General features: G+C 39.1%; 1 protein-coding gene across 1 annotated transcript; it reads right to left on the bottom strand.

Annotated features, from left to right (window-relative positions):
- Window positions 1-21,379: 21,379 nt before the first annotated feature.
- FDX1 (ferredoxin 1) lies at window positions 21,380-51,143 on the bottom strand. The gene is made up of 4 exons (XM_066371637.1): window positions 50,818-51,143; window positions 45,490-45,614; window positions 28,252-28,381; window positions 21,380-22,150 (listed from the first exon to the last, which is right to left on the bottom strand). The coding sequence occupies exons 1-4, from the start codon at window positions 51,024-51,026 to the stop codon at window positions 22,036-22,038; spliced, it is 579 nt and encodes a 192-aa protein (XP_066227734.1). The 5' UTR covers window positions 51,027-51,143; the 3' UTR covers window positions 21,380-22,035.
- Between the last annotated feature and the right edge of the window lie 20,946 nt (window positions 51,144-72,089).

Here is a 72,089-nt window from a genome sequence, read left to right as displayed (position 1 = left end):
CAAACACCAAGAAGCTGTTTGAGTGAGTAACCTTGGTGCAGACACTAAGGAATGCATGTGAATGGGCTTTAGAAAATTAGCCTAGAGGTTCTAGACTGCCTCTTCCTTTGTGCTTGTTAATTAGCAAAATAAAATAATGTACTGACCCAAATTAACCCTTCCTCCATGTCAGCAAAATGGCCATTAGTCATTCCTTCCCCTTATCACCTGGCCTCCCTCCCTTGTAATCTTGTTATTTCTGTTCTGCTTCTGATAATAAAAGCTAAGGGAGAAGGAAATTCAGGAGGTCTTCTTTGCCTCTGTTGGCAGGCCTCCCCCTCTTCTTCTTGACATCAGTTTGTATCTTGAGTAGGTTTTTTCCATGTGACACTGGTAGTTCCCAGCAGGTTAGAGAACTACAGTGGTTTTTGTCTGATGCAATGGTTACATAAAACTGCCTCCCTGTAAAGCCAGTTGCCGCAGCCACTATCACAGCCACCTGACCCATGCAGGTTCACATTGGATTCGGACAGTCGGTAAAGAAACAATGGAGCCAAAAACTGGTGGGTCATCATCTTTAATCCTAGCTTGCACTCAGCGGGCAGGTAAAACACACACTGGGCTCCAAAACCCACTCATTCAGTGCCACAAAGCTACTGACTTATCTGAGTTTCCTAGAATCAAAGGTTTCTAGCTCACCAGACTTTTTCACCTCTGTTCCCCATCTCCTTCCTTCTCCCTGCACAAACTGGCTTCTCACTCAGCACTCTACCATCTTGGCTGCTTCTCCTGGTCTCCCCCACATGGCCTTTCTCTGCTCTCTCCTCTCTAATGCTAATCTCAGGAACAGAGAGAGCAAACTCCTGGTCTACCCCACTTTATAGTATAGAAATCCAAACCTTTAATCCAATATATAAAACAGGGAAGTTTCTAATACAAAGTCACCCATCTGAGGCATGATGGGATTGCACCACCCCACATCAAAAAGGGTGGGAAAGGCTTAGTCCCAAAACCAAGCCCCAGGCTACAAGGATCCTGCCTGCCTGCCCACAGCCCTCCCCCAACACACATTAATATCACCTGGGCTACGGGCTTCCACGTGGGCAGCACCATTTTTAACAAAGTGAGAATAATATATTTTATCTGCCCAACACTCCCTTGGTGTAGAAGGTATTTGAAGAACTTTCTTGCTCTTTCAATAGGAGATAGAATTTTTATATTGCTTTCTTTATCCCCCTCTTTGAATCCTAGGAATAGCATGCCCCTGAGCAATGGAGGGAGGGGAGAGACTTTGGAAGAATCTGTGAAATGTATGTCTTGTGAATTCCCACTTGTATGTAGTTGTAAGCTTGTGTCCTGATGTTATGCCTCCCCCACTTGTGTGTGGTCAAGAGTATATAAGCAGCCTCTGAGAGGTAATCAGGGCTGCATGATTTGGGTAGGAGGATTGCCCCATGTAGGCTGCCAGCTTTTCATAATAAAATTCCTCAAAATTCATATCGGACTTGGTGTCTCTACATGAACCCACAGAAATGAGATACAGTACTTTATAACATTAGAAATGGTACTACAATAGGAATATTGGCAGATAAATACAACTCTCTGGCTCCACGCTAACCTTAGAATTGCCTTATAGCAATCACAAAGATACATTAGGAGATTCCATCAAGGTTAGAATCCTGTTGAAGAAGAACTGATGCTACTAGAAAGTTGCAGCTTGATTATATTTCCTTTTATACAAGGATTGCTATTTGTTTCAGAGCAGGGGTGAATCAGTCTATTTGGAGCTAATTGCTTAAGTAGCAAAATGAGCTACGAGAAAAAAAGAAGAAAATAGCATATGGTTCAAATAAGTTTGCAAATATGATGTATATGTTCGCTCACTTATAGTTTGCATTGGGTGTGGGGGACAGGCTGTAAGTAGGCAGGGTCATTATAGCCTAAGGTTTAGTTTTAAGACTAAGCCTTTCCCACCCTGGGGTGGTGCACTCTCATGAGGAATCCCATTATGCTTCAGATCAGGGGTCCCCAAACTACAGCCCACAGGCTGCATGCGGCCCCCTGGGGCCATTTATCCAGCCCTGCCACACTTCCGGAAGGGGCACCTCTTTCATTGGTGGTCAGTGAGAGGAGTACTGTATGTGGTGGCACCGCAAAAAGTGGCATTGCTCACGTACAGTACTACTTCCAGTGACGTGGGACGCACGATTCATGTCTCCGGAAGCGCGTCATATCACTTGTTACGGCTAGCAGTGACAAATATGGAACCGGACATTGACCATCTCATTAGCCAAAATCAGGCCCATAGTTCCCATTGAAATACTGGTCAGTTTGTTGATTTAAATTTACTTGTTCTTATTTTAAATATTGTATTTGTTCCCATTTTGTTTTTTTACTTTAAAATAAGATGTGTGCAGTGTGCATAGGGGTTTGTTCATAGTTTTTTTATAGTCTGGCCCTCCAACGGTCTGAGGGACAGTGAACTGGCCCCCTGTGTAAAAAGTTTGGGGACCCCTGCTTCAGATAAATGACTTTGTATCAGAGACTTCTTTGTTTGTATATTGGATTAAAGGTTTTGATTTCTACACTATAAAGTGGGGCAGACCGGGAGCTTGCTTGTTCTCAGTTCCTGAGATTAGCATACAGGAGAGCAGAGAAAGGTCATGTGGAGGAGAGGAGAAGCAGCCAAGATGGTGAAGTGCTGAAGGAGAAGCCAGTTTGTGCAGAGAGAAGGAGATGAAGAACAGAGGTGAATAAGGCTGGTGAGGTAGAAATCTTTGATTTTAGGAAATTCAGATAAGTTAGTGGCTTTGGGAGCTCTGAATGGAAAGGGAAGTGTTTTCCCATTGGGTGTATTTCTTGCCCGCCGGGTGCAAACTAGGATAAAGATGATGGCCCACCAGTTCTTGGCTTTGTTGTTTCATTACTGTCTGTCCGAATCAAATGTAAATCTGCATGGGCCAGGCAGCTGTGATGGTGGTCACGGCTGCTGGTTTTACACCTTCTCTCTGCACAAACTCTGTACAAACAGGCTTCTCCTTCAGCACTCTGCCATCTTGGCTGCTTCTCCTCTCCTCCACGTGGCCTTTCTCTACTCTCCTTTCTTTGCTCTCCTCCAGCATGGGCTCCTCTGCCCCATTTTACAGTGTAGAAATCAAAACCTTTAATCCGATATATTATACAAACAAGGAAGTCTCTGATACAAAGTCACTTAGGGTGGGAAAGGCTTATTCTTAAAACTAAGCCTTAGGCTATATCGACCCTGCCTGCTTATAGCCTGTCCCCCACACCCAATGCAAACTATAAGCGAGCAAACATATATATCATATTTACAAACTTATTTGATCAACAATTTTACAATGAAAAGGACAAAAATAAATTGAAGAAAACGATATCATAAATAAAAGATACATTTTATTTATTGCAACAATAATACCGTATAATATGATAAATGCATAATAAAACATTTGTAATATTTAATTTATAATTATGCTTACATGCCTATTAATATTTAATAATAATTGTAAGAAAAAAGTACTCATTTAGATAATGTTATCTAAATGAGTACTTTTCTATTGAATGAATACTTTTTGTTTATATATCATCTTGTAACAATATATTGGAAATATCTGAACAAGAAATATCCTTCATATTGAATTTTACAGCAAGTGCTGCAGCTAGAGTATCAACATTCAGTCTCAATTTCTCACTTGTCAAAAATCTTTAGCAATTGAAAAAACTCTTTTAATTGCTGTATTAGTTTCAGGCCAGCACAATGTAAATTGAACAAGATTAAATAAATTTTCACATGGAATATGTTCCTTTTTGAAATGGATGAATATTTCCACCCAGTTTTTATCAATTTCAACATGTTCATTTTCCCATTGTATTAATTTTTCATAATTTAAATATACATTCAGTCTTCTAATTTCTTCAAAGAGACCATGGTTGTCTATTTTGATGTCTGGCATTTCTATAGATAAAAACTCAAGACAAGATTTAATATCTGTCCAATATACTTGCAATGAAGTAAAAAAAAAAAACATTGAAAACTGTTATTTCCTGTTATGTTTGTTTCAGACCATTCTTCGATATATTAAAAACATGTGTGGTAAAAATTCTAAACTTCTTTGATAAACTTTTCTGTTATGCCCAGATTTGATTCCTCTAAGTCTGACAATTTTCTTTTTGTAATTAAAGAAAGAAATTTTTCTTCAAAACCAGATTTATATTGAAGGATAACGTCATTCAAAATAAGACTAACTTCCATAGCTGAAATGTGTTCACCTTCAATCTTTTGAATCATTTTGTGAAAAATAGGTGCTTGATTATGTACAAAAAACATTAATATCTCAGATATTTTATTATTGAAAATGATTCCAGGATTTTAAGACATTTGTCTAAACAAAAAATATGAACAGAGAGGCTCAAATAATTGTAGAACACGCTTTATAGCAGGTGTTAGAGCAAGCCATCTAACTTTTGAACATCCTAAAAGTTTTTTGTATTCAACATTTGCTTCTTCACAAAATCATTTTAAAGTAGCAACATGAACGGTAAAATGACTAAAATGCAAATAAATTGTAGTTATTATTACTTCTACATCAATTGGCATGGCATACGATGCTGTGTTGATTGCATTTGACAAAATATGTGCATTACAACCTATTCCTAATATTTTCTTTTGGAGTAACTCTTTTAATTTTACATATACATTATTCATCCCTTTGCGTCTTCGCCCACCAAAATTTGTATTTGTATTATCAGCCGTTAGTGCAACAACTATGGATTGCAAATTGTTTTCATTTATTACTCTGTAGAGATGGTTTGACAAAATTTCAGAAGTTTTGCTCTCAATGGATTCTAAATTTAAAATTTTACTTGAATGCCATTGGTAACATTAAAATACCTTACTATTATTGGATACAATTTAATTTCATTATGATTTGATGCATCAGATAAAATCATTACAAATGCTACAGTTTCCTCTGTAAGTATTTTGTCACAATAATTTTTAAATACTGATTTCAAAATAGCCTCGCATTTTGTCCTGGCACATGAAAATTTTGCACTGTGAAACTTTTTCAATAACTTAGTTGTACAATCCATACTATGAAAACTTTGATTGTGAATTATGGTATGAAATACAAATGTTCCCTCCATTGCAGCCAACTATTTTTCATCTTCAGAATAATTTGAAGTTTTAAGAAACCTTGTTACTTTACAACTGGAAGCTGATGCATCTAATGATTGTTTATGTTTGTTGGTGGTCAAGTGTTTCGTTATCGTTGCTCTGCCCCCAACTGCAATATAAAATTCTCCACTGCATATATTGCTGAAAACAATGGTATCTTTCTTTGATATGAGGAATGGAAATTCCTTTTTCAATTTATCATTGAAATGGCATTTTCTTTTTTTATTTTTCATCCTTTAAATGAAATTAAAAATTAAAAATTAAATATAGAGCTACATGAATGATGCAAACACATTAGGAACTGAAAACATTACATCATGGTAGGCAAATTTTCCAGAAGCTAAATTAACAAAACTAAATATCAAACAAAACCATTAATTTGGAGTGATATTTGGGTGTATTTATTATTTTTTAATTAAAAAAACATCTGTTTTATGCAACTGTTTAATCAAAATGTGTTATGAATAGATATAGTTTGAGGTTAGATTTCCACTTTAAAACTCGAATTTTGGGAAAATACTTGTAAATAAAATTATACATATTTGAAAATTATTGAATAGATAATGAATTGCTAAAACATGAATTGTGCTTACCTGTCTATGATTGAATATTCACTGAGAAAGAAAAAATTGTGAGTCTACAATGTCGTATGTGCCGTGTTGTGTTTCAGTAGGAAGTACACATAGCCATTTGCACGCTCAGTGTATCACAAGGTCTCTCGTGCAGAGCGCATGTGTCTCATAATCGCATCTCTCCGCACTGTACTGATCCTTGATGAATCAGCATGTAAATACAAATACGTCACATCATACGCAATGGATCAACTCTGCATTGACTGATTATGGACATTTACAGATTAGTCTTCCAATATCAAAAAGGAGGACATGTAGGAGGACACTTTTTGAGGGAGGACGGAACTTACAAAAGAAGGACTGTCCTCCCTAAAGGAAAACGATTGGTCCCCTTACTTAAAGGGAACCAGCTCTAACAGGTCTCTCTGGCCTCAGAACCATCCCCAAAAGAGCTTCCTGGTTTCTTCTAGGCACCTGTAGCAATGCAGTGTGTGGACAGAGTTTTAATTCTGGGGGCAGGAGGTTTCTATAGGAGACTCTGGCTTGGCTGTGGCCTGGAACTGTCGCCGCAGGCACTCCTATCCAGTTTACCTGTACAAGGCCAAGGCAAAAGAGATCATTTTTTCCTGTTACATTCCCAGTCTGCTGACGGCCTTCTCAGTTGGCAAGCAGGGTCCTTAGCCTCGTTCTCTTTCTAACTCCAGTGCCACCTGCAGCCTGAAGGGTATCACTCATCAGTGGGCTGAAAAGGATGCTTCCAAAGTTGAAAGGCAAGAATGGCAACAAGAGGCGAAGTGTTGGACTGTGTTTCCTGTCCTGAACCCAGATTGTTTACACAGATTAGAATAAATCCAGATGTGGTGAAGCCACCAAAGTGCTTTAAAATATACTGACAGGTGAAGCGAAATTCTCTGGGGCTTGCTTTAAGATAACCCAGTGGGCGGGTGGGATTGCGGGAGTGTTATAGATAAAACAGTGATCACTAGCAGTTGATACTTGTTGAAATTGGGTGATGGGTATATGAGGGTAAGCTTCTAATAGAATGGGTGTGTGACTCATACAAGCTAATGGAAGCAAAGTCCTCAGCATTTTCCCGACTTTATACTTAAAGCTCAGAGAAGTAATTTGCATGAGGTCACAATTCTAGGAAGCCATAGAGCTAGGTCGCTAAACTACACCTTATTCCAAAAGCCGGCGCTCTCGGCCACTCCCGTATTCAATGGACACTGTACCCGATGCCTAGCATGCACTACAACAGATCCCGAAGCGCCACCCCGTTTCATGTACTTAGTGTGAAATATCATATTTAATTATTACAACCACCCTGTGATGAAGGACTATTAGTATAGACATTTTATAAGTGAGGAGATGGAAGGCATAGAATATTTGAGCATTCTGCCCAAAGAGAAGGTCAGGGTGGTAGAACCAGACACGGGGCCCCGGCACGCTGGCTCTGAAACCCACTCTCCTACCCGCGATGCCGTACATACATCAGTACTGGGTTCGGTTGTGTGCAGAGCCCTGCGGGGAGGGTGGAGAATGGAGACGGCCCTGGTGCCTCCTGAGCTGTCTTTGGGAACTACCAACGAAAATGAAGTTGTTTAGAAACAATCAGCGCTTATTTCCTTCTCAATACTTTCCTCACCCCCGACACCACAGCGGCTTTCCCAGCATTCTCCTCCCTGTGTCTCCCTTTCCTTTACCCTCTTCCAGCGTCCACAGTTCTCCCCCGCCCCCCCCGTGGCTCCTCTGTTACTTTCAAAATTGACACTGAATGAGACGCTAGAGGTTGCAGAGAGGAAGGACGCGCGCAGCTCACGAGAGTTCAGTCTAGGGTTTGCAGACAGTGGTTAATCAAGTCAGAGAACACCTATGTTGTGCCAGGTCCTGCTGCAGGACTTTGGCATGGAGCATACACAAATGTAAAACATGCAAGTTCCCTTGCATTCAAGCTGAGGAGTCTGAGGTATAAGCGAAGTAAAGCAACCAGGAACGGTAATAAATTTGAATAGGTGCCACCCCTTTGTTAGTTAGAAGCAAGAGCAGGGCTCTCCACAAACACAGGAAAGCAATACCTGAATTAAATCCTATAGCACAGAAAGCCTGGTGAGGAGGGTATACAGACGCAGGGTCGTGTGCAGAGCCACATGCAAAGGCCTGGGGTCTGCAACGGGGTGGTATGAATGGGTGTTATGTCTCAGCCAAAAGTGTGAGCAAGAAAAAGTAGAGTTCGAAAGAGTCAAGGTCACAGGAAGCCTTTTCTTCAGCTCTAAGGCTCCTGGACCTTACCCTGTTGGTTTGTGTGTTTGCTAAACTTGCCTAATAAGAATCACCCAGGGTGCCTATTAAATGCCGCTTTCCAAGTTCATACCAGGCCTGCTGAGTCAGTCTTCAGGGTGAGGCTTTGAATGACTTGTTTTAACAATTTGTCAGGTGGTTGTTATGATCAGCCAGGTTTGGAAAGAGCCTGGAGTTGATGCCGGGCTATGGGACTTACTTCCAGGCCAATTCTTATTGGAACATGAGTATCCTATACCTCCCCTTGCAGAACTGAGTCCTTGACCCTCCACAATGTGTCTGAATAGTCATAGGGGTTGGTATGCTGGTGCAACCTTTGGACTTCTGGACTCATGAACAAATAAGACAGTGTGTGACCTTTACTGCCAGAGGCATCACTGCAAATTAGTGTATTTCCACAGGCAGAGATCAAACAGCAGACTCGAAAGAAATGCGATACATTCTGCTTATCTTCTCACTGTTTCCCCCCCCCCCCCTTTTTTTTGTATTTTTCTGAAGCTGGAAATGGGGAGAGACAGTCAGACAGACTCCCGCACGTGCCTGACCGGGATCCACCTGGCACTCCCACCAGGGGGGATGCTCTGCCCACCAGGGGGCGATGCTCTGCCCCTCCGGGGCGTCGCTCTGCCACGACCAGAGCCACTCTAGCGCCTAGGGCAGAGGCCAAGGAGCCATCCCCAGCGCCTGGGCCATCTTTGCTCCAATGGAGCCTTGGCTGCAGAAGGGGAAGAGAGAGACAGAGAGGAAGGGGGGGGTGGAGAAGCAAATGGGCGCTTCTCCTATGTGCCCTGGCCGGGAATCGAACCTGAGTCCCCCGCACGCCAGGCCGACACTCTACCGCTGAGCCAACCGGCCAGGGCCTCCCCCTTTTTTATTAGGTTATGAGAGCTTGTGTTTGCAACCTGCACTGGGTAGGTACAGACGGACTGAACACTACACTGATAGAAAAGGTGGAGGGAAGAGACAGGCGGAATCCTGGAAGAGGGCTTAGGGTGGTAAATAGACATTTTTGTGGGTTTGGAAGTGTGGCTATTTGGCAAACTGTGGTAGAACACACCTTGATGAAGAGATATCTCTTCCTTCTAGCACTCTCAGGAGCGCCAGCTCAGAGAGCGATTTGACAACACAGATTCTATACATGCTTCATATAAGTGGGCGAGGGATTAGGTTTCATAATACCAATTTAGTGTCGCTAAAGCTTCCCATATTAAAAAAAAAAATGCTCTCAATGTTCATTATCTCAGCTTCAAAGTGTTCAGAAAGGATTAGTGAGAAATTCTATTGTAATTCATGGTTGACACAAAGGAAAAGGTGGGGGAGGAGAAAGGAGAGAAAAGAGAGAGACAATGCCAAAAAAATGAAAACTCATTTTAGCTCTTTTATTAAAGCCAGATGTATTTTAGGCCCTGTTTCTAGGCAACTGCATAATGGTAATATTCTTGAATCCCTTTTTTAAAGACCCACAACTGTCAGAGTCAGTAAAGGTCAGAAGGTAATTATAAAGTAATAAAGATGATCGACGAGAGGCAGCATCACTCCAGCATTGCTCGGGAAGCAGTGACATTTTGTCTTTTGCATTCATTTTCAGAAACTCTAAGATCGTCCTTGGGGCACTTAGCCATGGCCCTTTGGCAAGACCACTGACACAGACTTGGTCATGGCATTGGCGCTTAACCTGAGGGTTCTCGTCACACCTCTCAAGTCACCGATAGGGAATTGACGATGCTCCCCCAGAGCGCATAACCCTTCGCTGGGTGTGCAGGGGGCAGGACCGAGGTCTCTGGGGCAATGTAGAGCCAATATAGAACTTTTAACTGGAAATTTCCTTACAGAGCAGTCCAGCAGGTTTAATGTATACATAAGGAAACTGAACCGAAAGGTAGCAGAGGGCAAGGAAGAGAGACAGAAACCCAAACCTATGAAGTGCATGGACGTGCCTAGTTTAGGCTCTCTGAAGGCGGAGGTGTTCTATCTAGTGTTGACTTCGTTATTGTGTGACCCTGTGACAAAGAAAATTAACATTTAAGTTCTTCAAGTATTTTGCTCTGCCCCTTTTTAACCATTTGATTTTCACAATGATTATGTAGGGTTTACAGGTATCATGCCTATTTTACAGAGGAAGAAGCCAGGCGTACAGAGTTTATCTCCCTGGCTCCCCACTTCCCGTATTATTTGACCCTGGAGAGGATCGTGTAGTCCCCATCTGCAAAATAATAACATCGCACACCTTGTAGGGTACTTTACAAGATGAAATGAGGTCGTTTATGTGAACCCCTCACACAGAAAGCTGTGCGTACGATAAGTCAGAGCATCACCACGCCTTTCTCAAAACCTTCCAGAATCTTCCATCCCACGAGAGTCAAGCCGAAGCCTTCCTTGCTGTGGCCTACAGGATCTGCACCTCTGGAAGTTCCTTCCCCACCCATTGACCTTTCTGACCCCCTCCGGGACCCCCGGCCCCCGCCTGCTCCCTTGGCCCTATCTTCCCTGAAGGTCTGGCCACAGCAGAGACCACCGTGTTTACGATCGCAGCTCTGCCCTCTTCCCCGCCGCCACCACCGCTGCTGCAATGCTCCCCAGAGCCCTCCTCACCACTTCACATGCCCTATGTCCTGTATTCCCATTGCCCTCGCCGGAGAGTAGGCTGTAAGGGCAGGGGTTTCCTTGCACTGTTTAGTCCTTGCTGAATCCCAGCACCTAGTTGGTAGTCAATAAATGAATAAATAAGTATTATCTTCCATCTCCTTTGCTTCCTCTTCCATGGTCACACATATCATATTAGATCAGAAGTCTGTGCCCTTACAAAACAAAACAAACAAACAAAAAACAAGAAAATAAAAACTTAGCTGTAACTATGAAACACAATTAAAGGGCTCTAAGACAAAAAAAAAAAAAAGCCCAAACCAGGGACAAATAATTACTGGGGCTTCTTTGTCCATACTATAACTTTTTCCTGAGTTTGGGATATTTAGGACTCTATACAGTTACTTTTTTTTTTTTTTTAGTGTTCACATGGCCTGTCCCCTTAGCATGAAGTACCTAGTCCCTGATTTCCAACATTTTAGTACAAGCATCTATTGACTTATCAGTGTGTGCCAGGCACCATGCTCTGGCCAGTGTGACACACAGGATGTGCTTACAATTTAGTGGCAGAGACAAACACCAATAGCCAATCTCCATACACACTATTATGGTAAACGCTAAGGTGAAACTGTATCTTGCAGGGCCTAGAGAAGGAACATTTAGCAGCAGCTGGGAGTTCAGAGAAGACTTCCCAGGGCATCAAGAGCTAACCAAGCCCAGAGGGAGCAAGAGGGTGCTCCAGGGACCAGTCTACGCAAAAGCAGTTACGAAACCGCCCAATGGGTGCTGGGAACTGCAGGCATTCTATGTTACTAGAACATCACTTATAGGTTCACGGTCCCTGACATGATATGAAATAGATTGGTCTTGGGGAATGTGAAATGATCTACTTTGTTTTTAAATTGACCACGCTAATGGAGGATATTTTTAATCCAGGCTTGCTAAAAGTTTCTTAAATCCATTAAAGCAAGACTTCATGAAATCTTGGTTGACACACCTAGTCCTTTTTACATGGTGACCAGAGAGAATACAGACCTGTCAGAAATCCGTGTGGCCTAGAGGCCACCTTAGAATCAGACAGATAGCCTAGATGGGCCCTCTGATCTACTCCAATCCATGGTCACCCTGTATCCGGCCAATCTCTTAAGACCAGAGAATCCGTTAGCAGGTAAATTAATTTTGAAGTTCCTTATAAATCAAATTCACTAAAAGAGACCCAGGTTGACATTTCAGAGGCTTCTGAGCATAATGAAAGTCCTAACAATTAGGATTTGACTGGCTCACTTCTCAGGGATTCACTAGACCAGGTGGCAGCCCACTGTATCTCCCCTTGGCTCTTTTATTCACCCCACATATTACCAACAAACTAAACAGACTTAAAACCCTCGCAAACATGTAACAATCATATTTCACAGAAAAATTTGGATCCTAACTTCTCTTGAAAAAAAAGTATCTAAAAATACTGGCCTGCCTTCCTATTGGGCAACTGGCTGGAATAACATGTTGGCAGATGCCACCCCTCTGTGCTCCTCGTCCTCCCAGATGGGGCATGCTCTCATCTGCCAGTCCCACCATGGGACCTCCCAGATGACTCCTGAGTCCTCAGAGTCAGATATCCTGGCTGTCTCCTCCTTATCATAGCCCCTCATCTCCAGTGTGGGTTTATCAAGTGATCAAATTGAAAAATTAAGTCCTAATAAGTCCTATCAGTAAGTTCTCTACTGCTAATTACTTGGTGCTAGTATTTCATTGGAGAGGGAAGATACCTTGGAAAAGGAAGACATAATAGGCACTACATTACACAGAGAGGAGGAGAGAGACAAGGGTGAGATCAGGTGAGGAGTGGGGGTAGGTGGACCACCTAGAGGATCAAATCAGAGGTCTTGAAGGCGCAGGGTCAATACAAAAAGGAAAGACACGAGAGCGTCAGCCCGGCGTGTGGAAGTCCAGGTTCGATTCCTGGCCAGGGCACACAGAAGCACCTATCTACTTCTCTACCTCCCCTCCCCCTTTCTCTCTGTCTCTTCCCCTCCCATAGCCAAGGCTTCATTGGAGCAAAGTTGGCCTGGGTGCTGAGGATGGCTCCATGGCTTTGCCTAGGGCGCTAGAATGGCTCTGATTGCCAAGGAGCATCCCCCCTAATAGGCATGCTGGGTGGATCCCAGTTGGGCACATGTGGAATCTGTCTATCTGCCTACCTGCGCCTCACCCCCCAATGCTTCTCACTTCGAAAAAATACAAAAAAAAAAAAAAAAAAAAAAAAAGGAAAATCACAAAAGGGGAGTAGTGGGATAGAGGAGGAGCTAGAATAGAATTAGTATCTTGGCAGGACTTATGAGTGCCAAGGGATAAGGAGGGATTCCTCTTCTTTTCAAATCTCACAGATATTTAAAAGAAAAATACTAATAGCCATGCACTTCTAAGTGTTGCTACTAATTAAAACTTAACGTGCTTGGGAGTTCTCAATGAGGTGTTAAGTACAAAGTATGTTAACTTGGGCAGGGATGAGCTTTTCCAGTTCAAAATTAATGCCCTTAAAAAAAAAGTAAGACTAATAGAATGTTTCACCCAGATGGTTTGGCTCTTTGATATCTACAAACATTTTGAAAACACTTAAAATATTTTCAACTTTTCTGTGCAGTTGCATTAGGTGATGACTGTTGTTGGCTTACTTATTTCCTGTTTAGTTTTTCCTTTGCTCTCTCTCCAAATAACTTTTGGTTTGGAAGGCTGCAGTCAGTCCATAAAACTAGACTGATGGCATAAAAAAGTTGTGTAATACTGGAGACACAAGTGCCAATCGGTGGTTTCATAACCTAATGCCCTGTGATAAGTTCTGTTATCCTGCCCCTTGGCTTGAGTTCTAAGCTTGATGATGGATCTTCTGAAATGTGCACATTAACCATATCAAGATGAGTCTCTGACCCCCAAAGGATGGGATTTCACTAGGGCTATGGAAGATCTCCAAGACTGCACACTTACTGCACAAAGGCAACTAGGAGGTTGGCTGAGAACGGGTGCAACAGTGAGATGAACGCTTTAATACCTGATGGAGGAAGAAAAAACCCAGGAAAGTCAGCTTTCTGGAGACATTCTCTTTTTGTCCTCTACAATAAAAGAAGATGTAATCACTTGGCAGTGCACCCTAGGACGCACAAGTAGAAAAAGGCTGGTAGAGGTGGGTGTCAGGCCAAAGTATGTCCACTCCCCCGCGGCATACATGAACACTTTCAGTTTCGTAAATTCCGACCACGTTCTTAAAAGAAGCAATCATCTGGTCTTCCTGAAAAGTTCAACTGCCTGGCAAACATAATAAAAATTTTAAAAAAACTTGAAAGTTTGTCTTCTTGTCATCCTGATAAGAGTTATAACCCGACTTAACCTTAGAAGCTGTTGTTGGTATATAACCTTTCTGCTTTTGTTTGGTTTAGCAGACTCATTTAACATAATTACACTTATTTAAATAATCCAAAACTCTAACCTGAGATTTTCTCCTCCTGGGCCCCCAAAAGCTTTCAGGGCATGGTAGGCAAAGAAAGGCAGTCTCTTCATAGGAGTTTCACTTAACAAATTCAACGAATATTGATTAACCATCTATTAAGTGCCAGATAATCCTCGAGGCATTTAGGATATAATGAATAAGACATTGGACTTCTTAAAAAATGGCACAGGAGCTGTCAGTTCAAACCTGACCTTAGGTCGACCATATCACTGGAAATCACTGTATACATGAGGTCTTCCTGCCAATCTCACTAGGTCATACAGCGCACAGCTCAAAACCGGACGGCCAGAGCACGCACCACCCCATAACACATTACATGGAATCCTTCTGGAATTATTAAAACTTTCTCCAAAGCATTTTAGCTTCTACTTCAAGAATGGTTTATCTATCATGCAAGATGTATCCAATGATTGTACTTTAAAAAACTTAAATTGGGTTGTCAGGAAATGTGTAAAACATTTTTTTGAGCTTGATCAAAAAAATATAAACTCCTGTGTATGCCTTAATATGGTGAGTGGGGAGTAAGCTGATCATTGGTAATTATCCCTTTCAACGCAGGTCTCTATACAGCAATTCGTTTGGGAGGAACTGTGCAGTTTACAAGAACTGATGTTGCTTTGGAAAGTCAGCTATTTATACATATTTCTATTTCAGCAACAGGTACTTGCCTTTGTTTTCATTTCACTAGAAGTAGCACCCCTTCCTTTCCTTTCAATGGAAAGGCCATGAGTTACTTCCCGCCCACATACACAGCTGTATTCTGATAGTAGCTTCCTTTTGTAGTTATTATAACCGAGAAAATTTTAATTAATAACTACTCCTTGAGGATGTGATATATGTAATTATCAATAGAATATTCCCCTAATATAAAAGATGGTAACAAAGCACTTCCATTTTTAGTGCCTTCATCAGATGGGTGGTTAGACTTAAAATTAATCCCTTTATACATTTGCTTTTCAAAATAACTCTTCCAAATGTAAAAGTTAAGGAATCAAGTCTCAGCTTGCTATTCACATGTCAAGAAGCAACAACCTACAATAACATAGTGCTCCACAGTTAACAAAAGTGTTTACATACATCATCTTTTAATGTAAATAATTACAAATTTTTTTCCAGTGGATATTTCTTTATGGGTGACAGTAGTCTGGCTGAGATGTGAGTATAATTACCTACACTTAACAGATAAGTAACCCGAGGCTGAGCAGGACTGATACCACAAGCTGGAACATAAATGAGGACACATAGCCAGGCCACGACTGGTCACTGTATAAGTTTCCATAAATTCAAAAGGAGCCTCATACAAACTATAGTGATAACATGTTAAAGATTTAATCGTTAACAAGGAGACGAGCAAAAAGACAAAGTTGATTCAAAGAAGAATTTGAGAATGTGATACATACAGTGGGAAAAAAAGAATGCTATATAGGACTATAAATACATACAAACCTGGAGAATGCCTTGCAAGGCAAGAAAATTGGAACTTTTGGAGTTGCCTTCTCTACCAAACAGAAGTGCTTTTGCAATCTCCTCTGAGCTATTAGCATTTCACTTTAGAGGAACTGGGTCCTACTCAATGTTAAGCATTGAGTCAGTTACCTCCCCTGGAGCAGGGGCCACCAAACCTTTCCCGAGTATGGACAAATAACAAATACAGGGTGTGGCAAAAGTAGGTTTACAGTTGTGAGTACAAAAACCACAGTTTATTCTATCATTTATTGAATTCTTTTCCATAGTAACTGTGAACCTTCTTTTGCTTTTGCCCCGCTCTGTATTTCAGCTGTTGTAGGGCTTTTGGTATGTCGTGACTACTCAACTCTGCTGTTGTAACATGAAAGCAGCCGTAGGCAGTAAGTAATAAACAGAGTTGTGTTCCCACACAACTTTATTTACATAACACAGGTGGCAGGCTCCATTTGCCCCACAGTACAGAAGTTGCCAACAGCCCAGACCTAGAATAGCAGTGGCCCAGTTGCATAATCCTCTAAGTACAACTTTGAAGAGAACTGCAGCAATCATTTTGCTTTATTTCCAAGTTTAGATCATATTTTAAACAGTACACAGGACTTCAAACAATAAATCCCATGCTTCCTTCCTCCCCATTCTCATAAGAGAGCTTGCTCTGTTATCCTCTGAGGCTCATTCAGTCTTTGGACTTCAGTTAAAAAACAAAATGAAACTCTATTAAATAGAGAACATTAAAACAAAACTAAGAAACATCTCAATATTCCTGCCTTTGGCTTGTTGGCTTGGAAAAATATAGTGTGAACTACCTATCCCTTTCTCACTGCCTTGAGGAATCATCAGGACCCATAGGAAGCCCTATGCTGAGGAGCAATCGCAGAGGGCTTTCAGAAATACATGCCAGATATTCCCAAGATGAAGAAGCACCCATCTGGAGGGGTGGTCATGACAGTGTCCCATGATTCAAGGGGAGGGAGTCCATGCACCAGCCATAGGACCTCAGCATTCAGATTTCAAGAATCAACAACCTACAGAGGGACCTGCATTCAACCCATTCAAAAGCTGTTTCATCCAAGACATTATGTTAAATTATGACAGGTGGAACAATCATTTTTAATATAGTGGAAATTACCTGATCTCTCAAGAAAACATTCCTGTGAAGGAATGTATCCTGACTGCTGTCAAGCTGGGGTTAGGATGGGAGATCAGTATGTAGTCCTATACTGAGCTCACTCAGTCTCACCCACAACAGGCAACTGACGCAGAGTAAAATGCAAGAAATATATTTCTAATGCTTCTAGGTTTTTGTGGAGTTTTTTGTATTTTTCTGAAGTTGGAAATGGGGAGGCAGTCAGACAGACTCCTGCATGTGCCCGAACGGGATCCACCTGGCATGCCCACCAGGGGGCGATGCTCTGCCCATCTGGGGTGTTGCTCCGCTGCAACCAGAGCCATTCTAGCACCTGAGGCAGAAGCCATGGAGCCATCCTCAGCGCCCAGGCCAACTTTGCTCCAATGGAGCCTTGGCTGCGGGAAGGGAAGGAAGAGACAGAGAGGAAGGAGAGGGGGTGGGGTGGAGAAGCAGATGGGCGCTTCTCCTATGTGCCCTGGCCGGGAATTGAACCCAGGACTCCTGCACACCAGGCTGATGCTCTACCACTGAGCCAACTGGCCAGGGCTTGCTTCTAGGTTTTAATTCACATATACGGAGGTCCTCGGGTTAGGACAGTCTCAACACATGACATTTCAAGTTTACGATGCTCACTCGCATAAAAGCTTTTAAAAATCGAGACATTTCGGCTAAACACCATCAGCACCATATTTACAGACTACGTGGGCAAACTAGTTTGGTTGCGTTCAGTAGAAGAATATGCAGTATTCTTTTTCTGTGGCTTAGTTGCGTTATGTTCTAGATTATGATTTGACAACTGTTTTAGGATAGGTAAGTGACTTAGGCTAAGGTATGTTCTACTTATATCAAAATTAGGGTCACGTCACTGTCGTAGGACCGGAACTGTGTTGTAACCCCCTGTATACTGTATACCTATTGTGGGCTAAATACTATGATAGACTGCTGTTACAAAGTTGTAACATAACCAGTCCTCACTCTTAAATAGCTTCATTTACCAGGGAGAAAGTGTAGTGCCAATTGTGCTTTATGGGATCTTATATAACACGTGGGGAATGCTACAACAGCTGTCTGAGGCACAGTACCGGCACAGACGGGGGAGTGATGAAGATGGGTGAGGGAGATCAGGCTGAATGCTAATGGTTTCAGAAATGACTAGTAGAAAAAGGGGGCCAGAAAGGCACAATGACTTTGTTTAATTCTATTAACACCATTATCAAATCAAATCTAAAAATTAAACGACAATAAATCCAGATAATAAGATAAACAAATGAAAATCAGAGAGAGAGAAAACACTGATTCGATGATTTATTGCTAACAGTTTTTACAGAAATACTGTCTCACACTGTAACAGTCTCTAGTGTCAACGTCTCTCCTAAATTGCTGCTGGTGGGTTTAGATTATCTTTTAATTCCGTTGCTGTTCTGTTATAGCCATGTTTATTTGTCTGCTAGTGATCACACTTTCCTCCTTCCAGTTGGTTTTCTAATTTTTCAGTTTCTAGAAACTTAAAAACAGAAAAAAATCTTGATGAAAGTAACTTGGTATCATGTAATGTGTTGACACCTTCAAGGAATCTTTTTACTGTTTAACCAAGATCTTATTTCTATTTTTAAATATTTCTCTAATGGGAAACAGTTTATATATGATGTTTGAATGTCTCTGAATAGTTTACACTTAGAATAAGGGTTCACATATTTTAAATGCACATATAACACATTATTTCTATTTTTTATTATTTTATAGAGTGATAAGTTATCCTATAGGAAAGCCATTAAATTCTGATCTAAAATGTGGTTTTATGTCATACTCTGATTTCTATTCAGATTAAATATTTTGCCTTTTACAAAATGTGGCTTACCACAATATTTTAGGTAGTTTAAGGGAAGGAAAAGCAATTAGAAGAGTTGTTTTAAAAAAAGGAAGAAAAAGAAAACATGGAAAAACATATAATGAATCTAAGTTTCCCTTAGAAAACAATCTGTCAAATGAAATGTAATAGTTCTAGTAAATGCTAATGACCATTACAGAAACCACATAAACTACTTACAAAAAAAATAGGAAAACTGTCCTTTAAGACAAAAATTAGATATTTTCACAATATAAGTTAGGCAAAGGTTTTGGAAATTCTTAGTACGGTTAACTTAAAAAACTAATCCAGCAGTTCTGAATCTCATGTAATTACAGATTGGTTTTATCTATGAAAATTACATACAATACTAAGTATTAGCATGCAGCCAATAATTTATAGAGTATTATATCAAAGGAAGATGCCTTTCTTGATGGCAAAATGATGGAGAAATGTAAAAATTACACAGCACTGAAAGAGAGAGCCCACCACTTTGCTCGGTGGCGCAGTGGAAAGAGCATCGTCCCAGAGCACCTAGATCTGGAGGGCCAGCTCAAGCCTGGTCAGGACCCTTATGTGAAGCAGTCAATGAATGCACAACTAAGTGGAACAATGCGTTAATGCTTCTCTCTTTCCCTTCCCCCCACCCTTCTTCTCTCTCAAATCAATGAAGAAGAAAAAATAGAGAGCCCACTATTAGTCCCTCTGATTTAAATCAGATGTTAATAAAACCATTGGGAGTTATAGGATAAAATTAACAAACCATTATAATAAGAACACAAGAATCTTTTAAAACACAATACAACAGTAAAATCTAGCCCTTCTTAAAAAGGTAGAACACTCTTAGTTAAAGGCCAATTTTCAAGCCAATAATATGTTAACCTAAATATAATGGTTACTGTAGTGGCTTTAAAGCATGTATGCGAATTCTTTCTTTGACACACCTCTCTTCAAATTATGGGCCAGGATTAGTCCCTCACTTCTAATAAAGACAAGTCAGAAGTGATACTGTGTAACCTCCACGACTAGGTCATTAAAAGGATACAGCTTCTGGCTGGCATGCAAGCTTCGTCATGGTGCTGGCTCTTAGAACCCAGGCAGTGAGGAAGCCGGGCCACACAGAGGTCACATGTGTGTGCTCCAGCAACAGCCTCAGCTAGACACCCTGCTGACACCAGCATCAACTAGCCTGCCAGTCACATGGGGCTCCAAACATTGCGGAGCAGTGATGACCCATAGCAGTGATGAACCATAGTCTGCACTCTGTGAATTCCTGACCCACAGAAACTGAGACAATAAATGATTATTGTTGTTTCAAGCCACTAAGTTGGGGGTAATTTGTTTTGCAGCAATAACTAAGTTTCCTGAATGCACACACCATTAAACATGGAAGAATTTTTTCTCAAACTAAAAAAAATTATAGAAACCAATTTAGGGCACACCCTCCATTAAGAACTCTGTGGATTTTATTTAAGTAATATAATTAAAGTTTATTATGATAAACTTTTCTAATTTGAAATCTGAGAAAATTAGAATCTAAATTTCAGAGTGCGTAGGCTGAATGTCATCATTAATGTTCTGGAGAATTTAGGTAATCCACGGAGGAATACACAGAAAATACTGAAGCTAATTAAGAGAACAAATTATTTTAGAGTACTTTAAAGTACAGTGCTCTCCACATTGACGACACTATAGGAACAAAATGTCAAATGAACACTAGAAGCTCTAAATTTTTCCAAATCACTTTTTACATATTAATTACTTTTAAAGTATTCTATTTGGCAAATTAGTCAACTTACTTCAAGCAAATTATTTGCACATACATAATTTTTATCTTTTCCTAATAAAAAAGGAGCTCCCTGAGGCCATCCTTATCTTGTTCAGCTCTGTAGCCCCAGCTGATGTGACACAGTGCTGCTGTAGGTCAAATACTGCACCAAACATGTACTTGTGCAAATGACCAAACTACATGTACCTGACGCTCACTCAAGATTCTCATCATTCACGTTTTTCTCTTATTTGTTCTGCCCTTCCCCATAATGAGTCCAAGCTAGCTGATGTTTTATGCTTCCCCAAGCATTCGGCATACTCCTTATTCTCATTTACCGGTTTACTCAGAGGAAAGATAAAGACACAATGTTTGCTGTGCATAACTGGTCATCTGTGGTGATCAACCATTCCTGCTCAACTCCAGGACTCTGCATGCTGCTGAGTTCACGGCACACCATGTGGCTCTGTCCCTGGAGAAGGGGACCACACGGCCATCTGGCTATGCATGCAGAAGCCTGCTCATTTCCTTCAACAACTCAGGGCAGAGAAAACCTAGTCATAAGATTTCTATTCCATTACAGGCAGAGATTTATAGATCAGCATTACTTTTTAAAGACAGGGCCGGGCTGCTTGGCTCAGCAGTAGAGCATCATCAGCCTGGTGTGTGGATGTCCTGGGTTCAATTCCCAGTCAGGGCACACAGGAGAAGTGCCCATCTGCTTCTCTACCCCACCCCCTCTCGCTTCTCTCTCTCTCTTCTCCTCCCCTCTTGAAGCCATAGCTCAATTGGAGCAAGCTGGCCCTGGGTGCTGAGGATGGCTTCATGGCCTCTGCCTCAGGCACTAAAAATGGCTCCAGTTGCAATGGAGCAAGGGCCTCAGCTGGGCAGAGCATCGCCCCTAGTGGGCTTGCCGGGTGGATCCCAGTCTGGGCACATTCAGGAGTCTGTCTCTGCCTCCCCTCCTCACACTAAATAAAAATATAAATATATTACAAAGACAGACCACTCTGTTTAGGAAAGAAAAGAATAAAGATATCTAACTTTTTGTTTATTCCTTCCGTTTAATAAGAACTGAGACCAGACTTCTTTGACAGTATTATATTGCCTGTGCTCACAATTACACTTTTCATTGAATCCAGATTTTGAAATATTTATTAATAAGTTTATAACTTCTTTGAAATTAATCAGTTCATGAAGCAACAGTTTTTTTCCATACATATTCATACTTAATTACTATTATAAATAAGATGGGGATACTCTCCAGTTTCAATCTGAACATCTAATCTGCAGATTCTAGTACAGAGTTGCTAATTCACTGTATGGCCCTAGACGAGCCATTTCAGATCTCTGCCTTCATTCACATCTAACCGGGATAGTAATACCTTTAAACCTACTTTACAGGCAAGTAGGCACAGGATTTATGTAAAAACATTTTGCTAAAGTTGCTGAACATAAGGTAAAACATGTAACATTTTATTATACCATTTCCTAATACTCAATTGCTTTTTATAATGTAACCAAAATAATGATTGCATACTTTAAAACTACAAAATTCAGTAGTTATACAAGGTGAGTTAAAGTAGTAAAGCTGGTCATAACAGTAAATCCATTCATCTGTGCTCTCATTTAATTACATTAAGAAATAATAATTATAAAAATAGGTAAATGTTTGTGAAAATATTCCTATTTATTCCGTCTTAGGAGTTCTTGCTCACATCGATGGACTGTCTGGCATCGGCCATGGCATCAGGCACCTGGACAGTCATTTTGTCCATAGACTTTGTCAAACATATTTGGCAGCCCAGCCGGGATCTGTGTAAGAAAGGGGAAATTATGGTTTAGTATGAAGTATTCATAAAACACTCAGTTCTATAGGACCTTTTCTTAGTCAAAGCAGTTAAGAATTTATTTACCTTTCAGATTTCTATTAAGTTGAAAAAGATACCTTCAGTTCTCAACTACAGGGTACAAAACGTGAACATGAAAAACAGAACGCCTAGTAGGCTAAAGCTTCATTTTAGTTTTTAGTGTCTATCACCTACCAATTGTTTCACCAGAACTACTGCTTTTTGGTGAAAGGACTAACAAGCAACGGATAATCAGAAGGTGTAACAGTGGAGAAGAGAACTGAGGTCTTAGCAACGCCAAGAAAATGATTAAACAATTCCCAGATAATTAAAACCATATAGAATATAAAGGAAAGCTATATTTTTTAAAGTATTTAAAGCAAAAAATTTGGAATAAACATAGATATGTTATCAATTATCAGATACATATTTTCCCATTTTTAACTTCTTTGAAATCAAGATAAATCTTAAAATCAATGCATCTTCCAGTCAGTGCTACACTGTGAGGTGGCAGTCGCATCAGAGCTGCAAACTTGGTTACAAAGTTCATATAGATGTCTCTTCAAATGAGTTATGAGAAGTGTATTACTACTACATGTGTTAAATTTAATTACCAAAGTAAGTGCCAAAAGATTACAAAAGATAAAATTAAGAATACAGAAATACAGCAGTGTAATTTGATATTCATAAACATGTAAATTTGATATTTATAAAGAAAATTTTTGTCATTGGAAGAATAACTATAATTCTTTTTTTTATAGCATTACTAGCAATTTTATTTATATTTTCCTTTTTTAACAGGAAATCTGTCTAGACAACTTGAAGTAACTCTTTTACTATGCACAAAATAGGTTAAGTGATAACTTTGTGCCATATATATACAATATATATTTTTAGAGAGAGAGAAAAAGACAGGAAGGGAGGGAGAAAGGGAGGAGAAAGATGAGAAGCATCAACTATAGTTGCATCACTTTAGTTGTTCATTGATTGCTTCTCATCTATGCCTTGACATGGCATGGGGGCAGCTCAAGCTGAGTCAGGAAACTCTTACTCAAACCAGTGACCTTGGGTTCAAGCCAGCGACCTTGGGATCATGTTGATGATCCCACGCTCAGGCCAGGGACCCCACACTCAAGCTCAGGAGCCTGTGTTCAAGCCAGTGACCTCGGGGTTTCAAACAGAGGACCTCAGCGTCCCGGGTCAATACTCTATCCACTGAGCTACCACTGGTCAGGCAAGTGCCATATTTTTAAGAGAAGTCTTTTCTTTCTTTCTTAGTGACATATTAAAAAAGTGCTAGTCTTACAATCAGATTGTCTTTGATATGATGGAATGTGATATGCAGGTCTTAATTTCATTCATCAAGCACTCATTGAGCACCTAGAGGCACAGTACTAAATGTCAGTGGGGGCACAAAAAATAGTAACTCACTTCAATCCTTTGCATATCTCTTATATGCTGGGCGCCAAGGATGCAATGAGGAGGCAGCAGGGGGTTAGAGCCCAGCAACCCAGTGGTGCAGAATCCAGCCTAAACACAGTGTACAGCTTCTTAAAGCTCCTCCCCACACACTAGCTTCTAGATCTCATCCTAAAGATGGACAATAAATAGGTCTCTCGCTAGACTGTTGCTAATATCAGTATTAAGGAGTGAACTTGCAGTCAAATAGAAAAGCTGAGACACATTCACAGGTAATTAAGATATGAGCTTGTGACAAACACCACAGGGGGCGAAAGCCAAAAGTTCTGAGGAGACAGCTCTTCTGTCTAGGGGGGATGGTGTTCAAAATGGGCTGTGAAGGATGGGTAGGATTTAATATAATATTTAATAAAAGATAAAGGAGAACGGCATTTGAGGCAAAGGTAACAGCATTCAAGGTACATTTCAGGCAATATGGGTTTTTAGCGAGGCTGCCACACAGGACAGACAAGGACAGGAGAGTGATGGGCTAGAAAGATGGCCAGGCCACAGTTTGTTTTGAACATGAATGAACGAGTTCAGGTTTTAATTGTGAACAATGAGGAACTGCTTGGAAATTTTTGAGTAAGGGAGTCAGTACAACTAGGAAATACTGAATGCTAACAGAAAAAGAAATCCCCTTCTACCAATAGTTCCTATTTGTTGAATGAGAAACAGCCTTGACAATACTCCAGTATGCAGTAAGCTCAGTCTGCACAAGAGAAAATGAGGCAAACCCATACAGACCAATTCATTAGCACTGTTTAGGCCCTGGAGACAGTTGGTTATTCTACATGTTCATATAAAGATAACAGGATAATGCTAATCTTGAAGGAACTTTTAATTTAGTAAGAGAAATAGAGATGGACACTTGTACAAACCTTGGAAATACTTTCTCAGTCAGCCTTGTCATATATACCTGACATTGGAAATATACTGGGTGTTGTGTTCACTTTACTTCTAAGGTTAAAGAAGTAGTTTAAAAAAGTAAAAAATCAAGGGCTTTGGGGCCCAAATTAACCGATTCAAATCAGGACCATCATTCTGCAGTTGTGCTGCCTTGAGCAAATTTCTGAGAAGTAACCCTTGTTTTCCAACCTACAAAATGGTGATAATACTGCTTAACTCTGACGGCTAGAAACAACCTTGAAGTGCCGGCACAGTACAGTACAGTATCTGACACATAATTTGAGAAGATTTAGTCATAATGCTAACAACTACTATTTAATGAAGGCTTTCTCCACCAAATACTGTGCTAAGCACTTCGCACAACACCCCAATGAAGTAGCTGCTATCCTCATCTTATAAATACAGAAACTGAGGCCTCTGCGAGCCCTAGAAACTAGTGGCAGCAAGCACTGACAATCATCAAATACAGATTCATAGGTAATTCCTGAATCTCTCTTTCTACCGACAATTAACCCTTTGAGTAGTACGAACATTCATGTATGTTCTCATGCCTCCTGACCATCCAGAGTATGACTGTACAGGTACGTCTTTAAACTGAGCTGGAGCAGTTCTTGAAAGAGAGGAAATCACCCAGAGGAGGCTGACTGTCGTCAGTAGGAGACAGCCTTCATCTTTCAAGGCATCACTTCCCAAGGCCAGTCCCTACAACAGCCTCAAAGGATAAGCCACAATGAAAATGCTTCGTATGTCAGCACACTACAAGAAGGGAGCATAAACGGAGGGACACAAGGGTGGTGTGCATTGAATGTAACAAACCACTTTGCCTGCATCCATGGTTTGAGGAATACCACAGTTTGAAAGTTTTTTTAACGTTAAGGAATACATAAAAATACCTACATTGGCTTAGCAGAGGAGCATCAGCCCAGTGTGTGGAAGTCCTGAGTTTGATTCCTAGCCCAGGGCACGTGCTTCTCAACCCCTTCCCCTCTCCTTTCTCTCTGTCTCTCTCTTCCCCTCCTGTAGCCAAGGCTCCACTGGAGCAAAGTTGGTCTGGGCGCTGAGGATGGCTCCATGGCCTCCACCTCAGGCACCAGAATGACTCTGACTGCAATGGAGCAATGGCCCAGATGGGCAGAGCATCGCCCCCTGGTGGGCATGCCGGGTGGATCCCAGTCAGGCGCAGGTGGGAGTCTGTCTTTCTGCCTCCCCAATTCTAACTTCAGGAAAAAAAACCTTTAAATTGTCCTGCGAATATCATCATATGCGAGTACATATTTGAGATTCTGCTAATAACAATACTTTATTTACAGATGGGAGGTATGCAAGAATTGCACGAGATAAAAATTTTTATTTTAAAAAAGTGTAAGGCAACATTTAAAAAAAGCAAATGTATGTTCTTCTTGTTTCCATAAATTGGTTATCAAACAAACATGATTTTAAGTTAAAAAAACTGGAACTGGAACTAATCTCACATTTTGAAAAAAAAACCTCACTCCCGGGGGTCAGCGAGGGTGAAAAAAACTCACTACTCAGAAGGCTGACTCCACCAACAGTTGGAGATGTCCTATTGTGAATGCCATAAAAGCTACTCCTTACTCTTCCTTATTTTGTTCTAAAACTTCTGAATTTTATTATCAAAGTTCTTGGCTAGTTCACATTTACATTAGGTCTCTGCGTCTTTTTACATTTGTGTATCTCTTCCTAACTGTAGCTCTCCTCTAATTTTTCTTTTTCTTTTTACTTAGCATATTATCTGTTCCATGCCTCTACACATTTTATCTAAATAAAAAGGCAAGCAGTCAGTCATGCTTTCTCCCTCTCACTAGGAGAGAAACAATTCTTAGAACCAAAGTAATGCAATCTCAGTGTATTCTGTGTAGTAATTATCCTTTATGAAAAAAAGGTGTTGATCGAGATGGTAGCACCCAAAGATGTGAGGGAGGACAGGCAGACACCAGCCATTCCCTGCTTTGCTTGGGAGCCTAAGAAGATACTATTTTCCCAGTTTCTTTCCCGGGGTATCAGTCTCACTGCCACCAAGGGGGAAATGAACTACAAAAGGAGTAAAATTATTCTTCACCTCTAAATAAATACCAATGACCTAAACATTATTGTGAGATAAGAAAGTTTATGTTTTTAGATATTTATTGAGGGTTTAAAAAAATGTAGTTACATAATACACATGAAATAAAGCTATTATTATTGCTATTATTTTTAATTTTTTTAAACATTTTTTGTTAGAGTCACCAAATTAAACACCAATGCCAAACTTGCATAAGCCCTCTTTATCTTGTCCCTCAAAACAGTAAATCAACTAGCTACTTTCCCTAATTACAACAAAAAATTAAATAATTTTTAAGAGTAAGGCATCACTTGATATCATTCACTTAGATCTTACTACTTTTAAGAGTAATTCTAACAACAAGTGCTGGCGAGGGTGTGGAGAAAAGGGAACCCTCCTGCACTGCTGGTGGGAATGCAGACTTGTGCAGCCACTGTGGAAAACAGTATGGAGATTCCTCAAAAAATTAAAATAGAAACTGCCTTATGATCCAGTTATCCTATTTCTAGAAAAATACACTAGAATTCTCAAAACACTAATTCAAAAAAGGAAATGCACCCCCATGTTCACTGCAGCATTGTTCACAATAGCCAAGATCTGGAAACAGCCCAAGTCCATCAGTGGATGAATAGATAAAAAAGTGGTGGTGCATGTACACAACGGAATATTACACAGCTGTAAAAAAGAAAAAAACTTACCTTTTACAACAGTATAGGTGGGCCTGGAGGTTATTATGCTAAGTGAAATAAGCCAGGCAGAGAAAGACAAATATCATATGATTTTACTTATATGTGGAGTCTAGTGAACACATTAAACTGAGGAACAAAACTGAAACAGAGGCAGGGTCACAGGGAACAGATAGCTGTCAGAGGAAGAGGGAACTGGATTATAAAAGATGAAGGGATTAGCCAGAAACATATGCACATAACACATACATACTGACAACAGGTAGCAATAGCCAGAGGGAACAGGGGTAGAGGCAGGAAGAGAGGGGATCAAGGGGGGATAAACGGGGGTAGAAAGAGACTCTGCATGGGGCACTGCAGAGGTATGATGCAGTGTGTAGAGGGTGTTATATTGAGCGGGACACTTGAAACCATGTCAACACAGTAAATTAAAAATAAAAATCAAAGATTAAGTTAAATAAAATCATTTTTAAAAAGAGTAATTCTATTAACAAGAATAACCTCATACAGTTTAATGTACACATAGAAATAGAACTATTCATTTTAATATAATTACTATTATATATTAAGTTTCTTTGAAATTCTGATTTCTCAAGTAGGTAAAACTTTTCATTACAATTTCATTCAATTATCAAATCTGTCCTTTAATACCATAAAAAACATTAAATTTAATTCCAACTCATTAAATTTTGATAAATACTAATTCCTAGAGTAAATAAAGATTTATTTTTTTACTTTTGTAAAAAGGAAAGTTTTATAAGGGCTAAATTGTAGAATAGCAAAAACAAAGAAAAATGTCACATATTTTACATTCGAAGTTTGTAACTATTAGCTACTTATGCAGAAAGAACCCTATTACAAAGACACATCTTGTTTTAGATAGGCATGAACTAAGAAACCCTTCATCTTCCTAGACTGTTTAGAACAACTGAAATGGTCCTAGAACCTTACCTATCTGTTAGCCCGTAAGCCAGATCAAGCATGTCGTTCTCCTCATCAGTGATTGCTTCTAATTTCTCATATATGTGCTTCTCAAAGATGAGGTGACAGGTAGAGCAAGCCAAAGTTCCCTCGCATGCACCTACAAAAGCAACAGATACTGAAATTGAACACACTCCACTCTACATTATACACAATTCAAACTTAGTTTGAATTAAAGTTAATTATTTCTAAATTTTAGAACCAGCATTAGCATATACAAATAAGACTTTATTGCTGAATAATAATGAGAATTAGGGACAACCCCCCCAACCCTATACACACACAATTTGAAATCACTTTCACATATCATTTCAAAAAAGTTCTAGAGAGCTCAATATAATTTATGAAGCCTCATGGTATATAAGTGGAATAAGAAAGCAACCAAACCTACATTAAAAGACACATATTTTTCCCTCTCTGTCTTTCATTGTAATTAGAACAAAATCAAATCAATTTTTAAGAGTAAGGCATCACTTGATATCATTCACTTAGATCTTACTACTTTTAAGAGTATTCTTAAAATACTTTTAAGAGTAATTCTTACTACTTTTAAGAGTAATTCTTAAAATACAAATAGGTTCACTTTAAGAGTCACTTTGATTTTGAATAATGAGATTTTTCTCCTGTCCCATTTTTAAGCTATGAATTTAACAGTTATTTACTGAGTGTCTATTATATGCCAGGTACTGTGAAAAAGGGAAATGAAAAGTCTTGTCCAACCAAATTATGACTGAATCTGCTCTGCACATTCTTTGCATAGGGTTAGCACCCTTTGCTTAGAAACCTGCTGAGAAAGAAACCCAGCACAGGCTGGGCAGATCAGTTGGTTAGAGCATTGGCCCAACCCATTGGCCTGGGTTGCAGATTCTAGTCAGAGCACATACAAGAACCAAACAATGAATGCATAAATAAAGTGGAACACACTGATGTCTCTCTCTCCCTCTCTTTCCCTTCCTCTCTAATATCAATAAAAAAAACAAACAAAAAAATCCACACCCGCATAAGCCAATTTTGAATTTGGCTTCTGCTGAGATCAAGTCTGTAATTCTAATTTCCATCTACTAGTCCAGTACTATCCCATAGAATCATATCCTCCTTCCCCCCCAAGCTTTATTGAGATATAATTCAAAAATAAAATTGTAAGATATTTAAAATGTACATTGTGATAATTTAATATACATATACATTGTAGAAACATTCCTCTCATAGCTAGGTTGGTCTGAGCATCAGCCTCAGGCACTAGAAATAGCTCGGCTGATTCAAGCATCAGCCTAAGACAAGTTGCTGGGTGGATCCTAGTTGGGGTGCTTGTGGGAGTCTATCTCTCCTCCTTTCACTTAAAAAAAATTAAAAAATAAATAAAAGCATTCCTCTCATCTAGTTAACACATCCATTTTATATATATAAATATATATATATATATATATATATATAAAATTTGGTGAGAACATTTTTAAGTTCTATTCTCTTAGCAAATGTCTATTATACAACAGTGTTAACAACAGGTGTCACCATGTTATAGTTTAGATTCTCAGACCTTATTCATCTTATAGCTACAAATCCTTTTATCAAACTCTGTTTTCCCCACCTCTAACCTCTGACAACCACTTTTCTACTCTTTGTTTCTATGAAAATTTGATTAACTATTCAGTGAATCCTTCTTTTAAACAATAGCTCTTCATATATTTGAGATTGTTCGTACTTCTCAGGGCTGAGCATACCCAAATCTTTCAGATTTTTCTTCTCTAACAGTTCTAAATCCCTTCCCTCAGTCTGGTTGGGCTCTTCTTAAACTATGGCAGCCAAGAGGGTCTGACAAAACAGAATTGTGCTCTGGTTAAATTCTACTTTAAAAATAGTTCGGGTTTGGGTTTTTTTTTTACTAATTTTTAAAACTATTACTCAACTTTGAAGATTACATACAACTGTGAATTACTTCAGTTTATCAATTCTCTTTTGGTCAATAAACAATACAAAATACGTAAGAGAACTACTGTCAAAAACTAGTAACCTTGGCCCAGATGGGCAGAGCATCTCCCCCTAGTGGGCATGCTCGGTGGATCCTGGTCAGGCACATGCGGGAGTCTGTGTTTCTGCCTCCCCATTTCTCATTTCAGAAAAATACAAAATTAAAAAAAATACAAAACAAAAAAACTAGTAACTTTGAGAGTAATGGTGGCATGAGACACCCTTCATCTCTCCCCTTGAAATTTCAACAAATTAAACAGCCATAATGGAGGGAAGGAATCCCAGATGGGCTCATAGGCCTGCCTAGAAAGATCACAGGGGGGGAATGGACTAAAGGTGGAAGGTGGGGATGGGGGGAGAAGGGCAAAAGATAAGACTAGCTTGCAGTCAGCTGGGCTCCCAAGAGGAGCGAAACCTGAACTGGTTGAGTTTTCATCCCCCACAGCTCTAGAGAGGGGAGAAACCCAGAGTGACTGAGTCTTCACCTGCGGGGGAAGGGAGAGGAACAGAGAGGTTGCGAAGCAGTCAGACAGATACTGAACTAAGGGACAGGCAGAGCGAGGGGTCACAGCCCGTGTTCCCACAGTCTGCTGGCAGCCCGCACTGGGAAGGGAGACAGATATAAACTGAGTGCAGCGCCTGGAGCTCCAAGATCTGGCCTCCCTCACCTCATGGGGTACGGAGAGTGGCAGAGACAGACCTCACAGCTAGTTCTACAGGGCCACTCTTCCCCTGAAGAATGGAGGTGCTGTGTCTGGTCCCTGATCTGTTGAGAAAATTTAATTCAAAGAAGTAACAGGATTAAATGGAGATAGAACATACAGTGAAGTACAGGAGTCAGGAGCATGGGCTCTGAAGCCAGACTCCCTGGTTTCAATCCCAGCTCTATTTTGACCAACATCAACTTGGGCCACTTAACTTTCCATGACTCAGTTTCCTCAGTAGTTATAGGTGCATCAATATCACATGGTAATGGTGAGAATTACATAGCAGTGTGTACTTACATATGTGCTTGCAACCCATGACTGGTAGATAGTAAGCACTATACAAGTGTTGGTAATTATTATTATTTGAAAGTTATAAGAAATCTGAGAGTAATTCAACTTCCTTTTTTATAAACATAAGAATTAAATCCAAGAAGTTAAGTAAATATACTAAGGCACTAAGGTCATACTACTACTGTAGTTGTAGATGAGTCATGACTTCAGTCGAGTTTCCTAATGCTGAAGACAACTAGTTCCTTCCACCAATAACAAAACACAGTCCAGGGCAGGACAAGGTGTATGGGGGAGGGTGGGAAAGGCAGTAGACCAAGCATGGAGAGCCCCATGCTTTCCTAAGGAACTTGAACTTGTTCTATAAGCCCATTTTCCCCCACCTTGTTTCCTGACACACTAGGTGGGTAACACATGCTCAGTTAACTGTCTTTCATGGTGAGTTACCACAGAGATGACACTGGCCAGGGGGTTATGAACACCTGTCACTCCTCTCCCAGATCCTACCCCTGGAGAAATTGTGGTTCTGAACCTCTGCAATAGGTTACAGAAAGCTAGCTGTTCAAGGATTCTGAGCAGGAAAGTGACATGGCAACTTTATTTTAAACAGATCTCAGTGGTGGCTATGTGTAAAGGATGGACTTAAGATGAAAAAGAAACAAAAGCTGTGAGATTTCACAAAGAGGGAGAGGGAAAAGAGGGAAGGAAATATTAGAAGCAAAGATAGCCAAGGTGATACCTCCTCCTAGAAAGCCAATCAAAATAAAAACGTCCCAAACAGTATAGAGCAGTGGTTCTCAACCTTTCTAATGCCGTGACCCCGCAATACAGTTCCTCATGTTGCGGTGACCCCAAACCAAAAAATAATTTTGGTGGCTACTTCATCACTGTAATTTTGCTACAGTTATGATTCGGAATGTAAATACCTGATGTGCATTATGTATTTTCCGATGGCTTTAGGCGACCCCACCGGGGTGGCGACCCACAGGTTGAGAACTGCTGGTATAGAGAGAACTAGAAAAGTACAATGTCAGAAAAGCCCAGGGAAGAAGAGTGTGTACAATATGGTCTCAATCATCCTGGAATGGAGAGAAAATTTCTTTTGCCCATAAATCCTTCCAGAAAAATTTAGGGCATTCCTTTTTGTACCACCTGGTCAGCTGAAATGGAGTTACTATACATCCAGCTCTTCCTACACTTTAAACTCACTCCTCCCTAAGAAACTTCAATTCTTCTAACTTTCTCTTAAAGGCTTTATTTTCATTCTCTAATATAATTTTTATTGCCCTTTCACAAACCTTGCCAATTGTTTCCATATCTTGCTTAAGTTGCCCAGCTCAGAGCTGGAGAGTAGTCTAATAAGAATTTGACAAATGTTGAGTGTATACAGATTAACTGTTGGTTCCTGCATGTATCCTAAATTCCCATTATACATTCTAGTTCCATGTTTATTCTTTAAATAAATACATCACATTTTAGTCCCTTTCAAACTTTTCTACCACATGTTGTGACCAGACATGTTTTTCTTATTCTTCATAGTAGAAAGAAACTCAAATATAAAAGAAACTTTAAGACTCAGATGGAAATCAACTCAGCCTGTATCAGATGGCTATCACTGAACAAGAGAAACATATGGTCATATTGTGGTACAAGTGCTACCATAGAAGAAAGTCTGTAGGAAAGATTTATAAGACCTCATGGCACTTATGAGAAGAAATAGACAAGTCTACAAAATACCAAAATAAGACAATTAGGGCAGTTTTTAAAGTTTTTTTTCTTCAAGATTTAACCTATATGGTCTATTTAAAAAAATAAAAATTTTAGGGAACAATGAATAAAGTATTTAGAAAAAAAGAGCTTTAAGAAAGAACTCTAAAACAATGAGAACAAGAGGCTATTTCAGGAAAAAGGGTATTTTTTCTGTTCTTTATTCATTTCATAAATAAATATTTTTCATTATGACTATGTCCTTCAATTTATAAATTTCCTGTGGTTTTGTAAAGGTGTCCCCAAAACACCTCGCTCTTGTCTTTTTAATACATGGTTCTATAAATGTTAACACATGTAGGATATAAGTTTGTGTTCACTCTATCACAATTGGGAACAGTTCACAACCCCTCAAAATCCCTTGGGCTACCCCTTTGGAGTCACACCCTCGCCCACTCCTAACCCCCTGCCACCATCTATATGTTCTCCATCCCAGTCTTTTCAGAGTGTCATATAAATACACTCACACAGTATGTAACCTTTTGAGCCTGGCTTCTAACACTCAGCATAATGCTTCTGAGATTCATCCAAGCTGTCCCATGTAACCACAGTGCAACCCTTTACACTGCTGAGTATTCCACTAGCTGGGTATATCACAACTGTTTCCAGTAGGTATACACAGTGGTATCATGCTATGGTTTTCATTTGCATTTCTCTGAAAATTGATGAGGTTGCAAGATCCTTTTTTTTTTTTTTTGGCTTTCCATCATTTTCCTCCAAAGCCATTTGGGAGAATGGCATCATCATGCATCTCTTGTATCACTAGGAGAAAGCTCTAGATGGCGTAGAGTTGTGCATACATACAAATCTAGGTTCAGCTGCCATTATCTTTTTTATGTCCTTATTTGTCATCCTTACATTCTCTTTTGTGAACTCTTACTCATTTTCATGCCTTTTACTCATTTTTAACTATACTTTTTTAAAATTTATGTATTGATTTGAGAGAGAGGAAGGGAGGGAGAAAGAGAGAGACATCAATTTGCTGTTCCACTTATTCATGCATTCATTGGTTGATTCTTGATGGTGACCTGACCAGAGAATGAACCCACAACCTTGGCCTATTGAGACAATGCTCTATAATCAACTGAGCTACCTGGCCAGAGCCTCACAGGTTATTTCTGTTGAGTTTTACAAGTTCCTTACATATTAGGGATAAAAGTCCTTTACCAAAGATGTGATTTACAAGCATTTTCTCCAACTCTATAACTTATCTTTTCATTCTCTTCACAATGTCACTGGCAGAGCAAAAGTTCTTGGTTTTAAATTTTTTTCTTTTATAAATTGTATTTTTAGCATCATTTCATAACTCTCTATCTCCAGGTCCCAAAAGTTTTCTCCTAAACTTTCTTTTAAAAGTTTCAGTTTTAACTTTTACATTTAGATCTACGTCATTTTTTAGTGAAGTTTTGTATAAGGTATAAAGTTTAGTTCAATATTCTTTCTTTTTTCTCTATGTAGATGTCCAGTTCTTAAAACATTATACTCTTTGTTGAAAAAGTATCCTTTCTTCATTAATTGCCTTTGTACCCTGGCCACAGCCTAGAAGTGGAAGCAATCCAAACATCCACCAAGTGATGAAAGAGTAAACAAAATGTGACATATCTATAAAATGGAATATTAACATTTGGCCATTAAAAGGAATAAAGTACTGACACTTGCTTTAACACAGACGAACCTTAAAAATATTTACTAAATTAAAAAAGCCAGTTACAAAAGACCATATATATGATTTCATTTATATGTAGATTAATAGGCAAATTTGAGGTATAAAAAGTAAGCAAGTGGTTGTTTATGGGTAGGAAAATGGGGGGAAGGTTGAGGAGTAATAGTTAAAGGGAACAGGATTTCCATTTAGAATGATGAAAATGTTTTAAAATTAATTGTGGTGAGGGAATGATGACAGCAAAATGGCCAAAAAAGGTGTCTCCCAATGTCACCATCAGAGAAATGCCAATTAAAACTACTATGAAATATCATTTCACACCCATCAGAGTGGCAATCATGAATAAATCAACAAACAAGTATTAGCGAGGATGTGGAGAAAGGGATTAGTGCGGTCACTGTGGAAAGCAGAGTGGAGTTACTCATAAAATTAAAAACAGAACTGCCTTGGACCCAGTGATTCCACTTCTGGGAATTTATCCAAAGAAAACCAAAACACTAATTCAAAAGAATATATGCACACCTATGTTCATTGCAGGATTATTTACAATAGCCAAGATTTGGAAGCAGCCATAGTGCCCATCAGTAGATGAGAAATAAAAAAGCTGTGGTACATTTACACCAGTGGTAGTCAACCTGGTCCCTACCGCCCACTAGTGAGCATTCCAGCTTTTATGTTGGGCGGTAACGGAGCAACCAAAGTATAAATACAAAGACAGGTTTAAGTATAGTAAGTTGTTTTATAAAGATTTATTCTGCCAAACTTAGCGAAAATTCAACATAAAGTACTTGGTAAGTAATTATTATTATATGCTTTAACTTGCTGTAACTCTGCTTTATAAATTTTATAAAGTAAAGTTACTTCCCTACTTTATAAATCACCATTACTGTGTAACCGGTGGGCAGTTAGAAAATTTTACTACTAACAGAGATACAAAAGTGAGTGGTAGGTATAAAAAGGTTGACTACCCCTGATTTACATGATGGAATACCACTCAGCTGAAAAAAGGAAGGAAATCTTAACTTTTGTGACAGCATGGAAGGGTCTGGAGAGCATTGTGCTAAGGGAAATAAGCCCGTCAGAGAAAGACAAATACCATATGATTTCACTCATATGTGGAATCTAATGAACAAAATACAATAACAAAAAAAAAAATAGAAACAGCCTCATAGATAGAGAACAGACTGACAGCTGTCAGGGGTGGGGATGAGGGCTGGGTTAAAATGTGAAGGGCTTCAGCAAAGAAAAAGAAAACTTATAGACAAACAACAGTGTGGGCACTGCAGGAGGGAAAAGGAGTGGGGGTGGAGGAGGATAGAGGGGAGATAGACGGTGAAGGAGGGAGACTGACTTGGGGTGGTGAACCACAAGGAAACATACAGATGATGTATTGTAGAATTTTGCAGTTGAAACCTATAGAGTTTTATTAACCAATGTCACCAATAAATTCAATAAACAATGAAATAAATAAAAAATATTTTAAATAAAATTCAATGTGGTGAGGGGGCAAAAAAAGGTTTCCTTCAAACATATTCTTCTCAACATTCTGCATCTACCCATACACAAAAGTGCCTTTGTGGGAGCTCTGGGGTTCAAGGAGGAGACTGAAACTCCAGTGTTGTCCGAGAATGAGGAGAGCCATTCTGAGAGCTGCTTCAATAGATTGAATCAGAAGATTATTCACAGAGACTGATTTCTCTCTTGCCTCATCCAGAGTAGTGAGTTGTGAACTGAATGACAGTAGAGGGGGGTGGGCAGTGAGACTGGCTGGAAGATTAGCAGCGAGGGCTCGAAATGTATCAAAGGAAAGTGGATCTTACTATGTCACAGACACTACTGGGAGGCCTACTCATCAGGGCTAGGAACACCCTCACCCACATATCTGCCCAGCTGGCCCATGGCACCCCCAGCATTCCGCACATTTACCCACCTAACCCCCTGGGGCCAACGGTGAGCTTAGGCAAACAGCTAGTGAGCATGCACAGAAAGCCAGTGCAAACCTGCAGGACTGGGAAAGATCGCCCTTGAGCTCCCGCCCAAGGGCCCCAGGTGTCTTGAATTTTCTCTCAGACCTTAGGGGGTGTAGCCTCTAGGAGTCAGGTAGGTGGGGCTCTGAAACCCAGAGATTGGTCTGCAAACAGCCAGGACAGTCTACTGAATCTCCCCTGAGGGGGAAGCACCAGTCATATTCTCAGGAATGTGGGGGAATAGCTCTGGCCTCAAAGCCAGACAACGTTGCCACTGTCACCTACTGAGGCTGTTCAGCCATCTGGTCCCTGGCCACAGCTGCTTACTTCTCAGCAGGTCCTGATCTCTGTAAGGTGGAGCAATAGAGATTCCTGAGTGTGGGTTGGTCTGAAAATTTTGTCACCATATATAACATTATTTCCACAGGAACACAAATTCCAAATGCCAGGTAGCGGACCTGAAAATAGACTTGAGACTAAGAACCTATTCATTAAATAGGGAATGTCTATTGTTTTTATTCTTATCACATACACAGGAAACAACTCTACAAAAGAAGCCAATGGGAGGCAATCCATTAAAAGAAAAAGAATATAAAACTAACTAACAACTGCTACAGAGCCTTCAATCTAAAACTGATAGCTGATCAGAATATGAATACAGAAATATAATGACACACGGAGAGATGGGGACCAAAAGTGCAAAAGTTTGTTATTACATACAGCCCCAGGGCAATATTGGTGGCTGTCAGCTTTTATTGTCTTTGTAAGTGGCTGGCTATAAGAGAAAATTAATAGTGAAATATGTATGTGTATGTATATATAGAGGTACATAAGTGTATATGTATATGTATATATACAGATACACACACATATATATATGTAAACATAAAGTGATCACATTTTATGAGGAATGCATTCTAAAAGATTTTGAAAATTGTTTGAAACTCAAATTTGAGTTACCATATTTTTCGCTCCATAAGACACACCTGACCATAAGACACACCTAGGACTTTAAGGAGGAAAATGAGAAAAAAAAATATTCTCAATGAAACAAAATGTAAAGCAGGAAAATGAGTTCTTATAATTCATAAATCTACAATCCTCATATCACATATTTCTTTGAAAATATGCTTAGATAGGACAAACATTTGAAGTAAAACTTTTTACATTACTACATATACCCTTCAAATTATTTTATTTTAGTGAGAGATACAGACAGGAGAGACAACAGGGAGAGAGATGAGAGATGAGAAGCATCAACTCCTAGTTGCATCACTTTAGTTGTTGATTGTTTTTCATATCTTCCTTGCCGGGGGGACTCAAGCTGAGCCAGTGACTCCTTGCTCAAGCCAGCAACCTTGGGCTCAAGTGAGTGACCATGGGATCATGTTGATGATCCCACGCTCAAATTGGCAAGCCTGTGCTCAAGCCAGCGACCTTGGGGTTTCGAACCTGGGACCTCAGAATCCCAGATTGGGGCCCTATCCACTGTGCCACCACTGGTCAGGCCACCTTTCACATTACTATTAAAAATACTGCATGCCTCAGTACGGATAATAATCTGACTTAGGGACACGTTATAGCCACAGTGATATTAGCCCCTGGTGCCCGCATTTTACCCTTCATCCTTGCTTGGTTCTACAACAATTTTCATGAATTTACAGGTATATATGCTTTAGTTCTGCTTTTATTTTGTCAGGACTCTGGCTAACAATTTAGAGTTCTTTCTCCTACATTAACAATATGTACCATGACAAGTTTTTGGCTTCCTTATAGCATTTTGTCACATCTTTTTTTTTTTTTTTTTTTTTTTTTGTGAGGGGTGTACAGACAGGCTGGAAGGGAGAGAGATGAGAAGGTTCAATTCTTTATTGTGGCATCTTAGTTGTTCATTGATTGCTTTCTTGTATGTGCCACAACGGGGGGGGGGGGGGGCTACAGCAGAGCAAGTGACCCCTTGCTCAAGCCAGCGACCTTTGGGCTCCAGCCAGCGACCATGGGGTCTTGTTTATGATCCCATGCTCAAGCCAGTGACCCTGTGCTCAAGCCAGATGAGCCCACACTCAAGCTGGCAACCTCAGGGTATCGAACCTGGGTCCTCAGCATCCCAGTCTGACGTTCTATCCAACTGCGCCACTGCCTGGTCAAGCACATATAACATTTAACTTCTAACTTCATTTTAGATGTATCTTTCAGCATTCGCATTTAATGAATGTTTGGCTGAAACTGTTATCATATTTAAAAATAATATTAAGTTATAATCACAGTTTCAAATATCAGCACTAGAGTGAACAAAATTACACAGGCATTGAGATGTCTGTAAATAGCTCAGTTCCTATGATACAAAGAACTGCAGGTATTTGTTTACCAACTAAAGTGTTACCACTTCAGCTGCAGTAACAAACGGAAAATTTACAATTCACACCACTGCCAACTTGAAATTATGAGTTTTTTCACAAAAGATTTGGGTTTTCACAGTAGTTCGGGACTTCAATAGAGTAAGAACCTTAATATTATTAATCTGCACAATTTCAAGTTCATATAATTTAAAAATTACATTGTGAATAAGTAAGGCATGACTACTGGCTAATTTCAAAGTAGATAATGAATAACTTTCCAAATGAATTTTTAAAAAGACTACTTTTGCACAAATGCTCAGAAATTCCTGCTATTAAATTAATTCCCAGAAAAACTTAGATATTTGCACACTATTGCTCCTTTTCTTTCATGTAATTTGAGTGTTTGTCAACAGGAAAGGACTGTTTCATGTGTGTGTGTACCTAAACATGTGTGCACATGATCTTATAATCAGTATTTTTCAACCTCCGGTCTGCAAACCAGTTTGCCAGAAACTTCACGCAGGTCTGCGAAAGAGTTAAGCACCCTGATGTTGTATGAGGATTATACACCCTATGATCTTAGTCAAATTCGCTGATGCTCAGGTTGATTCCTGCCTTGGCAGTCCCCAAAATAATTCTCCTATTTTCACCAGTCCCAAGTGTAAAAAGGTTGAAAACAACTGTTCTATTAAGATCATTTTGGCCCTGGACAGATAACTCAGTTGGTTAGAGCATCATCCCCGATATACAAGGTTGCAGGTTCAATCCCCGGTCAAGGTACATACAGGAACAGATCGATGTTTCTCTCTCTTTTTCCCTACCTCTCTTTCTAAAATCAATCAACAAATTTTTTTAAAATTATTTCATAAATCTAGAATGATGCTGACAAAACAGATGGACAACTCTCACATTTAACTCCTCTCTCAAACAAAAATCCATTGGATAGCTGTATGAGAATATCATATATTAAAAATGCCAAACTACATGTAAATATAAAATCTAATTTTATAAAATAAACTTTAATCTAGCATACCCAGAAATACATTACACCAATAGGGAATCAATAAATATGATAGGAATATAGATTTGTATAAACATTATCAGGCTTTCCCAATTTGAATAATTTCTCTCAAAACAGCTATATAACGTATACAGGTAATGTAGAAGAAAAAAATGAAGTCTGAGATAATAAACTAGGTAAATTGAATGAGAAAGCTGTAACTGCCCCCTAGTGACAGAATGTTATAATACACTCTGAAAACATCATAAAAGTTGGAAGAATGCTTATAAATTTGTGTTGTTTCCAAAATATACAGTTGTTCGTTTGTACTCATTTATCCATTCATCACTTCATATACAATAAAGGATAAAGCAGGAATTATTTTATTCTTCACTGCAGTCTCTTGGGAGAAAGATGCACAAGTAAACAAACAGGTAATTTATAGATCATGATAAATGCTGCCAAAGAAATAAACAAGCTGCTGTAATGGAGACTAATGGATTCAGGCTAGTAAGAGAAACCCTACAGGGGACTGGGTGCTGGGCAAAGCCTCACTAAGGAAGTACGATAAACTCAGACTAGACAGATACAGGATTTTAAGGATGGGGATGAAAAGAAGACTCCTGGACAGAGAAAATTGTAAAGTGTATAGAAAGGCTCAAAGGTAAAAACTCCGGGTGATTTCAGCTCTTGAGAAAATGCCAGCATGGCCAAACTGAGAAAAAGAATGAGTAGAAATGAGGTGGAGTTCTTCCCAGACAATGCAGAATCCTTACATGAGTTTTATCCTAAGTGAAATAGGAAGCTATTCATGGTTTTTAATCAGGGGACATGTCCAATGTGTAGTATGACAAATCACAACTGCTGGGCTCAAGAGCAGACGCAGACCAGCACAGCGCAGGTATACAAGTTACTGGCCAGCCCAAGAAGTGACTGCAGGATGGAGAGACTAGGATACACTTTGAATAAGAGACATACTTTGGAGGCACAACTGGCAGGAGCTAATAATGGACTGGCGTAAGGGATGGGGAAGAAAGAAAAATAAAAGATATACTCCAGTTTCAGGCTTCAACAGCTGAATGATGCTCATTACTGAGAGAAAAAACTTGAGGAAGGACAGGTTTTGGGGTGGGGAGGTGTCAAAAGTTGCTTAAATATGCTGACTTTAAAAACCTGTGCAATTTCTGCCTGATCAGGCAGCGGCGCAGTGGATAGAGCGTCAGACTGGGATGCGGAGGACCCAGGTTCGAGACCCTGAGGTCGCCAGCTTGAGTGTGGGCTCATTTGGTTTGAGCAAAGCTCACCAGCTTGGACTCAAGGTCGCTGGCTCGAGCAAGGGGTTACTCAGTCTGCTGTAGCCTCCGGTCAAGGCACATATGAGAAAGCAATCAATGAACAACTAAGGTGTCGCAACGAAAAACTGATGATTGATGCTTCTCATCTCTCTCTGTTCCTATCTGTCTGTCCCTATCTATCCCTCTCTCTGACTCTCTCTGTCTCTGTAAAAAAACAACAACAAAAAAACCTGTGCAATTTCCAAGAAGAGATATAAAGGAGGAAATTAGATCTGTAGCCCATGGTTTATAGGGAAGATCTGAGCTAATAATGTAAATTTAACAGTTCAAAGTTAAATCTGTATTTAGGACTGTATTTGGCTTTAGGAATTAATGATATACTGCCCCCATGTTGTTACAATAACCTCTTTATAAAGATAACATTTCAGACTTCTCCATCTCTTTTCATCTTTATTCTAGAATGTGACTTAGGCTTAACTCTTATCTTTTGTGAACCTACTTTAGAGTATCTCAAGTTTATATTTACATGCCAAAATTCTGGACACATTAAGCTCCTTGATCTTTAAAGCCTCTCTGCTAAGTCTCCATAAGTGAACTCAGAATTCTTATCAGACTCCGAAAGGCTGTGCTGGCATTACATTTTCTGTATTTCTGGTGCACTAGGGAAAAAAAAAATTATTTTGGTGGTTATGCCTATGTGATAAGATTATAGGATGTCTTTTTTACTGTATTTTTAAAATTTGTTATAATGACCAGTGAACCTGTATTAATAACCATGTTAATAATAATAGCTAATGTTTATTTTAAGCACTTGCTTTTAAAGCTACTGCAGTTCTGAGGAGGCCAGTTTTTTAAGGTTTTTGGAACTGGTGGGGGGCAAGAATGAGAGTAGGCTCAGCAAAATGTCACAAACCCCACTGTTCTTACATGGAAGGCACTGTGCTAAGCACTTTATTTCTAATAGCCCATTTAATCTGTAACAACCCATAAGGTTACAACTATTACAATCCTATTTTACAGAAGAGGAAACTGAGGCATAAAGACATTAAAGTGGCTTGTAGGTCTCATGGACTGTTAAGTGATAATGGTTTATGACCATAATCTATAATGGACAGTGAACCTGTATTAAAATATAACTATGAAATTAATAATAGTTAATTTTTATTTTAGTATTCTTTTTTAAAAATTTTTATTATTGATTTGAGAGAGAAACTGATTTATCTACTTAAATTGGTGCATTTTATTGTATATAATAAATTATGCTTCATAAAGATGATTTTAAAAATAATGTAACTAATAAGATGGAGCTATTTTAATTTGCTGTAAAAGTTCTAGACAATTCATACAGTGAAATGGGCAATACTTTAAGAAAAAGTCAGTAAATAAACTGAGTGCCAACTCTGGGCAAAGTATACTCTGTGAAGTGTCCTGAGTAAGAAGAAGAGTCTTCCAACAGCTCACAATCTAATAGATAAAAGCAGCATTCTCCCTAAAAAGGAAACCGTGATGAGCATTAACAGAGAGAGGTATATTCCACATACAATGGGAAAATGGAGGTGTGAAATAAGTCAGACAGAGAAAGACAAGTACAGTATGATTTCACTTATATGTGAAGTCTTAAAAATCAAAACAATAAAACTAAGAGGACTCTTCAACCAAGGAACACTGAAGAAGCCACACTGAGACTGCTTAGTGTATCCCAAGGTTCTCTTGACCATGCCACAGTCGCAGAGCTCCAGGGAAAAGCAACCTGGTCTCATCTCTCCAGGCAGAGGAGAACAGAAGCTCCATATCCACACATGCTGCAAATGGCTTTTCCAGTCTACCTGAATCATTACCAGCTAGAAGCAGCGGTCATTGGGACTTGGACATGAGCTGCAAAGTATAGAATGGTGACAACAATTTCAGTGCCATGAGGACTTTTCCTGGATGTGGACTTTTCCTGGACTCCTGCTCCCTGTGACAGCTCCTAACAGACTGAACTGTGGTTGGGTTGCATTTTTCAGGAATTTGGCATGGTGTTGGGGCCAATGTGGACTTGGTGAACATCTTAAGGACACTACTCTTTTATGGATTCTTGCTGTATTGGCCAAGAGTTTGCTTAAAGGCTTTTAATCACTGTAGAAAAAAATAGAAGACTGGATAAAGAAGATGAGGCACATATACACCATGGTATATATTCAGCTAGAAGAAATGATGACATCGGATCACTTACAGCAGAATGGTGGAATCTTGATAACATTATGTGGAGTGAAATAAGTGAATCAGAAAAAAACAAGAACTGCAGGATTCCATACATTGGTGGGACATAAAAACGAGACTAAGAGACATGGACAGGAGTGGGGTGGTTACGGGGGGTGGGGGGAGGGGTGGAGGGAGAGGGGGAGGGGGAGGGGTACAAAGAAAACTGGATAGAGGGTGACGGAGGACGATCTCTCTTTGGGTGATGGGTATGCAACAGAACTAAATGACAAGATAACCTGGAAATGTTTTCTTTGAATATATGTACCCTGATTTATTGATGTCACCCCATTAAAATAAATATTTATTTATAAAAAAATAAAAAATAAAAATAAAAAAAATGGGAAAATGGAGAAAGGATAGTCTTGATATTGAAATGGAATTTAAAAGTTCAATGTGTACAGAAGTCTAGTCAGATAGGCTCCTTGGACCTTAATCCAAACCAATTGCTCACAAACTTAATAATATGCATCAAAATCACATGGAGGGCTAGTTAAAACACACATTGCTGAGCCCCACCCCACACTTTGTGATTCAGATCTGGAGTGGGGCCCAAGAATCTGCACTTCCCAAGTGACACTGATGCTAATAGTCAAGGGAACCCTCTTCAAGAACCATCACTCTAGACAGAATACCTGAGCAAAACTGACAAGTGCTATATACAGTGCATCCCCGAGCTTTATAATAAGGCATGTCTGGGACACAGGCTTTCTGTCAGTGGTTAAGAAGTATGGTTATAAGTCTAGAAATAAAAACTTTCTCAGTAAATCACTTTCTTCTTTAAAAAGAGGCAGATCGCCTGACCAGGCGGTGGCGCAGTGGATAGAGCGTCGGACTGGGATGCAGAGGACCTAGGTTCGAGACCCCCGAGGTTACCGGCTTGAGTGCAGGCTCATCTGGTTTGAGCAAAATTCCACCAGCTTGGACCTAAAGTCACTGGCTCCAGCAAGGGGCTACTCGGTCTGCTGAAGGCCCGCGGTCAAGGCACATATGAGAAAGCAATCAATGAACAACTGAGGTGTTGCAACACGCAATGAAAAACTAATGATTGATGCTTCTCATTTCTCCGTTCCTGTCTGTCTGTCCCTGTCTATCCCTCTCTCTGACTCATTCTCTGTCTCTGTAAAAAAATAAATAAAAATAAATAAATAAATAAATAAAATAAAATAAAAAGAGGCAGATAAATTACCCTTCCTAGGAAGGTGAGATAACATTCAAGACTAAATTAAAACTATTTACCCCTCACAATATGACATCTATTTTCTCTAACCTGTTATCATTTTCCTGGCTTTACATAACACAGGTAAACAGGAAATGAGGTAACAGTAGATTTTAGGACAAAAGCTAATTAAATGTACAAAGAACAGAAATACAGTATTACTTTGATTCTTTAAAAATGAGACTATGGGCCCTGGCCGGTTGGCTCAGTGGTAGAGCGTCAGCCTGGCATGCAGAAGTCCCGGGTTCGATTCCCGGCCAGGGCACACAGGAGAAGCGCCCATCTGCTTCTCCACCCCTCCCCCTCCTTCCTCTCTGTCTCTCTCTTCCCCTCCCGCAGCTGAGGCTCCATTGGAGCAAAATGGCCCGGGAGCTGGGGATGGCTCCTTGGCCTCTGCCCCAGGTGCTAGAGTGGCTCTGGTCGCAACAGAGCAACGCCCCGGAGGGGCAGAGCATCGCCCCCTGGTGGACAGAGCGTCACCCCCTGGTGGGCGTGCCGGGTGGATCCCGGTTGGGCACATGCAGGAGTCTGTCTGACTGTCTCTCCCCATTTCCAGCTTCAGAAAAATACAAAAAAAAAAAAAATGAGACTATGACACTAATACATCCTGAATTTTAATCTTTTACTCAATATACTACAGGTTAAAATTCTTCAAAAAAAAAAAAAAAACCCCAAAACAAAACAAAATCATACAGTTGAAACCCATTCATTCAGTAGTTTCACATATACATTTTAAGAAATCTTCCATACTCACCAAAACCATCAATATCTAGATTATTTTCAATCACAACATCTAGCAGAGAGTCACCAACTTTTCCTTTAGTTGTTAATGTTTCACCATCACGGTTTAAAAAGTGGACTGTTATTTTATCTTCTGAGCTGGAAAAGAAAGCAATCCTTTATTATTTTCAGTAATTTCAAAAGAAACTTTAAAATAATTGTCTTAAGGTCAAATAGTGATAGTAGTGGGTGTGGGTGTGGGTGTGTGTGTGCATGTGCATACAAGCAAATAAGTTCTTTTATAATATTTTTTTTCTTTCCAAAGTTCATTTGGGAAGAAGACACCACAAATCAAAGGCACGTTTATCTGCCCACCTACCAGGAGAGCTCTACCACCTTGAAGGAAATGGTAACTACATCACTACCAAGGCCATGTATCACCCTATGTATCATGTGCCTCCCTAGTGGTCATGGTCATGGGTCACAGTCATGTGAAAACATTTGGCAACCATATTACTCATGAAAGTCTATTTTGCTCTCACACAGCTCTCTGAAAGACAATGATTCTATGAATGTGTCCCTAAAAGACCAGATCATGGTTGTAGTGAGCTTTAGAAAAACAAATCATCCTGCCATCAATAAGGCAATTGTGCATGTATCTGATAGGTACAGTTGCTTACCAGCAGTCATTTGACAGTTTTCTGAGTATTCAAACATATTATTTTGGTCCACATGATGTATTTTTTAAAAATCAATGGGTGTAGGAAGTATTATTTGTTTGCTTGTTTGAATCATGGGAAGATAAATATAGTACCTCCTTATGTGTTTTATTATAAGATATTATATAACCTACCAGGTAGCTGACTTAAATTTCTTGTCTTTCTCGCAAACATTACAAGAAAACTTGGGAAATTATATAAGCAACCAGTCCTTTTCCTCCACCACTGGTCATTTTAATTTTTACCTCACAACTGAAATATTGAAAATATATACTCAGCTTAAAATAATTAGTTGTAATTTTCACTACTACCAGCAGATGGTAACGGTCCTAGAATTAAATAATTTCAGAGCTATAAATATACATAAAAATATTTGCAAACTATCAAATCCAATCATCTCATTTCACAAACAAGGCAACTGAAGCCCCTATCAGATAACGGCCTCTCTAATATTTCAACACTGAAAACACGTAATTCCATTAATTAGAATGTATCAAAAAATATATGTAAGAGAAAATCCTTCAAAAGGACCTGTGAGTTTAAACTTTCTTTACAGAAAAAAAAATGCTTTAAAAACAAGTATTCTAAACATTATTGATGATTTTCCAGGTAGAATGGCTGAGAATGAAGATACTCTGGAGGCAGGGAGAACACTTTGTAAGTTATTAAAACTGCACACTAAGCAAGGATATAGGAAACACTGGCTTAAGAGATATTCAGGAGGTGACCATCAATATAAGATGGATTGAGAGAGAAGGAAGAAAAAGTGTTGAAGATTCCAACTAAGGCAATTAGGAGGTACAGTTTAAGGTGGAGCTAAGGGAGGAGGAGAAGGAGCTTTGAAGAAGATAAAAATGAGTTTGAGTTTAGACCTGTTTAATTTAATAATAGAAAAATAATAGATGGGAATGTACAGAAGTCAGATGGAAATACAGATCTGAGCCCAGAAAAGTGGTCTAGAGATTTGACATCAACAAATATCTGGTAAAAGTACAAAAGAAAGAATTCCATCATTTGTACTCCCTATGGAAAGCCAGAGGTTTTAGGCTTGCTACTCTTCTGCAGCTCTATCTAGAGCTAAGTTACAGCAAAAGAATCCAAGTGTCCTTTGACATCAGACTCCTCCATAAGAATGGGTTAACGATGTATGCAAAATATACTGCTCACAAAAATCAGGGGATATTTCAAAATAAATATGAAGCCATAAATATCCCCTAATTTTTGTGAACAGTATACATAACACAGAGTACAGCTCAATAAACACTGATTAATACCCTGTATTTAAAGCTTCAGTCCTTTTGTTGCTAAGAAGCCTGAAATGCTGCTATGTATCAGAGGTGCACAACCCCAGAAAATACACTGCAGAGTGAGAATACTAACAGATTTACCAAAGGACAGGCCAGGAAGCAGAAATGAGAGAGGAAAAGTAATTCTGCTGTTGAAAAATATGGAATGTAAGAAGGGACCAGCCAAATTATATATGCACAGCACATGGATACAGACAACAGGGTAGCAATTGCCAGAGGCAAAGTGGGAATGAGGGTGGGAGGAGAGAGGCAAAGGGGGTGAAATAGGAAAGGAGAGAGACTTTGCATAGGGCATGGGGGGGTGCAGGGGGGAGGGGGTGTTATACTAAGTGAGACACTTGAAACCATGTCAATACAATACATTAAAAATAAAAATTAAAAAATATAGAGAGACTGTAAGAATCAGATGTAGATTCGAGCTCTGGTTCTGACATAAACTCATTAGATGACCACAGGAAGCCACTTACAAATTTAACAGTGATTTCCCCAAGCTGCTGAGAGAATTCAGAGAGAAGTTTTTGGAAACTTTTTTTTCCTTTAAGCATTCTACACATACTTGACCCAAGTAACTATCCATTCACTGTTAACAACTGGTGTTGGTGGGTTTTGTAGATTTCTCCCCCATTCTAAAAACCAGCAAAAAGCTGTTAGCTGTTTTCAAGAAGGAAAAGATTTCATGCACTGGGAAATAATTATGATCCTTCCAAATCTCCTGTCATCAATTAATCAGCGAACTCCACAAACTACGTTCCTCACTTGTAAGGTGACTAATCATCCTCCTTTAGGGAGGACAGTCCCTTCTTTTTTAAGTTCTGTCCTCCCTCGAAAAGTGTCCTCCTACATGTCCTCCTTTTTGATATTGGAAGACTAATCTGTAAATATCCGTATTCGATTGATGCAGAGTCGATCCATTGCATATGATGTGACGTATTTGTATCTAAATGAGTACTTTTTTCTTACAATTATTATTAAAAATTAATAGACACGTAAGCATAATTACAATATAAAATATTACAAATGTTTTATTATGCATTTATCATATTATAGTGTATTACTATTGCAATGAATAAAATGTTTCTTTTATTGTTTTCTTCCATTTATTTTTGTCCTTTTCATTGTAAAAAAGTTGGTCACCTTATCACGTTATCCTTTACTCACAGCTATTTACTTTGCTCAACCACAGCAGACATTTTAGCAAAGCGGCCAGGGTTTGCTGTGGTGAAATTCAGGGAGGGCAGTTACAACTGCTGGTACCCACCCCCTCACCATATAAAGTAGCCTGGGATAGTTGATCCAAGAGAAGGGCCCCATCTAGGGCTCCCTTCATCCACAGCCACCTTTGCTCTTCCAAATGACCGCATGGACTAAAGAATTACCAACTGCTTTGGAGCTCAAAAAGCAAACAAAACCTACATGAGTTTTCATTCTAGCTCTGCCTGTCACTTAATATGGACCTTTTTATTCCCATTTATCTACATCACAGGATTTTCTTAAGAGTCAAATTCAATAATATGTGGAAATCTCTTTGCATGTTAAATCACTACAAAATATAAAATATTGTTGTCAGGGTATTTTGGAGTTAAAGGAGGTTTTTTGACTCTTAATTACTGATAGCTTATCTAAATGTTAAAAACTTTAGTCAGAACTACAGCTGCTAGAATGCTCTGTCCAATTGACCTTTGACTGCTTCACACCTACAATGTCCAATACAGTAGCTACTAGCTACTGAGTACTTAAAAGTTCAACTGGGAATCTAATTCATTACTTCAATTTAATTTAGTTTATTCAATGAGGTTAGTGGTAAGCATACTGGGTACAGCACAAACCTCATACCAGACTAGTAGGAACTCCAAAGTCTGTGATAGGAAGCACGAGGCCATCAATAGAAACTGTGCCAATGAGGGTAAAAGCAGTATTATAAGAGGAAAAAAAAAATGTGCTTCCCTAGGGCAACTTCATAATACTCAAATTCAAACAATAAGTTTGGGAGAGATAATTCGCATTTACAAAAGCATTTATGTTCCTTCAAATACTAGTTACACAAGTATGTTCACTGTAGGTCCCAATTTACACACAGTTAAAAAAAAAATTTTTTTTTAAGCATCTTTTGTTGAAAACAAGGCATCTACTTGGAGAGAGGTCGAAAGCATCAAGTGTAGGGGTTAGGGACAAATAAATCCAGCTTGCCTTCTCCATTATTCCCCTCACAGTTAACGAAACAAATTCATTCAGCACCCACTGTACAAGGTTAAGTGGAAAAGATAAGCCAGTCCTACACCCTATTCTCTGGTGCCTCTTAAAGAAAAAACTTTTCTAGTTTTTCCCTCCCTCCAGTTCTAGCTTCCTACCACATGCCAGGAGGCCGTCAGCGGACTGTCTGCCTTATACAGACAGAGCTCCACCATGTTCCTATACTCTGAAATGATGAGTACAGTTTATCTCTATTATACCCAAGACTGAGTCTTTGAAAAACAAATACACCCAAGAATATAAAACTTCAACATATTCGAGGGAAATTTTTTCACATCTCAAAATTTTAACATTTACTACAAAACAACACTGTAGGCCCAAGAAGCTGCTGCTGCTAACAGACAACATCTAGCGAGCCGTCGTATGTCGTATTTGCCAGGCACAAGACTACCTGTATTACCTGCACTCTCTGGTTTATTCTTCAAATATCCTGAGACTGTACTAGTGCTATCTTCCATTTACAAATGGGAAAACTGAGGTTCATAAAGATTGAGGAAGTTAGACAAGTTAGACAGTCAGCGCCCAAGCTTATTTTAAAACCCTGTCTTGCCACTCCAATGCAGGAACTTTGAACTCTGGATCAACCCGAGGAGAGAACACAGGGAAGCAGAGGGGACAGAGTGGGTGTGCGCTAAGAGGACATTCTCCCGACAGAGAAGTGGAGACAGAATGTCCCAACACTGCAGGAGAAAGGCCCGGTAAAATAACTTGTGGCCCGGATCTCAAAGTGGTGCATCTCATGAAGGTCATCGCAGGTTCCCACAGGGACAGCCAGTGGCAGCAAAGCGCCCCCGACTTCCCTGAGAGCACAAGATGCCCTCGGAAAGGGATATCGGGGACCCCAGGTTCCCGCTTCTCTCCAGGCGTTGACGGTTCGTCAAGTTTTTAAGGGGCGACATCAGGCAGACAATCTCCCCCAGCGACAAAACCGGGTTGCCAGGAGGGCCCCGGAGGAGGAGCAAGAGGCGGACAGTTCCGGGCGTGTTCCCGACACGCAGCGTCCGAGAACAGGCAGCGGAGCCGGCGGTCGGGCCCGGGGGTCGGGTCCGCCCCGGGTGACGGACCCTGCCCACGGCCGCGCCTCACCTGCTCCGCGTGGGGGCCGACACGCTCAGCTTCCGCGTCGCCGCCAGACAGCCGCGCAGGTCCGGCTCGGCGCTCCCGCTGGGCCTCCGCCTTCCCGGGAGGCTGCCGGCTCCCGCGCGAGCTCCGGCGTGGAGCAGCCACCGCCGGGCCGCGCCGCCCAGGGCCGCGGAGGAGGCTTGCAGAAGCCGGGCGCCCCCCGTGGCGGCCATAGCCGGCGGCAGAGGTTCCCCGAGTGCGGGCAGGCAGACAGTGGCGCCGGCGCCTGAGACCCGGGCGGCGGCGAGGGTCCCGGCTACGAGGTGGGCTACGAGGTGCGAGAGAGCCCTACTCCCGCCGCGCGCCTTCCGGGTGCCCTATAAATCCTAGCGCCCGGGCGCAGCTCCTCCCCCGCCCGCTCCGCGCCTCCGGGACGGGGCTCCGGGGGCGGGGCTAAGCGCTGCGAGTTTTGTTTGTTTTGTTTTAACCTACTGACCAGGTTTTGTCTTACCCTTGCTGCCTTGTTAAGCGTCTAGAGTTGCCACGCAAAAACAATGTATTTTAAAAGATATCTGAAGAGCTGACGGATATAATAACCCCCCCCCCCCGTTAACTAACCCCTTTCTTCGGTTCTCACTTCCCCTTTTTTCCACCCTATTTAAAAAAAGAAGAAGAAGAAGAAATCAACGACGTGGTAGAGTCTTGTCATCTCGGATATCAAAAATAGGGTTAAAGGGAATTTTGTACATTGTCAATTAAGAACACTAAGAAACTTGAGAAATTTCATAATGTAAATGGAAGTGGTACCCAGAGGAATAACTGTGACTATAAAGTTATAAATTATAACAATAATTAATAAATTTGGTGATACTGAATAAGGCAGATAATAATCCTATCCCTAAATAGCAAATAAATGCTTCTTGAGTACCTGGAAATCCGTGAGAGTTAAAAAAAAAAAAAAAAGCTTTGATGAATTGAGGTATTTTTTTTAAAAACTTTTACAAAAACCAGAAAGATAAATTTTAAAATATACTTTATCATAGTTAATATGTTGTGGTGGAAAGAACATGGCTTTGAGGTCAAAAATCAGCAATGTCCAAATCCAAGGTCTACCACTTTTGAGCTCTGACCTTAGATAAATTATTCTCTGACAGGATCAGAGTTTCCACAACACTTGCACGGATAAGATGTTCCATCCTTCAGGGCCATGCTGAGGGTTAGACAAACTAACGTGCACAACGCACAGCCGGCCTAGTGCGTCACAAACCATGATTGATAACTTCCTGTACCTTCCTCCCTAAGCCTGGTCTTAAGGCTATTAAAGGCCAAAATTAAGTGTGGATAATGCAAATATGTTAAACACAAAAAAAGATACTTTATAGAATATTCAGAACAAGAGAATATAGAACTGAGTGAAGTTTCTCCAGACATTGCATAGTGGACATTGTACCTAATGGCAGAGTGACAGCAGTCATTTGGCTCCTAAATTGCCTCAATTTGATGATAAAGGGAGTCCAAGTTGTAAAGGACACAAACCCAGACAAGTAAAACAAAAGAAGCCAAAAGAATCATTCATTTTTTTTTATAGGATTAAATCTCCAAAGTCAGACGAACTAATTGTAGGAAGTGTAGAATACTAGGGGGGAAAAATGCAGGTGTTCCCTCTCCTCTCAGACCTCCCATCCAGCCCCAACTGGGTTATGTCACTTACAGCTTTCTGCTTTGTAGAGCGGCTGTTTTGCATACATCGTTTATCTTAGTAGCCGCCACACTACCAGGTACAGGGCAAGGGTATTTGTGAATAAATTAATGTTGTCATGTAACTAACACTACTGATCATCAGAATTCATTAAACATGTGCATGAAAATTAAAGATGGAAAAAGGGTTCTCCAGATGTTCAAAGGCAGGTAAAGATTGATTCCAAAGATTATAGACATCAATACTCATGAAGCAGTATTCCAGAAGAAATTTATAAACGTATGGTTTTATGAACACAGATTTTTTAAAAAGCAATATGGAATTACTGAGAACAAGCTGTTGCTTATATATTTCTCTTTTTTATAAACTCCTGCCCATCCATCTTTCACTCCTGTCAAAATCCATCCGTATTTTGAAACTCATCTCAAATTTTGTCTTTCCCATGTTGTGCCAATTGATCCCAACAGATCATTCTTTTCTCTGCTGAATGCTTAAGACCTTTGTTCGTTCTTGTAATACTTATATTATTTGTTGTTTCAAATAGGATAATACCCATGAAAGTGTTTTGTAAACTGTAAAGTGTCGTAAAAATTCAGATTCACTGTTTATTAAGCAGTTACTCTGAGCTTCGCAATGTTTATGGAGCACCTACTCTGTGCTCCATCACATATACTTTGTGTAGCTTCTCTAAACTAAAGCTCCCAAGAGTAGGAAAGCTATCTTATTCATCTTCATATTCCTAGCACCTGGCATAGTGCTTGTCACAAAGCAGCTCTTTAATAATATCTTTGTTAAGAAGTATCTTAGAAACTTTCATAATTTTTACCGCATTTCAGCACAGCAATTCAGTAAAATACATATGCCTATAAGCAATAAATGGCTTTCCTCAGTAAATATTTGACATCAGCACCGTGTAAAATCACTATGCTAGTGCTGGAGACAGCAGTGAACAAAATAATCCCTGACCTCTTATTTTTAGTTAAGGAAACTGAGGTGCACAGTAGTTGGGTCTTTCTTAGAATCATACTGCTAGTAAGTTGCATTCAAATCTGAAATTTAAATCTAGGTATTCCTGGTCCCACGTCCAAGACATAAGCACAAAAAAATGATCATTTTATTTTATTTACTATACAGGCAATCCCCAATTTACAATGGGTGTGCTTCCATTTTTGTTTTCTTGTGTTGTTTATTTTTTTTAGCGAGAGAGACAGAGACCAGAGAGAGACAGGAAGTGAGAGAGATGAGAAGCATTAACTCACAGTTGTGGCATTTTAGTTGTTCATTGATTACTTCTCACATGTGTCTTGACCAGGGGACTCCAACCCAGCCAGTGACCCCTTGTTCAAGACAGCAACCTTGGGCTCAAGCCAGTTACCTTTTAGGTTCAAGCTAGCACCCATGGGGTCATGTCTATGATCCCACGTTCAAGCCGGCTACCCTGCACACTCAAGCTGGTGAGCCCATGCTCAAGCTGGCTTCAGGCCTGGGTCCTCAGCATCCCAGGTTGATGCTCTATTCACTGCACCACCACCTGGTCAGGTTCAACTTCCAATTTTTCATTTAGGATGGTGGAAAAGTGATATGCATTCAATAGAAACTGACTAGGCTCAGCTATGATGTTTAGTACATTAGGTGCATTTCTGATTTATATATATATATATAAATCAGAATATATATATATATATATATATATATATATATATATATATTCCCCCCCCCCCCAGGGACAGAGAGAGAATCAGAGAGAGGGATAGATAGGGACAGACAGGAACGGAGAGAGATGAGAAGCATCAATAATCAGTTTTTCGTGGCAACACCTTAGTTGTTCATTGATTGCTTTCTCATATGTGCCTTGACCACGGGCCTTCAGCAGACCGAGTAACCCCTTGCTGGAGCCAGCGACCTTGGATCCAAGCTGGTGAGCTTTTTGCTCAAGCCAGATGAGCCCACGCTCAAGCTGGTGACCTCGGGATCTCAAATCTGGGTCCCTCCGCATCCCAGTCCGATGCTTTATCCACTGCGCCACCACCTGGTCACGCTCTGATTTACAATATATTTTCAATTTATAATGGGTTTATCAGGATATAACCACATCATAACTTCAGTAGTATCTGTACTTTATATTTTTACATATATTATTCATTAAATTTTATCATTATATTTTATTAATATATATTTATTTATATATCATATATTTTTCAACTCTATATTTAATAGTAATGCTTAATATTCTACTTGATCCATATACAGGCATACCTCAGAGATATTTCAGATTCAGTTCCAGACCATTTTAATAAAGCAAGTATCACAATAAAATGAGTCATAATTTTTTTGTTGATAGAAGGTCTTGCCTTCGGTTTGTAAAAAATACAACACCTGTGAAGTGCGCTAGAGTAAAGCATAATAAAATGAGGTATGCCTATAATTAGGGATAAAGTCAGAAATTATCATTATCTAAATTTTTTGAAAGAAGTATAAAATTAGACCTAAGTATATTTCTCCCCAAGAAATTACTCCATCCAGGTCATTTGTTAATATGGCTGATGATGTTGGTGAGTTTCCTAAATTTAAATTAAAGATATAACTGAATTTTACATAAATTACTTCTTTTATCTTAATTGATCTTCCTGCTTGCAGTCTTAGCTTGCTCTGCAGATTGCCAGTAGGCGAATTCTGTTAAAATACTGACTTAATCATGTTACTTATTTTATGAAAATCCTTGAATGATATTCCATCACCCTTATATGATACTCCTTTACCACTGGAATGACAATAGAATAACATTTCATCACCATTTATTAATGAAATAAAACAAACTGCTTAGCTAGGCACACAGCATCCCTCCAGCACTTTCCACTACCCACTGGGCTTCTGTCCTGACTCATTCCTCTCTCCTCCGCGGGGTTTGGATTCCACTGCCTGTACCTTTGCAGGAACCATTCTCTGACATATGCAACCGTTGTGAACTTTACGCGCTATAAATCCCTCTATCACCACTGACAATTAAATATCATATGCTAATAGAACTTGATCAAGTGGCTTGCTGGATTTCAGGTCTCATTTCTTTAAGATTACTTTTCAAGTACTTGTTAAATTTTTAACATTACCCTCAAATGTTAATAATAGGTTCTTTCTTTTTGTGGTATTAACCACTCCTGATGAACAGTTCGCTTGGGGGTGCAAAATGCTGATGTTCTAATTGTTGTTCCTTCTTCACTGATTATGGAGACAACTTCTGTAAGACAGGCTTACCTTCATCTTCTCTTCCAATATTCTGAAATAGAGCCTGTAGGAAAGGCAGGATAAATGCTTGATTGTTACCCTTAATTTATCTCTTATACTTACAGGTATTTATGTTTTTTATTTATTCACAGACTGGTTTAGAAAGTTATCATTTTCTAGAAAATGAAATATTTTACCTAAAATTTAAAAACATATTGGTATAAATTTTTCTTAGTGTTTATTTATGTTTTAAAAATAGTCTTTGCTCTGGGCAGGTAGCTTAGTTGGCTGGAACACAACTCAATGCACCAAGGTTGTGGGTTCCATAACCAGTCAGGGCACATATTGATACAAGAGTCAACAAATAAATGCATAAATAAGTGGAACAACGAATTGATGTTTTTTCTCTCTCCCTTCCTCTCTCTCTCTAAAATCAAGAAATAAAAAAATGTTTAATTAATTAAAAATCTCCGATATATTTATAGTTACATTGCTTTTTATATTTTTGTACTATTATCTTGGTATTCTCTCTTTCTTGTTTGTGTAATCTTGCCAAAAGTTTTTTTTTGTTGTTAGTCTTTTTAAATAATAACTTTGAACACTGATCTTCTGTGCTATAACTTTGCTTTGTAATTTTATTTACTTATCTTTATGATTTTCTTAATTCTAAATTATTTAGATTAGCTGTTTTCTTTCTTAACTTAAAAAAATTGTTATTTATTGATTGAGTTTTTTAGAAAGAGAGGAAGGGAGAGAAGAGAGAGAAACATCAATTTGGTGTTCCACTTATTTATGCATACATTGGTTGTTTCTTGCATGTGCCCTGATCGGGGATCGAATGCACAACCTTGGTGTATGGACAATAAATATTCTAACCAACTGAGCTACCTGACCAGGGCTTTGTTCTAACTTCTTGATCTAGATATTTAGTCATTAATTTTTGTTTTTGAAAGAAATATTTTAATTTCTCTAAATATTTAAATTCCCTCTAAGCAATATGTTTGTCTGTGTCCAGAATTTGAAATGCAATATTTTCTTTATGGTTCAGCTTAAATATTTTCAAATTTTCATTCTGTTTATATTTTTATGTTGAGCCATTTGGAAGTGTGTTTTAATTAAGGTTTCAAGATGTTTTTCAGCATATATTTTGCTTATTATGGGTACCAGGTCAAAAAAACCTATGCTCTCATGAAATTTTGTACTAAAAAATATATAAATGTAATAGCTAACATTTATTGAGCACCTACTCTGTGCCACACAGTTTCTGGTGCTTTACATTTTTTGGTTAATCTTTACAAAAATCTTATGAGATAGGTAGCTGCATCATTACCATTTTACTAATAAATAAACTGGGGCACAGTTTATATTTACATAAAATGAAGTTTGGGGTGTTATCAAATAAATTATCTTAGATGGCCTTAACTATAGTAGTTTTTATAACATACAAACACAATGGGTACACTATGTATATTATACAGTATATATTTTATATTACATTCTACCATCAAATGGATTTATTCACCTTTAGAGTAAGAGGAAAAATAAATGGAGTCTACTACACATTTCCATTTCTTTGAATCTGAAAGAAATGCTACTGGTGGTGTGTATATGTGTGTGTGCATTTAATTGATTCAATATCAAAATCAATTCTGCCCCATTGTTCTCATCTTTCTTGTATCATTCTTACTCTATGATTCTGTTCAAGACATTAGACATGTATTATTTTGCCTTTGGAGTGTATTAATATGTAATTATTAATTTTGAATTATTAATATGCAGACAAGACTAGAGCTTAGTAATAAAGAAGATCTAGTTAACAACACTGGGACAGCTCAAGGCTGGTCTGCAGGAAAGCAGCATTTGGTTTCCAGATTAAGACTGAATAACCAGAGAACAATTGCCAAGTTTTCTTGAATTTAGTTGAAATAAAGCTTTGAATTAAAAAATATATATTTCTGTTTTCTTTCAGTGTTAATTGTTATTTACAGAACTTTCTGAATATTAGTCCGCTACAAAGCTTCAGACTTGGGGTCTGCTTTGAAAAATCCATTTTTATCAAAGTTTACCTTAAATTTTGACTAACATTTCAACTTCCCAACTCTTTTTTAAAAATACCATCTTCATGCAAATTAAAATTACTCTGCATACATTTTCCTACTAGATTATTTTAAAATCCAGTTTTGGATAACTTGATTTTGATGAAATTATGGGGAAGAAGCACTGAAATAGTACTAGGTGGTTTGTAAAATGGTCCAATTTCTATGGAGGACAATATGATAATATTTATAAAAATTACAAATTTATTTACTGTTAAATCCAGGAATCTCACTTGTGGAAATTTGTCTTACTGATACAACTATGTATGATACAAAATGATGTGTGTACAGTGTTATTTGCAACATTGTCTGTTATAGCAAAATATTACAAATGTCTTTCAAATGTCCTTCATCAGAAGATTAGTTAAATAAACTGTGGTACAGTAAATAGTTCCCCTTTATCTGAGAGATTTGCTTTCTGCAATTTCAGTAACCTGTGGTCAAATGAGGTTCAAACACGTTAAATAGAAAATTCCAGAAATAAACAATTTATAAGTTTTAAATTGCACTGAGTAGCATGATGAAATCTCACTTCTTCCCATTCATCCCTTTAGGAACAAAAATTGTCTCTTTCACCTGACTAGTGGTGGAACACAGTGGATTGAGCATTGCCCGGGACATGAGGGCCTGGGTTTGAAACCCCAAGGTCGTCAGCTAGCTATACTACCAGTTTGTCAGCTTGAACACAGGATCGTCAACATGATCCCAAGGTTGCTGGCTTAAGCCCAAAGGTCACTAGCTTGAGCAAGGGGTCACTGGCTTGGCTGGAGCATCCCCCTCCCCCGACCTGTCAAGGCACTTTTGAAAAGCAATCAATAAACAACTAAAGTTAAGCAACTACAAGTTGATGCTTCTCATCTCTCTCCTTCCCCTACTCTCTCCCTTCCAGTCTCGCTCTCATCTAAAAAAAAGTTATCTCTGCCCTGCATATCCATACTGTACAGGGTCCCCTCCCATCAGTAGTGGACATTTGTCAGATCAATTGTCATGTTGTTGCAGTGCTTGTATTCAGGTAACCCTTATTTTGCTTAATAATGGCCCCAAAGTGCAAAAGTGGTGATGCTGGTAATTCAGATATGCCAGAGATAAGTCAGAAAGTACTTCCTTTAAGTGACAAGGTATGTGTATATAGGAAAAAAATATATTATGTAAGTAATCACCCATCTAGCCTTGAACCCTCTATGACTTGGATTGGGGAACTTTAGTTTAAAAAGCCTGAGTGTAAATGTGCCTCTTGTATGCAAACGCCAAGAAACTGTGAGTGACCTTTGTGCAGACACAAAGTAATGCATGTGAACAGGCTTTAGAAAATTAGCCTAGAGTTTCTAGATTGCCTCTTCCTTTGTGCTTGTTAATTAGCAAAGGAAAGAGAGTGTACTGACCCAAATTAACCCTTTCTCCATGTCAGCAAAATGGCCATTAGTCATTCTTTCCCCTTATCACCTGTCCTCCCTCCCTAGAAATCCTGTTCTCTGTTCTGCTTCTGATCAATAAAAGCTAAGGGAGAAGGAAATTCAGGGATCTTTTTTGCCTCCCGTGGCAAGCCTCCCCCTCTTCCTCTTGACATCAGTTTGTGTCATGACTAGGTTTTTTCTTTCTGATACTGGTAGTTCCCAGTGGGCTGGAATACTACAGTAGTATTTATAGCGTTTGGTACTATCCATGGTTTCACGCATCCACTGGGGGTCTTGGAACATACCCTGCACAGATAAGGGGAGACTACTCTACTGCCACACAACTGAGTAATATGCAGCTGAATAAGAAAGAAATAAAAGGAAGCTCATTGTGTCCTGGCACAAGGTACTCTTCAAGATATATTTGTAGGTGAAAAAGGCAAAATGTATACCAGAGAAATTAATGTATCATTTTTTGTGTAAGAAAGGGGAGAAGATAAGACTTTATATTTATTTTGCTTGAACTTGTATAGATAAACACTGGAAAGATAAATAACAAAAAAATAAATGAGAAAATAAAGAAACAGTGAAAGTATGGGGAATAGGGTAGATGGGCAAGGCAGGAAGCAAAACTCAGTGAATGACTTGTGATAGTATTTACTTTTGTACAACGTAAAATGTACTACCTATTCAAAACAAAAGAAAATAAGCAAAATTTTCAAAAGAAAAAAGATTCCTCTTTTTATTGTTCACAGATTTTTCAAAGCATGTTGTACCTTTTTATAATCTTATATATGAACTCAAGGCATTTAGCAAGGAGGGAGCAAGGGTAAAAAATGCAACAGTGTCCTACAGGAGAAAATTTAGGGCCAGCATGTGAGAGAAAATTAGATCCAGAAGGTCTTAAAATGACAAAATAGCATAATTTTCTAGCTAGAATGCTTTAAATGACACAATCATTTAAAAATTAAGAAAACTCAGCCCCAAATGTTATGAGACTTATCACAGTCCCTGGGCACACAGAAATCAAGACTAGAATTCCAAGACCACTGATTAGTAATCTTCATATTTTTTATTTTTATATCTTAGTGCCCTCTATTGATTAATGAAATGATACCCCTCTAGTAAGGTAAAAATAACATATATAATGTGCTTTAAGCAATTTCAATACATCAACTACTTTGATTATCTACTTATGTTATCATGATAAGGTAGGTTGTATAATAGGCTCCAGAGTTAGACTTTGAATCCCTGCCTAATCACTTGATGTGTGGTCTTGAACAAATTACTTAACTTCTCAAGCCTCCGTTTCCTCATCTATAGATTGGAAATATGCCCTGGCCAGATAGCTCAGTTGGTTAGAGCATCATCTCAAAGCCTAGAGGTTGCCTGTTCGATCCCCCGTCAGGACACATACAGGAACAACTCAATGTTTTTCTCTCTCTCTTTTTCTCTTTTTCCCTGCCTCTCTTGCCAAAATCAATAAGTAAAAATTAAAAAAAAAGAAAGATTGGGAATATAACAGTACCTATCTCAAAGGGTTGAAGTGAAGAGTAAATGAGATCCTGCATATTAAGGACTTAGCCTAGCACCTAATATATATATACTCCCCAAATGTTTTTGTTACTGCTTTTATTTTACACAGATAAAAACTGAAGTTCAGGGGAAATGGTTTCCAAAGGCACATACTTACAAGTAAGTAGTAAATCAAAAATCTAATTGAGGTTTTCTCACTTTAAAACTTCATCCTCTTTCTGTCCCTATGTGATTCATGGATTCGATGCACTTGGTTTTCCTCTACCTCACCATAATAGTTTTCCTACATGATCTTGCAACTCAGTCAATACCAATCCTTTTACAAAAAAGAATTGATGATAGCCCGACCTGTGTGAATGGGAGAAGAGGAAAAAAACTTTATATCCAATCAGATTTTATTTCTTTGTCATTATAGGATCTAAAAGATTCTAAATATATATTAATTATTTTGTGTGCTAACACATCCCTTGAAATTTAATTGGTGGTTAGAAAGGTTTTCCTTACATTAAAAAAAAACCAATTTCATCCAGATAAGATTAAATACATATAATAATTTTTATAACTATATAAAATTATGTATGTATAAAAATAATTATATTTTTATATTATGTATATTTGTTATATATCATTTATATAGCATCCCAAAACACTAACTGAAAAGCATATATGCACCCTTATTTCACTGCAGTATTATTTACAGTAGCCAGAGAAAGACAAGTACTGTATAATCTCATTTATATGTGTTATCTAATGAACAAAATAAACTGATGAACAAAATAGCAACAGAGGCATGGACACATGGAACAGACTGACAGCTGTGTATGGGGCTGGAGGGTGAAGGGAGGGAAGATGAAAGAATTAGCCAAAAAACACATATACATAACACATAGACACAGACAACAACGTGGTGAGAACCAGAAGGAAAGGAGGGTAGGGGTAGGTGGAGGAGGGCATGGGGAGGAAACGGAATGGAAAGAGACTTGCCTGAGGCAGAGGGTGCGTGATGTGAGGTGCAAACGGTGTTTTATTGAGTTGTACACTGGAAACATGTATGGTTTTGCAAACCAATGTCATCCCAATAAATTCAATTAACAAAAAAATAAGTTAATAAACTGTTTTCAAGTTAAAAAGTATTAAATATATAATAAATGTTATAATTATATAAAATTATTCATCTATAAATGATATAACATATACTGTATGATATATTTTATTGTATGTTATTTTTATATAATATACAATATACAATATATGTTATACATTGTATATAATAATTACATAAATTATACACAAAAATAGTATATATTATTTATATATTAGTATATATTTATAAAATTTTTGTATAATTATAATATACAATGCATACTTTATATATATTTACATGTTTACAATTTATCTTAAAATCATTGTGCAGCAATTCAATAAAATATCTCTGAATTATATAAATGTAAAGAAAAATGTAATGGAGGTGCTGTCATTTTAATTAAACTATGTTTAATAGCTTTTCCTCCTGGACTTTGTAAAACCTTCCTGGGAAACCCACTGCAAAGCATTCTCGGGCTTGACCTCTAGTGTGGCCCAGACATGAAAAATTAACCAGTGTAATGTGTGTGTGTAAATAGCCTGGTCATCAGGCCATTTTCAGCCTATAGTCACATCCACTGCAACTTTGCATAGAAGACTTAGCATGAGGTTTAGAAGTGTAATCTATGAAACAACTGTGGTGAATTCCATTGTATACCTGTGTAAATAGATTTGTTAACTGAAATGTACTTTAAGCAAAGATAAATCTGTAAATAAACTGATTTATAAGTTAAAAGTTTATTTTTTTAGATATAACTGGCATTATATGAGTTTCAAGTGTACAACATAATGATTCTACATTTGTACTGTATATAGTGTGAACTTATCACAATAACTCTAGTTAACAGCTATCACTGCACATAGTCACAAAAATTTTTTATAGCCAATGTATATACTCATTTATACATAGGTGTATATAAATTTATACTTTTATATAATTATAAACAACTCTAATATCCCATCAGCAGGTAAATAGATAAAATTATGTATGCCTGTACAAAAGAATCCAAGTCAGGAACTTTTAAAAGGAATGATCTGCTGATAGACACAACAAGGATGAATCTCAAGAGAAAGGAAGCAGACACAAGAGATTGCTTATTGTGTGATTCCATGATGTTAAGTCTAGAATTGGCAAAAATCAAGAACGATAGAAATCTTATCGGTGGTTGTTTGGTGTTAGGGATGAAGGAACGCTGGCAGTAAGAAATGTGAGGGAACTTTCTGGGATAATGGAACTAATCTAGGTATTGGTTTCAGTGTTGGTTTCTAGGAAATAAGGATTTACCAGACCTTCAATATCATAAAATGTGTCCTAACATTTGAATTTTTGCAGTTTGAACTCTGAGGCTGCTTACAGAGCACAATTCTGCTCCTTGGACTTGGTAACTGACTACAGAACAAATAGTCTTTCTGTGCTGTTTGATTTCAGTTGATTAGTAACCCAAAAGCTTTTGTTCTACACTCCTGAATTGTAACTGGAACATTGACAAATGCTTAATCATATGTTACCCATTGTTCTCGTGTTGCAGCCACTTGCTCGCTACTGAGACAGCCAATACTTGAATTTTCCAAATATCCCCAGCAATCAGAAATGAATGATGTAAGTTTACAGTCTCATTTCCCCTTGCAATCCATCTTTTTAATTAGTTCTTTGTACTTTTTCCATTAAAAACATTGCTTTATCTCCCCACTTTGGAACATGTCTTCAGCTTGTATCAAGGCTATATCCCTGATTCGCAAATCACATATAAATAAAATTTTTAATTTCTTCTAAAATTTTTGTTAACAGGTGTATACATTTTATAAAAGAGTGAACTTAAAATGTGAACATCTTATTATATATAAATTATGTCTCCATGAAGTTGATTTAAAAATATATCCCCCTTGAATTATAACATAGAGAATACAGTCAATAATATTGTAACAGCTATGTATGATGTCAGATGGGTACTAGCCTTATTGGGGTGATTATTTCATGAGTTATATAAATGCCTAATCATTCTGTTCCACACCTGAAACTAACATATTGTATGTCAGCTACAACTGAAAAAAGTTTTTTTAATTTTCTTTTCCATTCATTTGAGTGAGAGAGAGAGAGAGAGAGAGAGGAGAAGGGGGAGAAGGACGAGGGGAAGAGAGACAAACATCAACTCATTGTTCCACTTAGTTGTTCTATTTAATTGTGCATTCATTTGGTTGCTTTTCCTATGTGTCCTGACCAGGATGCAACCCGCAACTTCGGTGCGCTGGGAGGACATTCTATCCACTGAGGCATCCAGCCAGGGCCAAAAAAAAATTTTATTTTAGGGATCTGCAGATATCTCAAAATAAAACAGAACAAAGCTTTTCTTTTATAGATAGGATAAGGAGAAGGCTAGCTGAGATAAGCAGAATCTGGAGTAGCTAGACAAGCAGGTGTATGGCCAGTGAGGTCTAACAGGAAGGTGCCCATTAAATATGAGAAGTGGGACACCCTTCACATTTTTTTCTGTGTTTCTTTATGTTTGAAAGCAATCAGAGTTCAAGAGCCTATAGGCAAGAGAGAAGCCTCACTATAAAGTTTGGCTAATAAGCATTTTGTTCCTATTCATTGGTGTTTATGAAGCAAAGAATAAGAATTTGGAGGGTCTTTGCCTGGCCTTTTTGTAGACAAACAAGAGGAGCATCTGTGAGTCCTATTATCTAAGTCAAATACAGAAGAGGGGGAGGTTCTTCACCGTAAGCCATTTTCCAGAATGCAAAAGAGTAGAAGGATTGCTTAACCTTCATCAGGGTAACAGAGCTCAGGTAAAATTCACTATCAGCTGCGACAATTTAAGGAGCACACTGCACTATATCCATTGAATTAAGTACCACTTCTGTCATAGATCACAAATATAATTCGCTTGATCTGAAATCTATCATGTCTCTGTAATCTTATATCAAAGGGTTTTTGTTCCTGCAAATTTGTTTTTCTAGAAAGTCTGAAGAATAATATCATTTTATCAAGATTCAAAATGAATGCTATGCAGTACCAAGGGGTTATTGCTATCTCATTAAAAGAAATGCTAGCCTCTCCCCAAAAACACCACGACAAAACAAACTATTGCGATTCTATTAATATAATAGTTCAGGGAGAGTTAACGCTTTCTTTAGCCTTTGCATCTAGAGATTTGATTTGTCTTTATTCTGTACAGGTTTGGTTGTTTCTTATGACAATGAGCCTGAATTTCAAAACTGATTTTCCAACTACCTACTCATTATCTCCACTTGAATGTCTAATAGGCCTCTCAAATTAATATATGTTATACGTAAGTAGGAAGTACTGATTTCTGAATCATCCCCCATGAAAAACTTGATTTCCCCAAGGTCTTCTAATAGCACCTCTACCCTCTGGTTTTCTCAGGCTAAAAATCTTGCCGTCATCCTTGCCATCATCTTTACCTCTCATCTCACATTCAGTCAATCCATCAGCAAATACTACCAGTTCTATCCCTAGTTTATATTAACATTAGACCATTTCTTACCCTTCATCTGTTACTACCCTGGTAGCCTGCCACCATTATTTCTTGCTTGGATTACTGCAGTAGCCCCCCATTGCATTGTGGGGCCCAGGCCAAGTCACCCCAAAGTATCCCACAATGGTATATTGATTATTTTGAATTCAAATCCCCTGAGAAGCAGCAGGAGTGGGAGGAGCTCTCTGACTGTCCTCTGTCTCTCTGAATGCAGAAGATAACTCTCCGTGAAAGGGGCCCTCCTGCTCCTGAAGGACTGAGAGACAATCTTATCACAAGAGTTATAAAATCCAGGGTGGAAAAGTCCTATATAAACAAACCTTGTAACTCTTTTGCTAGTTTTCTAGGTAAACTAAAACCAGTTTAGATTCCTTTCTAATGAGAACTGACTTTGTCCTGTCAATTTCTTGCAAATTTAATGCTTTTTTGTCTAAAAAGTTTTAAAAGGTGCCTAGTTTGATCATTTCTTTGAGCCTCATTTTATGTTCTGAGCATCATATTTTGATTCTCCTTTGTGCGTGTATTAAAATTATTTTCCTTACTGTGAATCTAGCCTTCTGTCAATTTTATTATTTTATTATTAGTTCAGCCATAAGAACTAACAAGGGAGGAGTGGTGGCAATTCTCCCCTTCCCAACAGTTCCTCTTTTTCTGCATTTGCTCTCCCTATACTTTCTTCTAAACACAAGTTTTAAACATATAATTTTATTTATATGTGGAACCTAATAAACAAAATAACCAACAAAATAGAAACAGACTCATAGATACGGAGAACAGAATGACAGCTATCAGGGAGGGTGAGGGCTGGGGAGCTGGATGAAAAAAGTGAAGGGGTTAAGGAAAAAAAATACTTAGACACAGACGACAGTGTGGAGACTGCAGGAGGGAAAGGGGGTAGAGGAGGTGGAGGAGGTAGAGGGGGGACGGATGATGATAAAGGGAGGCTTGACTTGGGGTGGTGTATATATACAAGGCAATATATACAGATGATGTTATAGAATTGTGCACCTGAAACTTGTATGATTTTATTAAACAATGTCACTCCAATAATTTCAACTTAAAAAATAAAAATAAGTTAATTAATAAAAGTAAATAAAATAATTCATAAAAATTTAAGTAAGATCTTGTCATTTCTCCACTCAATACTCCAATGACTTCCCATTTCATTCAGTGTAGAGGTAAAATCCTTAAAATGGTTTACAATCCTTAAAATGATCTCTGCCTCTGCGTCTCTGATCTTCTTACCTCTCACCTATTCCTTCCCACCCATATTGGCCTTTTACCTCAGGGTCTTCTCATGTACTGTTCCTTTTGCCTAAAATGTTTGTTAACCTAAAACTATAAGGCCAAAGTGAGAAGCAACAGTATTTATTTAAACCCAAAAGAATAGCTATTCAGGAAGCGCAGGTTCAGGCAGAAACCCAACCAGTGTTCTGATTAGAAGACAAAGGCAAAGGGTGTTTATGAGAAAGGGAAGGAAACAATTATATCAATAGAAGGAAGGCATTTCTGTTGGCACAGATGCGCTAACATAATGATGCTAATTCTAAACAATGGTTTTAATTTTCAGTTTCATACTCATCAGTCCTATAGTCATAATATCTGCTGTCTTGTGATCCTTACAAACAGTTATTTGAGACACAATCTTAGTTTAAGCCCAGTCCAAAGGCTGTTTTTCCTGTTTAACATGCCAAATATTTGAGTCTTAAGACAGTAAGGTAGTTTTTCTAAGATGGCAGCTTCAACTCCATTTTAAAAGTGGTTCTCTTTACATTAGATTTTTACTTGCTTTTCTCCCAGATAACCATATGCCTCACTACCTTACTTTCTTTAGATGTCTTTTCAAATGTCACTGGTTTAGTGAGGCCCTTGCAAATCATAAAATAATGAATGCCTACGTGCAAAGCCAGTAGCCACGGCCACCATCATCAGCTGCCTGGCCAGTGCAGGTACCCATTTGATTAAGATAGATGGTAGTGAAACAATGGGGCCAAGAACTTGTGGGCCATTATATTTAATCCTAGCTTGCACCTGGCGGGCGAGAAATACACACAGTGGGAAAACACTTCCCTTTCCATTCAGGGCTCCCAAAGCCACTGACTCATCCGAGTTTTCCTAGAACCAAAGGTTTCTAATTCACCAGCCTTATTCACCTCTATTCCCCATCTCCTTCTCTCTGTGCAAACTCTGCACAAACTGGCTTCTCCTTCAGCACTCCGCCATCTTGTCTGCCTCTCCTATGCAATGCTAATTTCAGGAACTGAGAAAGAGAAAGCCTCTGGTCTGTTTCGTTTTATACTGTAGAAATCTAAACCTTTAAGTCAATATACATATAAGGAAGTCTCTGATACAAAGTCACTTATCTGAGGCATAAATGGGATTCCTCATAGGAGTGCACCACCCCACATCATGCAATAGTCAAGGGCAGGGGTCCCCAAACTATGGCCCATGGGCTCATGCAGCCCCCTGAGGCCATTTATCCGGCCTCTGCCGCACTTCTGGAAGGGGCACCTCTTTAATTGGTGGTTAGTGAGAGTGGTTAGTGGTAACTGGTGGTTACTACTCCTAGAGTACTGTATGTGGCGGCGCCACAAAGTGCGACATTGCTCACGTACAGTACTACTTCCGGTGATGCCGGACGCCTACGTCACGGCTCCGGAAGCGCGTCATATCACTTGTTATGGCTAGCAGTGACAAATATGGAACCAGACATTGACCATCTCATTAGCCAAAAGCAGGCCAATAGTTCCCATTGAAATACTGGTCAGTTTGCTTATTTAAATTTACTTGTTCTTTATTTTAAATATTGTATTTGTTCCTGTTTTGTTTTTTTTTTACTTTAAAATAAGATATGGGCAGTGTGCATAGGGATTTGTTCATAGTTTTTTTTATAGTCTGGCCCTTCAACTATCTGAGGGACAGTTAACTGGCCCCCTGTGTAAAAAGTTTGGAGACCCCTGGTCAAGGGTGTGGGGAAAAGCTTAGTTTTGAAAAGATCTTAGTATTAAAAGGGCAGGAAAGGCTTAGTGTTAAAACTAAGCCTTAGGGGCCCTGGCCGCTTGGCTCAGTGGTAGAGTATCAGCCTGGCGTGTGGAAGTCCCAGGTTCGATTCCCGGCCAGGGCACACAGGAAAAGCACCCATCTGCTTCTCCACCCTTTCCCCTCTCCTTCCTCTCTGTCTCTCTCTTCCCCTCCCGCAGCCAAGGCTCCATGGGAGCAAAGTTTGCCCTGGGTGCTGAGAACGGCTCTATGGCCTCTGTCTCAGGTGCTAGAATGGCTCCGGTTGCAACAAAGCAACACCCCAGATGGGCAGAGCATCGCCCCCTGGTGCGCATGCCTGGTGGATCCTGGTCAGGTGCATGCGGGAGTCTGTCTGTCTGCCTCCCTGCTTCTCACTTCAGAAAAATTAAAACAAAACAAAACAAAACTAAGCCTTAGGCTATAATGACTTTGCCGGCTTACAGCCTGTCTCCCACACCCAATGAAAACTATAAGAAAGCAAACATATATATATCATATTTACAAACTTATTTGACCAAAACTATCCCCCACTCCTGGGGGACACCAGAACTTCCCTTCAAGAAAAGAACGTGTCCACACTTGAATCCATGTTAACACAATAAAATAAAATTAATAAAAAAAGAAAAGCCTGACCTATGGATTAAGCATTGACTTGGAATGCATAGGTCGCTGGTTCGAGACCCTGGGCTTACCTGGTCAAGGCACATATGGGAGTTGATGCTTCCTGCTCCTCCCCAGTTTCTCTCTCTCTCTCTCTCTCTCTCTCACTCTCTCATTTTCTTCTCTCTATAAAGGAATAAATAAAACAATTTTAAAAAGAAAAGAAAAGAATGTGTCCAGGAGGTATGATAAAAAAAAAAAATTTTAATCCTTGTGTCTAGAAATAAAGCTTGACACGGTCAAAATTAAATATAATATTAAGGGAAGATGCATTAGATTTCCACTAAATTTGAAGATCTCAAAATAATGGAATAATTTAGGCAGCATTGGCTATTTTCATCCAATAGATGGAGCCAAAGTAGAAAGGAAACATTTTTGGCAGATTCAACTGAGAATCCACTGTGGATTCTATGCTGGAACAGTTCATCAGGCATCCAGCAGGGCTGGACATTTTGTTTGTTTATTTTGTTTTTATAGATTTCAAGTATAAGTAAAATCATATGGTACTTGTCTTTTTTTTATTTATTTCATAACATAATATCCTCTAGGTACATCTATGTTGTTGCAAATGGTGAGATTTCAACCTTGTTTATTTATACACACACATACAAACACACACACACACACCACATCTTCTTTATCTAATTGTCTATTGATGGGCACTTGGGTTGCTTCTATATCTTGGCTTTTGTAAATAGTGCTGGAATGAACATAGGGGTACATAAACTTTTTTAAAATTTCTTTGGATAAATACCAAGGTTCTAGAAGTGAAATCACTGGGTCATAAGTCAGTTCCATTTTTAATTTTTTGAAATAACTTTATCCTATAAGGTATGGCCAGAAAGGAGTCATGGGGGATCAAAACTGATCAGAAAGAATATTAATTTGAGGCTTGCTTGAGGCAATAGTAGGGGAGGAATTATATCGGGAATGGTTGGTGCAAGTTGCTTGCACCTGGTTAGTCTTGTCCATCAGTCTGGCAGACATTCTCACGGGGGTTCCTTTGTGCCCACGGGGATGGAAGGTTCCTTTCAGCCTGAGGTTAGAACTTACAGAAACTATTATGATTCATATCTAGTAAGTTAATTTTACAACTTGACTGAAACTGGCTAGACTACTTGGATTTTGTTAGGGTCAATTATTTTCGTTACCTTAACTGAAACTGGCAGCTGCTGGGAACAACTTTTAGCTTAGGCCTAACACACATTGATTTCTACAGTAGCTATGTTAAATTGCAATCCCACCAACAGTGCACAAGGGTTCTCTTTTCTCCACATCCTTGCTAACCACACCTTGTTGGTTGATTTATTGATGATAGCCATTCTGACTGGTGTGAGGCAATATCTCACTGTGGTTTTATTTTGCATTTCTCTGATGATTAGTGACGATCATATTTTCATTTGGCTGTTGCTCATCTCTATGTCTTCTTCAGAGAAATGTCTTTCAGGTCCTCTGTCCATCTTTTAATGGCATTCTTTTGATCTTAGGTTGTATGACTTGACTAATCATTACATTAAAATTAGAGTCTTAAGTCTATAAAGTCTTTTTATTATTATTTACTAGAAAGTCACAGAGGTAGAAGTGAGCCATGGAAAAATTGAGCAAGTTGGGCTGAATAGAGTCAAGAAACAAGTTACAGAGGTAAAAGAAGGGTTCTTGGAGCTTAGAAACAAGAAAGGTAGAGAGAATGTGCCTCTGGGAAGGAGAGGGTTAAAGGTGTAGGCCTACTCCAGGGAGAGCTTGCACGCTGGAGAAAGAAGTGGGTAGGGAAAGACACAGGCATGCTCAAGAGAGAGAAATAGCCTGACCAGGCAGTGGCACAGTGGATAGAGAGTTGGACTGGGACCTGGAAGACCCAGGTTCGAGACCATGAGGTCACCAGCTTGAGCACAGGCTCATCTGGTTTGAGGAAAGCTCACCAGCTTGAACCCAAGGTCACTGGCTCGAGCAAGGGGTCCCTCAGTCTGCTATAGCCTTCCGATCAAGGCACATATGAGAAAGCAATCAATGAACAACTAAGGTGCCGCAACAAAGAATTGATGCTTCTCATCTCTTTCCCTTCCTATCTGTCTGTTGCTATCTGTCCCTCTCTCTGACTCTCTCTGTCTCTGTCACAAAAAAATAAAAAAAGAGAGATAAATAGCATGCCTAAATCTGGTTTTATAGTGAACACGTGTATTAGAGGCAGAGAAAGGGGGAAAAAAGAATAAAAAGAAGGCTACCTGGCCAGGTATTCAGTGGTTAGAGCATTGTCCTGACACACCAAAGTTTCAGGTTGAATCCCCAGTCAGAGCACATACAAGAAACAACCAATAAATGCACAAAACTAAGTGGAACAAGAAATTGATGTCTGTCTCTCTCTCTCTCTCTCTGTTGCTTTATTGCCCTTCCCCTCTCTTTCCCTAAAATCAATAAAAAACAATTAAAAAAAAAAGAAGGCTGAAAATAAAACTTGACTAGCAATTCCCCAGATACTTGTAACTGATTAAAAATCAGATATATAAATTTCTGTAAAATTTGATCATTGTGACACTAATAAAACTGATTGAACTTTATGGTGGATTATAGTTGCTGGCAGTACTTAGTGCTCCACTACTTTTAAAATGCTCTCCCATACATCATCATCAGAGCAAACTGCAGAGCAGACATTAATTATTCACCCAACATGAATGGGGCAACTAGTAATTAGTTATAAGTTTCTTTTAACTTATAACTGCCAAGAGCCACCTGCCTCCTTAATTCTTTGAACCGGTATTGGGGGCATTGTTTGTTTGTTTCTGGTTTTGTTTTACTCCTTCAACACTTCTTGGGCAGGGTCTGATTTCTTATCAGCAGGAAACTGGGAGAAGGGGGTGGGGAGAGGTTGAGAAGGGATTCTGGCTCAGCTTCATGGTGGGCTGCAAAGGGACCTGAGGAAGTAGCAGTTTTGCTAAGACAGGATGATAAGTGAGCCAGGAAAGGATGTGGGGGAAGGTCTCTCAAGGCAGAAGGAACACTGGGAAGGTGGGAATGACCTTGGTGAGAGAGAAAGGGGAGTGAGGGGATAGGAGGTGAGGATGGAGGCAGAACCTGGTCAGATGCGGAGACT

The sequence above is a fragment of the Saccopteryx leptura genome, chromosome 1 (genome assembly GCF_036850995.1).
Source record: "Saccopteryx leptura isolate mSacLep1 chromosome 1, mSacLep1_pri_phased_curated, whole genome shotgun sequence".
Classification (NCBI taxonomy): domain Eukaryota; kingdom Metazoa; phylum Chordata; class Mammalia; order Chiroptera; family Emballonuridae; genus Saccopteryx; species Saccopteryx leptura.
Note: the sequence above shows the minus strand (reverse complement) of the source record. Positions and strands in the feature narration are given on the sequence as shown.

Excerpts from the sequence above, each read along its gene's own strand:
- FDX1 (XM_066371637.1), bottom strand. The coding sequence starts at position 51,026 with ATGGCCGCCACGGGGGGCGCCCGGCTTCTGCAAGCCTCCTCCGCGGCC. Across the intron at positions 45,615-50,817 it reads TCGGCCCCCACGCGGAGCAG|CTCAGAAGATAAAATAACAG; the intron begins GTGAGGCGCGGC and ends TTTCTTTTCCAG. Across the intron at positions 22,151-28,251 it reads GCTTACGGGCTAACAGATAG|ATCCCGGCTGGGCTGCCAAA; the intron begins GTAAGGTTCTAG and ends TTTCTTACACAG.